Source organism: Lontra canadensis, unplaced genomic scaffold (assembly GCF_010015895.1).
Source record: "Lontra canadensis isolate GAN:19392208 unplaced genomic scaffold, GSC_riverotter_1.0 scaffold16, whole genome shotgun sequence".
NCBI classification, from domain to species: domain Eukaryota; kingdom Metazoa; phylum Chordata; class Mammalia; order Carnivora; family Mustelidae; genus Lontra; species Lontra canadensis.
Window position 1 is genome coordinate 18923963 of NW_022631010.1, and position 72089 is coordinate 18996051.

A 72089-nucleotide genomic window follows, 5' to 3' on the forward strand; every position below is an offset into this window, starting at 1 on the left:
AAACCTTATAGCCATAGAGGATCCTATAACTAGAATATTGTATTTGCTTTGTGATTTAACCATCCTTTGATCTCTTAATTATACTAGGGTCTTTTGCTGAAAAAATCTGCTCCAATATGAAACAGCACAGAACAGGTCCTCCTTGATCCCTACTGAGGATATGCAGCTAGCAAGAAGCACAGAAGTCACCCACTTTGTAAAATTGAACCACCTTTAATCAATCACCTACAGATATGTGTACAGTGGACAGAACAATGAAAACCCACTTCCCTGAGTGGGTGCCCCGTGCTGTGAGGTATCTCAGCCCTGAGTCAAGCTGATCCCTTGGAACCATGAGTATACTCTATCCAGGCACATGGAGGGGAGAAGAGGCATTTATGGGAATGGTACCACCTGAGAAAGCTGCCAAGGGGTGGGGTTTAGGGGAGAAACAAAACAGTTTGGTTAAATCCACTGTGTATCTTCAAAAGTTTGCATTCTCTCTGCTTATATATACAGGGCTTTCTTAGAATGTGCACTTTTAGAGAGAGTACATGCGATTCTTTTTAGAGAGATTTCTTTTTTTTTTCTCTCTAGTGCAATGAAAACACAGTGGCTATTCTGATGACACATTTGGCATCTGTTCTATACACCTGGGGCGGGCTTCTGTGAACGAGTCTTGTCCCAGTGCATTCCAACCCTGGTTTTCTTGTCTTGCTTTGCACCTCTGTGGCTGTCAGCATTTCCATCATTTTCTTAAAGCTAATAGAAAGATGATAGTTAAAATCTACCAGGACACTTCTATGGCTTCATAAACACCCCCTCTTCCACCTCCATACTAATTAATTTCAGTTCTAATCACTTTATTCTCTCTGTGAAACAAAACATCTAAATTTGTCCCTCACAATCTTTATCTACCTTCAGATTCCTAAAAATACCTCAAAACATGCATAAACATAAGGTTCTGAGGAGTAAGCTTTATCTCTTAACCCTTAGCATTTTTCAGCTTGAGAACTTCATTGTCAGAGAAATCAGACCCAAAGCATTCTCTCTTTAGCCAAAGAAATATTTCCCATATCTCTTGATGTTGTTTATTCAAAGGAGATTTTCTTATTTTGGTTTCAGGTCATATTAATTACTCTCTTTATTTCTTTCCCTTCTCCCATCTGTTCTTGCTGTCTCCTGAATATATTTCCTACTAGCAGAAAGCTCTAGATGATGAATAAAATCTTAACCTTTAAGATTGTAACAGGCTTTCAGGCACTGATGTCTAAATTTTGTGTTTGCTGAGAGCAGTAGGTTTTTTAATATGGAAAAATGTCATAAGCATCAAATGAGAGGGAAAAAAGTAATAGTTTTTTTTATCAGAGACTCACACAACAACCTGTCCTTTTTAGAGTAGCTTATCAGTGGGCTACCTAACAGCTTGGACTGTGCACTAGCAAAAGAAAGCAGTGAAAAGCATTGAACCTGACTAGAAACAGTAAAGAAGCTTTCAAACACGTTCCTAATTCTTAAGCAAAATACTTGAGAAATGTTATGCAAATAATGATTGTGATAACAGTGTGGTAATGGAAAAAACTGAGTGGGGAGTTGGAAAGTTTGGGTTCTAATCCCTGGTTTACTTTTAACCTAGATATTTGACCTTTGACTTACCACCTTTCTGTGGTGTGACTTCTTCATTTGTGGAGTGGAAAGTTGAATGAAAAAAAAAAATCTAAGTCCTTTTCTAGTTTTTGTAAACAGGGATGTTATCATTCTAAGGTACTGGCCAGTAAAATGGTACCAGTGCCAGTACCACTCACTCAGAACTCTGAGTTTCTCTCTTCTTGCATTATGCAAATCTAAAAACTGTCAGCATATAGACAAGGGAGGGTCATGTTCTATAGTATGATTCGTTGCTCTACTTTGGAGGCAGAAGGAGAGTGTGGGGAGGTGTTGTATTCAAAGATGTCAGAGTTCTGTGCAATCGGGGCAAAAAGGGTTGGGTAAGCATGAGTACTGTAAAGGTAACCACCATGCTGGGCCATTTGCTAAGATTCAGAATCAATGTGTTTCAATGTTGAGAGGACCTTTTGAAGTATCCAAATGGATGTCATTAATGGTTGAATAAAGTTTGTTTTGTTTTTAATGTGAATAATTTCTTTAATTGTTGACAAAGTTACAATAATTTCTAAAAAATCCACCTTGTAGCTGTGAAATAAGAGCATATATATATTTGCCTCTGGTTCCTGGCAGTGTTCCTAAAATCCTCATAATTTCTTACACGTTAGGAATAATAGGACCATCTTTTGTTCTGATATTTAGTCTTTGATCATGGTTCCTGGAACAGAGCTCCCAAATCCCTTGGAACTTCCTGATAGGATGTCTTTGCTTTAATGAGAGAATGCCTGATGGGCTCCCAGATGGGGGCGAGTCACTAGAAAAATCAAGGCATGATTAGAAGTTTGGAAATTTCAGCCCCTACCCCTATTCTCCAGGAAAGGGAGGAAGGGTAGAAATTGAGTTAATGATGAATCATGCCTATGGATGCCTATGGATGAAGCCTCCATAAATTCCCAAACATAAGGGCTTGTAAGAGCTTGGACCTGGTGAACACATCTGTGTAACAGGAGAATGGAACATTCTAATTCCAATGGGACTGAAGTTCCTGTGCTTGGGACCCTTCTAGACCTTGCCCTATCATCTCTTCATCTATCTGTTCATTGGTATCCTTTATCATATCCTTGATTATATAATAGACTGGTAAACATAATTAAAAGTTTCCCTGAGTTCTGTGAACTGTTCGAGCAAATGAGTGAATCCACGGAGGAGGTCACAGGGACCTCTGATTCATAGCCAGAGGGACAGAAGTTGTGGGTAATCTGGGGACCTACTACTTGGACTTGACATCTGTGGGGTGTGAGCAGTCTCCTGTGGGACTGAGCTATTAACCTGTGGGGTCTACAGGGTGTGGGCTGGAGTTACGGAGTGAAGCTCATCTTGAGGATAATTGCAAAGAGCATTACACTGTGGTTTTGAGATGTCAACCATTTATTCTTGTGATGTCTATGGATAGTGGCTAGCCAAAAAAAAGTAGTTCAGGCTATTGTGAAAGCCTTGGTTCTCAGCCACCTAAATATCTTGAAAGGTAGAGCTTATGTGAGACTGGCCTTTTTCCAGTTACCCCTCTTAACTCTTCTTTCTACTTCAGTCCTCCCTCTCTCCCTTCTATTCCTCATACTCAGAGGTCACATGAAGGGAGCAAGAAGCCTAGCTTTTTCCATTTTGACTAATGGTTAAATTTGGATTATATTTGTAGAGTTAAGTCAATTATATGACTGCTGAGTTGTCATGGGATTGCTTTATGGTTGATGAAGTCTGGTTGGTTCTTCACTTCCATTTTTGGTATTCTGCCATCAGATAATATGAAAAACTCAATTGATTGTCATGGGGAGGTTGAGTTGATTGCTTTGTATCTTAGTTTTGCTCAATCAATCAGTGTCCCTGTTCATCACTGACATTTTGGCAGCATAGGAATTAAGGCACTACTTGCACTGTTCATGGGTAATGAATGCTTTGAACTTCAAAGAAGCAATTATCCACACAAATCCAATTTATTTTAAAATTTTCCCCAGATTATGTCTTTTTCAGGAAAACACAAAATACTCTTCCTTATATGTTCCATGGTTTAAAAATTTAACTTTCAAAATGGACCAGCTCTTTGAATAGTAATATATAAATTAGGATTCATAGTAGTAGCAGTAATTAATTTATAGGGGTGTATTTGAAGATGATGGAATTCATTGTACAGTAAACAAATGCATGTGGCTAAAAATCACTCAGGACCCTATGTAGCACCTTCCAAACTAATAGCATGTGAAATCATGCTGAAATATAATTTAGCAAGAAAAGAGTTTTGTCTTGCCACTTTGTGAAGCAGAAAATGGACTCTCTTATATTCTCCATAAATACAGATCATGAGTGTATAGTATTGACTACAAAGTCATGATATTGGAACTGGATCATATTTAAGCACTGGTGATAAATTACGATCAATTTATATATGTAATTTCATATAATTCTTTCTTTTACACGATGAGATACTAGATCTCTATTTTGCCGATGAGTTCAGATGCTGGTTTGAAGCTGAAGATATAGATTGGGAGTCATTAGAGTCCATCCAGTTTTGGAAAGTAATAGCCCATGCAACTTCCTGAAATCTTATAAAGGACTAATGGTAAGTTGTCCTAGGAGCTACTTGAAGGAAAGTAATGTTTCCTTCAGCTTATGTGTCAGGAAAACTAGTCTCATCTGAAGTAAGGTTATTTTTTGAGAAACTCTTATTTGGTGAAAAAGAGGAGTGAGCTGACCTCATGCCTTCCAATATTTGGAATCCAAGCTGTTGGCCACAGGCTTGTTAGGATGTTTTTAGCCTGCAGATTGGATGTGCATACAGTGGCAGGTAAAGTATCTTTTTGGATTCTCATACTATTGGAGTAGTTGTGTTTGTTGTAAATCACCATGCTTGCTGTATAACTTTAAGATATAATGAAGGTTGAATGATGCTGTCATTAGTCTTTGCTGCTAAATCCCACATGGATAAGCAGATAGGAAAGCCCATGGCTTTTCAAACAGCACATGTTGAGGCTGTGAATTGATCCTGCTTGTTTTCCTTTAGAAGTCCATGTCTTTTCTTTTTCTCCTTTGTCTTTCTACTGAAAGGCTGATTGTCCTAGAAACATTTGAGGGATATGTGTCAGTGCATGTGTACGTATAAATGTCTCTGTGTAAACCAGTTTTGCTCCATAAACCCACTTTTTCAAGGGAAGGTAATAAATTGGGTTGCAAGCACCCTCTTGAAGAACAGTCAAAGAAAAAACACAGAGCTACCTTCCAAGAGGAACCCAAATATGTCCGTTGTTTGAACGGATTGATTCTGGGGCCTCTAGCATTCTTCCCTTTCAGACCCTTCCTCTCCTTGTCCCCTCCATCTTCCTTGTTATAAAAGCACCCCGAGGGATTGCCAGAGATGGCACTCCCATGTCACTTTCCTAGCAACAAGAAGGCCAGCGGTGTCATCTCTCTCATTATTAAGATGCTCCAATTCGAGGCTCATTGAAGACCACTGGGCTGTTGGTTGGTGGCATTGTGCATCTACTGGGTCTCCCTCCCATCTCCATTCCAAGCATCATCATGACTGTGTTTTTAGGCATATTGAAAAAGTTTAAGATCATGTTAGATCTTCAGGAGCCCCTCAGTTGATAACTCATTTGAACTGTTCTCAGAATGCAAATGCAGTTTCCAAGCAGGCTGGCAGTAAGACTTGATTCATTTCAGTGCATTTACCTGTTTTGTTTGAAAGTTAACTGTTAATAGGAAATTGGGATTCTGAGCCAATACTTTCATACAAGAAGGTGATATAGGATCTGGACTGACTCAGCCAACCAGAGCCAGGGCTGTGGTACTTGGTAGAGCAGAACGTATCCAGCCTGCCATGCAGGTTCCCCGATACACTCACTGAAAAGTGAAGGAGCTATCGCTCTCAGTCCCACAAGTGTAGTTCTTATAAAAGAGAGAGACCCTAGGACATGAAAGAGGCTTTGATCACTTTGGAAACTTTTATTACTGTTGAGAAGCAGACCTTTTGCACCTCCTAATGATTTTAAGTACTAAGCTAACTGAACAGCCTCCTTTTTAGTGCCTGAAATAAGTCATCTGACTTTTAAACCCCTCTAAAGAGGCTATATAGTTATAAAAATACATCTAATGTTAATAAAATAAGGATAAAGAAATGTTCTTTGACTTTGCAAAGGTGATGATGCTTATTTGTAATTCCCACACAAGATGCAATCTGCGAGTTTAATTTCCTAGAAGACCAAACCCAAAATTAGTCTTCCAAAAAGTAAGATGGCATCCAATCAATGATCTAGGAAAATGAATAGCGCATGCTTATGCTTCCCAAGGAAGTGATGTGTTCTTTGTCCAGCATCCCAGGAATTAATCAAAGGCCCACTGTACATGACTGACCAATAATAGGCAAAGGAGACTTGAGACTTTTTGACCTGGAGAACTTTGGAACCACGTCTGCATTTCTTTATAAAGATGAGGCACAATGCCAACTCACAGGCAGAAAAGCATGACGTTGAGATGTTTGGTCAGCAGTAGAGGTCAGTTTTCATCAAACTACTTAAAATTTCCTCCCTCATCCCAGTGTGACCAGCCACACACATTTGTAAATGTGTTCTCAGAAGAGACTGTGACCACAGGCCTTGAACCTACAGGTATAGATTCTCTAACCTGGGTCTTCTTCAGACATAGCTATTTCTGTAGTGCACAATTGTTCTGTTCTATCCATCCTTCCATCTGTCACCAATCTCTCTATCTCTCACATTGTTCTAGAGATCACTGGTGGCTGTGGCAAATTATATTTTCCAAAGACAGCTGCAATGATATTTCCCACCCTGTGTGGTCTTCTTACAATATAACTTCAACACTCATCCCCCTGAATGTTGGAGTCTATGTCCCTTGTCCTCGAACATGGGTGGAACTTTGTCATTGCCATGACCAATAAAATATGGCAGAAATAATACCATGTGACTTCCCAGGATAGATTATTAAAATTCTATCTACTTCTGCCTTGTTTGGGGGGTACTTGGTCTTGTAACCCAGCTTCATGCAGGAAAATCATACTGCCCTCACAGAGAAACCACATGGAGAGTCCGTGTGTTGGTCTGCAGCCAACTATCTACCTGAGATCCCAGCCAACTACCAGCAAAACCCACCAGACATGTGAATAGTGATGCCTTCAGGTGATCCTAGCCCCAGCCACATACTCATTCTCTTTGTATCTCCCGAGCTAGACCCTAGGAATTGTAAAGAAGAGACAAGCTGTTCTCACTGTGCCCCATCCAAGTTCCTGACCCACAGAATCTGTGAGCATAATACAATGATTATTTTATGCCATTAAATTCTAGGATAGCTTGTTACAAAACAGTAGTAACTGGAGCACTGTTAAAGTTTAGACTTGGCTTGCTCTTAAGCTTCCAAACAGAAAATTGTATTCCATTCTCAGATTTCTTCCATTGCCCATAAAAACCCTCAAGTTCCCATGAGTTGTAAGCTTTAGTGGGAGACAACTGGGTAAAAAGTACGAGCTCAAAATTCCTCAAGACAACGACTTGCCCTTCTTCTGACATACAAGTTTGAAGTACAAAATTTTTAAACTAAATAAAAGTCTATTATGTTCTTACATGAAGCATTCTGCTTACATTATGTTCTTACATTAGTTCTGGTATTGAAGGATTTTATGCTCTCAGAGGAAAACCTTAGAATTGATGCAGGTTCCCTTCCTGCTCCAAGAAGAAGTTTGAAGGGTCTTCTCTATCTTTACGATGACTTACACTACATCCCCCCAACCCATGCCAATTCTCCCATGGTCTGAAGGGTTGTTTCCTTCAGACTCACATAGTATGATTTACTTAGATTTTAGAGTGATTGAATGTAACTTAGATTTTAGAGTAATTGAATGTTTCAAATGCCTTGGAGTCCAGCATAACATTCACAGTGATAGTGTTTAAATTATCACCAGGGAGTTCTTCTGCCCTCTCCCAGGGCCATTGGCACTCTCTTCCTGACACGAACCTTTCTGCCTACATGTATCTGAAAAGGAAAAAGTCACTAATTCCCTTCCTCCACCCTCACACAGGAAAAGTATTGACCTATGCCCCAAAACATATGCGGTCCAGCTTTTTTTCGCTATTGTAGTAGTCAGACAGCTCCTTCGCGGCTCTCAGGGAGATACCCACAGTGTTTCATCCACATCCGGGTGATCACACATTATTCTCCTTGTACAGCTTGTCCCAAACCTCACATCTGTGGATTTGTGTGGTAAACAATTCCCACATGCCTGTGTGCCTCCTATCAACCAAATGAGGCAGAGGCCTCTTCAATTTCCTTTACTCATCAATCTAAGGGGACAGATGATATGTAATTTCCTCCAACATCAGGCCCTTGGGAAAGTGCATCTTGTTCAGAACTAGACCCTTGCTCCCGAGGATGACAGTTTGATTCGAATCCCCAGGAGTCAGAAAAAGCAATCAAAGCAGGAAGCAGATATAAGCCAGGCTACCCATGAGGGTCAATCTTGGGATCAGCCTATCCTGGGGGTGGAAGGGAAACATTTGATGAAATGTAGGATTCCCGTGGCTGCCAAAGAGGCACCTGCATTATGACAGGCCAACAACATTATTGAAGTCCCACTTGGGGAAAGTAGAGGAAATGTTCAGAGGCCAAGGAATGACTTAGGACAAAGACAGACCCTGAGATCATGACCTGAGCTGCAATCAAGAGTCAGATGCTTAAATGCCTGAGCCACCAGGTGCCCCAGATTTTAAGCATTTTTAAATATATAAGCATTGGGGCTTTCTTAGGTGAAGGTACTAACACCAAGATGGCAATTCCTGTGCTAGTGTTTTCTTAAAGGAAAAGTTCCAGGGAAAGACTGGTAAGGGGGTAAGAAGGGGAGGAAGCCGCGCAGGAGTGCAATCCCGGCACATCCTGCAGGAGGTGTGGAAGTTACACCTTACAGTTTTCTAAGGGAGCAGCAGGGATTTCATACTCCCACACTGTCAGTCACTGGGGACCGCCCTTCTGGAGGAAAGCACTCTGACTTTGTGCGCCCGCCCGCAAAGCAGCTCCGCCAGTTCAAGGTCAGATCTTTAAGAACACCAGTAGACTCAAAAGCACACTGAGGCTGCCAGACAGAAGCCCATAGACAGTACAAGGGATGCAAAGGGATCTGGATGGAGCAGTGTCCACTGAAGGGCTTAGACTCGATCTCTCTGTGAGGCACCCAGTCTCAACTTTGAAACAGAGCCCTCCCAAGCTGGACAGGGCAGCCCAGAGTAATTCTTTGTTCTCTCCCCTCTGCTGTGCTAGGCACAGGAAATGCATTAAGTTTGCCATTCCCTGAGCTCCACCCCCAAAGCTGGGCTTAAGTCTCCTTTACCCTCCAATCTCCAAGCCCAACACAATCAGAGAGGGAGGAACAGTGGCCAGCGGCGGGACCCACTGTCCTTTGTCAGGACCTCTCCCTGTTTGAAAAGCAGAATCATGGGATGGTTCAGAGTTCATGAACCATAGGCTCTATACCTGGGTTTGCATGCCCCCTTGTGTAACATCTATGAGACTTTGACAAATTATGTGGCCTCCCTGTAGGCCTTTCTTCATATCTAAAATGAGAAAAATAGTCATACTGACCTTCTGAAAATTATTTTGAGGATTAGATGAATTAATACATGGAACGAATGAATGAAACACAGAAAACATGCACAATTAGGAGCTGGCCCGTACTGAGCATTAAACCTTTCCAGCTGCTTTTTATTAAAGTCAGAGCAGGCTTTCCATCAAGCAACAAAGACAAAGACAGAAGTATATTTTTCATGAAACTAATGAAAATGAAGCTTAAGTTTCAGGGCCCCTCACTTGCATCACAGTGACAAAAGGAGGAATCAAGAGATTCTTGACAGTCGCAGCACAGAAGGCACTGAGGAAGCCTGTCAGCTTCCTATCCCCACTTGAGCCCTTCCAGAGGATAGAATTTGACATACCTTAACATAAAGGATGGATACATAACAAGGTAAGAAAACAAATAATAGGACTCACAGAAGGAAAGAGGAAGCAAGTATGTTAACCATGAGAGCTAATTGAATTCGAACAGCTAATATTTGGGCACTGGGTTCCCTGGAAACTAGGAAAGCACAGAGAGCTTTCCAAAAAAGAAGGATGTAATTGTTCAATAGAAACCAGTTTACCAAGATGGGATCAGGAGGGAGACAAACCATAAGAGACTCTTAATCTCTTAATGAAATAAACTGAGGGTTCCTGGGAGGCGGGGGGGTAGGGTTGGGGTAGTTGGAAGATGAACAATGGGGAGGGTATGTGCTATGGGGAGTGCTGTGAACTGTGTAAGCCTGATGATTCACAGACCTGTACCCCGGGGCAAATAATACATTATATGTTAATTAAAAAATAGATTGCCAAAAATAAAAAAAAGCTTAAAAATTAAAAAAAAAAAAGAAAGAAAGAAAGAAAGATAGAAACCAGCATATCAGGGCACCTGGGCGGCTCGGTTGGTTAAGGCTCTGATCGGTTTTGGCTCAGATTGTGATCTCATGGGTTATGAGATTGAGCCCAGAGTCTGAGCTCCATGCTCAATAGGGAGTCTGCTAGAGATTCTCCTCTTAACCCCCCCACTTGCATGCACATGCACTCTCTCTTTCTCTGAAATAAATAAATCTGAAAGAAAGAGAGAGGAAGGAAGGAAGAAAACCAGTTTATCTTGGCAATAATTCTAAAGAGATATTTTTCTTGCAAAATTTTATATAAGATTTCCTGAGACCAGTTTAAAAAAAAAAATGCAGAAGGGGCACCTCCGGGTAGCTCGTTGGTTAAATGTCTGCCTTTCGCTCAGGTCATGATCCCAGAGTGTGGGGATTGATCCACATATTGGGGTCCCTGCTCAGCGGGAGTTTGCTAGAAGCCCCTCACCCCACCCATGCTCTCTCTCTCTCTCAAATAAATAAATAAATAAAATCTTTTTAAAATATTAAAAAATATTTTTAAAAATGCAGAGAAGTTTCTGTATGAAGGCTACTTATATACACCGTGGATCAAGTGAGGGCCTAAAATGAAATCATTGCACAATCAAAGTAGTTCTGCAACAGATAAAGCAGATGTAGTTCAAGAAGGGGGTCTGACAGTGATTGAATTTATTACAGGGACAGAACTCAGACAGCACGGAGGGGATTAGGCCTTTGTCCCTTAAACTTTTTTCCCTAAATGTCACTTCTCACAGCTGCCTTTTCTATAAGAGATGACTGTGGGAGGTTCAAGGTTTTTTCTTTGACAGGAGGTTCTCGTACTGATGTGCACATTCAAGGTGGGTCCGTGTGTTATGATAGCGAATCATGATAACGGTGAATGAGAATAAAGCAATTAGCCTGCAGCCTTGTGATCTGGTGAGTTTGGGCTAATGGGACATGAAAAAGCACCCTTCATGTTGAAATAATTAACATGTACCCTTCTCTGTGGTAGAAAAAAAAAATTGTAGTAGCTAATTAAGATATACAGCTTTGTAGACTCACACATCATCAACAGAGCTCAAAATACATGAAGAAGTTGGAACCAGTTTTCTCAGAACTTCTCTCCGCTTCCTGAAAGCCAAATAATTATGCAGACAGTTCAGGTAATTGAGGAGTTTGAGAAAAACTTTTTTTTTTTTTTTCACGCACAGACATTTCTCCCCTCCCTACCTGTACCTTTTTCTCATCACCAAAATAACATCAGAAATTAAATGACCTTTATTTTATCCCGAATTAACTTTTCCAAAATTTGAACTGTTTTGCTTATTTATTTCCTTCCCAAGTAGAACTTTGGAACAGTGGGCATTGTTCCCTAGACACACTGTAGCTGCCGTGTTCACTCTTGATATATTAGGAGAACTTGGCAGGAAGGTGTTGGCTTGACTAGTAAAGGCCGACTGTGCTTGACATGACTGGTGACGATGTGTCTGTCTCTGGGGTCCTGAAACACCTGCGTTATTCCCAGTAGGTGATTATGTGTACTTGTCAGTATTTGTGGAAAGTTTGCTCCTGAAGCCTTGGAGGGTGATGTGACCCCCGAGCTATCAATTCCCTTGAGACTTGATTCTTAAATCAGTTCATGCTTTCTGTGATTGTTTTAATGTCACTATATTTTAAATACCTTCAGGCCCCAAGGGCTGTCCTCATGGCCAGCTCACCTGATTGTCATACTTCATGTGGCTGGCACTCTGCTCGTGTTCCCTAAGCACCCAGCTGCCCTTGCACACCATCAGACTCCTACCACAGTCCCCTGTGCCCTGCCATCTAGGTTATTACTATTATTATTCATATTATCAGGGGGGCCCACAGTATGATGGGCTTGTGCATTGTGCTAGGGTGTTCCAGCCCTGAGATCAGTCCAGAATGGACAGGAACACATACCCTAATTTCTTTACCCTTCATGGGACAAATCAGAAACATGTTCTGTGCTGTCTCCTGGAAGTCCCAGCAGGATTTAGGTTCTGGTTGCCCTTACTACATCTTGCTCACTAATGTACTCTGTACTGACCCTTCCTTCCCTTACCCGTCCCACTTCCCACTTCTTCCACTCTTTTTTTTTTTTTTTAAGATTTTATTTATTTATTTGACAGAGAGAGCACAAGCAGCGGGAGCAGCAGGCAGACGGAGAGGGAGAAGCAGGCTCCCTGCCAAGCAAAGAGTCTAATGTGGGGCTCCATCCCAGGACCCTGGGATCCTGACCTGAGCTGAAGGCAGCTGCTTAACTGAGGAGTCACCCAGATGCACCCCCACTTCCCACACTCTTAACACTTTACTGGGATCTCCTACCAAATAATCCTTGTCTGAAAATTAGCTGGTTTTGGTTTGTTTGTTTATTTGTTTTTGCATGGCTTATTTTTCTAATGTTTGTTATTGAAGTATAATTGACATAGAATGGTATATTAGTTTCAGGTGTACAACAGAATGATTTGGTATTTGTATATATTGCAAGAGGATCACCACAATAAGTCTAGTTAATGTCTACTTAACATTTTGTAATATAAGTACAATTTTTTTCTCATAATGAGAACTTTTAAGATTTACCATCTTAAGCAACTTTCAAATACGCATACACTGTTATTAACTAGGGTCACGAGGGATTCCCTTCTGAAGGAATAAAAAAAAATGAGACAATCAGGGGCACATGGGTGGCTCAGTTAGTTAAGTATCTGCCTTCCACTCAGGTCATGATCCGAGGGTCTCAAGATGGAGCCCCACATCAGGCTCCCTGCTCAGTGGGGAGCCTGCTTCTCCCTTTCCCTCTCCAGCTCCCCCTGCTTGTGCTCACTCACTTGCTCTCTCTCTCAAATAAAAAATAAAATCTTTAAAAAAAAAAATGAAACCATCTTCATACACTTTTGATAAGCTATTTTCAGTCACAGTTTACAGCGAAGACTTGAGACTTTAAGTCGTTGTGGAACTAACCCAAGATCTTACCACTAATAAATAGGAAAATTCAATTCAGTCCCATGTGTGCCCGACACTTCCTATCCCACCACACTGCCTTATAATAAGATTGGAAGAGCCAACTTGTCCTACAGCTGGTAAACTAGTATGGCTTTGTGACTATGAACGTCTAGAACCTGTGAGTCTCTTCTTACTATACTGGTTTTTGAGTGTTTGTAATTCTGTGGGGCATCTTCTCCTTTCTGTGTCGTTAGTAACAAAGTATGTTCCGTTACTGCTTTGTAAGTCGTGCATAAATAGTTGTGCAATTAAGGTAAGTGCAGTTTCATGTTAGCACAGAGTATCTTCCCTTTGCCCCCACAGGTCCACTGTCTACTACCTTTCCACCCTGGGAGGTGGCCCCATAGAACTGAAAACAATCCACATGGGAGCAAGGAGCCCTAGAATTCAGAAGGGACTGCTGAGTTCTTTCTCACCCATGCCGTGGTAATGACTGAGATCAGCTTTGAAAAAAGAGTTGAAATTAGGCAGTGAGATATAATGAGTGAATCCATCCGAAATCACTGTCAGGAAAACAGAATATCTTGTTTCACACTGTAACAAAAATGCATTTAAGATACTACGGAGAGAATATGATCCAAGAGAGAAAACCCTGCTTCTTCAGAAGCCCCAGAGCAGAAGACGTGTTCAAATGTCATATTTTCAAAGTTCTCGAGATAGAAAATAAGGCTGAATGCTTAAAAGGGCAAGATGGGTCTTCCTGGCTGTGGAAATGCGTAATGGAAAATGTAGGTGGGGGGAATTGATTGGGTAGGCAGAAAAAGAGCAAACCTCTAAGCAAACACAGACGTTTGCATGAGCCAAGCTAGGGAGAGGGAAGAGGAAGTAGAATATCAAGCACAAATAAAGTCCCTTTCTACAGGCTCCCTAAATTTTCCTAAAAGAGAAAGAGGAAATTATTTTGGGGAGGAGGTGACCTTTAGAATGCACTTCCTCATTTAAGACAAACATTCCCACAGTGAAGGCTCAGCTCCAGAGCCCTTTCCTCAGTTGGCTGATGCTGCCTTAAGCAACTAACCTCTTTGGGATTCACTTCTCCCTGTCTTTCAGAGTGAAGGCACCTTTCCTAGCAGGGGCCTACCCTCCACAGCAAGCTCACGCTCTGGCTAGCCATTCAGCCCCACTCATGGGCACAATGCTCTGGTACAGCTCTAACTGCTTCTTGTCTGTCATTCCAATGTGTGCAAGACATGAGCGGGCCCATTCCCTCCATTGCCCTGTCATGCAATCCACCTGACTCATTCTCACGAGTTCTTTAAGACCAGCCAATGGCCAGGAAATCTGCAGGCCTTCTCCTAGGTGTATTTTAGTATAGAGAGTATCAGATGCCATCTGCATCATTAATTCACTTGTCCCTCTCTTTCCATCAATTGGAAATACCTTAAGGATATCTGCTGTATTTTACATATCTTTGTGTATCCAGAGCTTGATTGGGACATTAAAAAAAGGTGGTAGTAGGGGAATCTAGGTTAGTGAAAGTCACACGGAGCATGTTCAACATAGCCTTTGGATGGGTCTATTTCTAAAGTCTTTAAAACCACAGTTCTTGAACCCTTAGTCCCATAGAGTTTCTAGGCATCATTTTGGATATTTGTCCCCAGACGTCTTCACAGTGGGATATTTGCAAAGCAAGTGGGGATATCTAGACTCTACCCACATTCAACAGAGTCAACAAGAGGCAAGCGATGTGTTACGTCCATGACGCTGCAACTCGGCAAAGCTCGAACCCTTTGAGTGGCACTAAGCTGACACTTCATACAAGGAGGTGTGCGTTTTGTAGATGTTCATTTCTTTTATGACTGTGGTAGGCTGAATCACCTGACTTCCTCAGCTGTGTGTCTTTCTGATGGTCCAGGCTAGCACTGGGCTCCCAGGAAACTGCACTGCCTGTCATAGGACTGTCACATCCTTAAGCTGTGATGACTGGGGAGGGAGCCGGCCGGCGCAGCAATCAGAGGGAATTTACTGCTAGTAGATGGCGATTTGTTGCGTTTTGCATTCTCTGATGTACAATGTCTTTGATTGCCGGGACAGTCATTTCAGGTTTGACATCTTTCTATGGAGAACATCTGTGGCATGCAACATCTCTACACCAACAAAAAGACAGACAAGACACTGCTAATTTTTTTTAATCACATGATACAGCCTGACATATACCATAATAGTTATGCTACATCTAGGCTTGAATTTTTCTTCGGTTTCATTTGACAGCTAACAGTTTCTCATCTTGGTTCTTTCTCTTACTTTTTCTAACTCGCACCTTTGTACTTCCCACCTGTATTTGCCAGGGCTCTGAGCTGAGGGCCAAAGGATGGGGACTTCCTTCTCCCTTTATCAGCAGATCTGTCCTTTTAGAGAAAGAGCTCAGCCACATGGAAAAAAACAAAAAAACAAACAAACAAAAAAGTAATTAGGACCCATCGTTTTTCCAATCTTTCTTATTCTTCCTCTTTTTTACACCCTCTGTCATATCTCCAGCTCAGAAATCGTACTCGTTGTTCATGTTCTAGGCTGTTCCAGACAGGAGGGGAGATTTGAATAAGAAACGGGTCCACATCAAACCTTAGTAACCTGATGTTTTAATTTCTTCCCATTCTTCTGATATTCAATAACATTCACTTATCAGACTAATATCAAATGAGTCTCAATGGGAAGAATTTCAGGCATTAAGAGTAGTTTTTGAGGAATGGGGATTAAACGTTCTTCTGCATGCTTTTATAGATAAATCTGGTCCTGCCTTTTCCCACAATGCCCCATATGACAGCAGAACCCCAAACTGACCATCTGATATTGGTTCTGGCTAATGTGCCAAGTCACTGTGGGACCCTGGACAAGCTGACTTAGCTCTCCGGCCACAGTTCTTCCAGAGCTAAAAGAAGGAACTGTGTACTAAATGCTAGGCACGTTGTTCACAGCCCTAAACCCCCTACATAGCAGCTAATGAAAGTCTCTGGAACATTTCAAAAAATGTCTCTCACTTTCGCAAAGGCATGATAACAAAACTAATGATGAACAACTTAACTCTGGAGATTTATTATCACAAAGCCCTCCTGTTTGCTTGCCACTAAGTGAGACAAAGATAGAGCGTGATACAAAACAAAGAAATAAGATAGAGGTTTTGTCATGGAGTATGACAGTAATTGTTTTCCATCATCCTTTTAGATAGTCTTATACTCCATGTTTTGTTGATTACTTGATAGGATGTTCCTAAAAAAAAAAAATTGTGCTTCCCTAGAAGTTTGGTTTTCTCATTATATTTATTTTGGCTTATAGGACACATGCCAGCTTAGACTAGACACTGTATCTTGACAGTGGTGTTGGGTGTTGGTTGACAGTGGTATGGGGCAGATTAATGAGGGGGACTCATTCTCTGACACTCCTCTCCAGTGCCACTGTTTAGGTAGGTTCTGGGACTGCTTTGTCAATAGAATATGTCAGGAGTAACACAACACGTCTCCAGGCCTGGCCCACAAGAGACCAGCAGCTTCCACTTCGTGTTTTGTGGAACACTCACCCCAAGACTACTCTTCTGAAGGAAAGCCAGATCCATGGAAGAAGGAGAAGTATGACTCTCCAGGACCATCATGCCATGACAAGCCTAAGCCACGTGAAGATGCCCCGAAAGATGAGACACCAAGATGAGGCCAAGGACCACAAAGACACCGAACGTGTGTGTGTGTGAAGAAGGGGACTGGGGTATGGCTCCTCCAGCTCCTGCTGCCCCAGCCAATGCCATGGAACCAAATGACAGCCACCCAGACGTACCTTTGCCAAATTCCTTACTCTCTGAATCAGGAGCAAAATGAAACGTGTGCTTTAACCATGAACTATGGGATGATTCCCTATGGGCAAAGAGGTACCTGGCACTCATCATCAGGGAAAGGCCCATGAAAACCACAATGAGACATCACGGCCACCTGTTTGAATGGCTACTATCAGAAAGACAGGGACAAATAAGTGTTAGACAGCATGTGGAACAAAGGGAGCCCTTGGGCACTGTTGGAAGGAATGTAACTTGTGCAGCCACTGTGGAAAACTGTATGGGGATTCCTCAAAAAAGGTAAAAATAGAGCTTCCGAGAGATCTAGCAATTCCATTTCTGGGTATCTATCTGAAGGAAATGAAAACACTAAGTCAGAAGGATATCTACACTCCATGTTCATTGCAGCATTGTTTACAATAGCCAAGATGTGAAATTAACCTAAGTGTCCATCAATGGATGAATGGATAAAGATGTGATAGATATAGATATAGATATTATGTATAATATCTATAATGTATATATATTGTATAATATATAGTGTATATAAATATTATGTATAATATGTATAATATATATAAGTTATATATCTATAATTGTTATAAAAAGAAGGAAATCTTACCATTTGCAACAACATGGACTTTGAAGGCATTATGCTAAGTGAAATAAATCAGAGAGATAAAGATAAATACTGAATGGTCTTATATGTGGAGTCTAAAAAAACAAACAAACAAAAACCCAAACTCACCAAAAACAGAGGACAGATTGGCAGTTGCCAGAGGCAGGGGATAGGTGATGGGCAAAGAGAGTAAAACAGGCCAAAAGGCACACACTTCCAGCTATAAAATAAATAAGTCCTGGGGATGTAAAGAACAGTATGATGACTATAGTTAAGAATAATAATACAATAATAATACAAATAATATATTTGTATTAGTTGTTAGGTGAGTAGATCTTAAAAGCTCTCATCACAGGAAAAAAATGCAATTGTATGTGGTGTTGAATGTCAACTGGACTTATGGTGGTCATTTTGCAAATATTAAATCATTATGTTCAATGAAACTAATATAATGTTATGTGTCAATTATATTTCAGAAAGGAAGGCAGAGGAGAAGGAGAAGATAAAGGAGAGGAGGAGGAGGGAGAGGAAGCGCATAAGAAGAAGGGGAAGAAAGTACATAGGTCCTCAGAATGAGCCATTAAGACCTCTAATGAAAAGAGAAAGGAGACAGTTGTCCTTTTCATCTAAAAGGCGTGGGGCCTCACTAGCTGGCCCTGGGACTCAAAGTCTCTTAGGTGGAATCAACAGGACGTTGCTCCTTCATGAAGTCAAATATTTGTCTCTGCTAATGAAGCTGTGAAGACTGTCCATTATCAAACATTGGGGAGAGCTTAATGGATCTACAATCCCAGGCGGTAGGTATGTTTGGATAGAAATGTGGATAACCTCTTTTGTTTGATGTTGCAAAAACATGAATCAGCAGAACACCACTTCCCTTGAGAACACGATATGGGGAGTAGAAACAACTGCTCTATCATCCCGCATGGCCATAGGTAACCTTCTTCCATTCTGACATACCCCATAAGGCACTCTGTTTTGTCAGGCAAACCTCGTTGCTAAACTTTGTTCAAGACCAAAAGATACTTCAGGCAGCTTGAGCCTTTCCCTAATTATTTTTAAAGCCCTTTCTAGATTGCTTTTCTTCTCTACTCAACTTGTAGGAATAAATCCTCTGAGCTGTAGGTTTTCGAGGCTTTTTAATTTTTACATGTTTTAGCTTTTTCTGATTTGTGTGTGTTTTTTCATTTAATAGACTTTTGGGGTATAGTTGTACGTTTACAGAAAAAAAATTAAGTAAAGTATGGAGAGTTTCCATGACCACCCCCCCAACACTACCACTACCACCAAGTTCCCCTGTTATTATCAATCTCCTGCCTTAGTGTGGCACCTTATTACCACTGATGAGCCCATATTGATACATTATTATTAACCAAATCCAAAGTTTACATTAGGCTTCACTCTTTGTATTGTACATTTTATGAGTTTTGACAAATGTAGAACAACAAGTATCCACCATCACAGTATCATACAGTTTCATATTTATGCAATTATTGCTTATACACTCAGTTTTCCTTATTATAAACATCTAACATTATTATGGTACCCTTGTCATGATCAATGAACATTGATACTCATTAACAAGACTATACTTTATTCAAATTTCCTTAATCTTCACCTAATGTTCTTTTGTTGTCATTATTGTTCCAGGATGGCACATTACATTTAGTCTTCAGGTCTCCCTGGGCTCCTCTTGGCTATGATCGTTTCTTAGACTCCTTGCTTTTGATAACCTTTAAAGTTTTTAGGTATTTTGTAAATTGTCCCTCTCTGGGATTTTTCTGATGTTGTTCTCATGATTAAACTAGGGTAATATGTGTTGGGGGAGGAAAACCATAGAGGTAAAGGGTCGTTCTCATCATGTAATAGCGAGGCTACACGCTATCAATGAGATTTATCACTGTTGGTCTTAATGTGGATCATTTGGCTTGAAGTACCACCAGAAGGACCCTCTGCTGTGAGGTTCCCTTGATTTTTTTCCACCTTTCCATGCTGTGCTTTTTAGAAGAAAGTCACTATGCAAAAGCCACAGTTAAAGGATAGGGGATTATGTTCTACATTTTTTCTCTCTAGCTTTATTAAGGTATAATAGACAAATAAGATTGTAAATATTTAAGTTGTACAATGTGATGATTTGATGTACTTGTGCTTTGTGAAATGATCACCACAATCAAGTTAATTAACACATCCATCACTTTACATAGCTACTTTTGTACATATGTGTGTGCGGTGAGAATGCTTAAGATCTGCTGTCTTAACAAATTTAAGTGTACAGTATGGTATTATTAACTATAGTCACTATGCTGTGCATTACATTCCCCAAACTTACTCATCTTATACTGAAGGTTTGTTCCCTTTGTCCACTCCCAGCCCCTGGGAATCACCATTCTACTCTCACGGCTGAATAATATTCCATCATATAAATATACCACATCTTCTTTATCTATTTATCTGTTGACAGACACTTAGGTTGTTGCTCTCTCTTGGATATTGTGAATAAAGCTCTGCTCTACTTTCTTAAGGACAAAATAGCTACACGAATTATTTGAAATTCTCCAGCACAGCAAAGTTATTTATTTCCATTTATTTATTTAATCATTTATTTATATTAGTATAAGTTCATGGATATTTAGTTTATACTCTGAGTTATAATCCAATACTACTTTGTTAATTTTCTTGCTCAAATTCTCCCGGTTTTGACCACTGAGAGCTCTTTCAGTTGCTACTGCATACATTTGGCCTACCACCTATTATTGTAAGGTTTGAGTTTTAAACCATGTCATTCATTTTGTTTCATATTTTTGAACACAGTCTTGATATCTGTACTACAAGATGCTCCAAGCTTTTCTTGTATATTTCCTGCCCCAGTCTTAAAATCACTCATTGATCCAAGGAGCTCTGGTTCTTTTTATTGGAGAATGGTATCAGAAACCAAAACCTGGACACAAAGTTGCTCATTGCTACTGGGATGTCATTGCTTCTAGACATTCCCAGCTGACAGAGATACATAGGAGTATACTAACCCATGTATATACACATAAATATTTCCATATGTAACCATCTGTATCTATATTAACATAATTTCATACTTCTGTCCAACGCTAATCCGTTGCCACCTGGTTCATTCTGGCCTCTTCCCCTTTGCTTATCTATAATATCCTATACCAATGGTGAGAAACATGAATCCAAACACCTGCCATCCATTTACTTAATTGTTCACTTCTAATGTGTGTGTGTGTGTATGGTGGTTTCAGAATTGTTAACTTTATTCTTTACTTGTTAAGGTATAATTTATGGTTAAGAAAGTGGTCTATGTTTGAGAATTTGCCATTTGAGTTTGAGAACATGTATTCTGCTATTGTCGGATACAGTATTCTACAAATATCAAATAGATCAAGCTGATTGATAGTGCTATTCAGATAAACTGTATTTTTATTGATTTCCTCCCTGCTAGATCTATCCATCCCTGGAAGTGGTGTTAAAGTCACCAAGTATAATGGTGGATTTGTCTATCTCTCCTTCAGTTGTGTCCGTTTTTGCTTCATGTATTTTGATGATCTGTTGCTAGGTATATCCATATTTGGAATTCTTATATCTTCATGGAGAATTGACTCATCTTTCATTACATAGTATAGTGCCACTCTTGATCCCTGACAGTTTTCCTTGTTCTGAAGAATGCTTTGTTTGAAATTAATATAGCTATTCCAGTTTTCTTTTGATTAATGTTAGCATAGTACATATGTTTTCAACCCTTTATATTTAAAGTGGGTTTTGCATGGACAGTATAAAATTGGGTCTTCTTTTTTACCTGATAATCTCAATTTTTTATTTGTTGTATTTAGACCATTCATTCAAAGGGATTATTGATATACTTGATATAAGTAGTGTTTATAATTGTTTTTTAAAACCTAGGTGTAGGGATTTTTTGTTTTTGTTTTTATTATTTGGTATTTATTCTCCTGGGTAATCTCTGAGCTCCCCAGATTTTTGGATCAGTGTGTGTCATTAATTTTGGAAAGTTCTCAATGATTACTATATCACATTTTTTTTTTTTTTTTTTTTTTTTTGCTGTACTGTTTCTTTCTTTTCCTTCAAGTATTTCAATTATACATATGCTACAACTTTTGAAATTGTCCCACAGTTCTTGGATGTTATGTTCTGTTTTTATCCCTTTTTTTTCTTTGCATTTCAGTTTGGGAATTTTGTATTCACCTACCTTTGAGTTCACTGACTCTTTCAACAGCTTTGACAGGTCTACTCATGAGCTCTTCAAAGACATTATTAATGTTACAGTATTTTTATTTCTAGCATATCTTTTTTGTTATTTCTTAGAATTTCCATCTCTCTGCTTATACTATCCATCTATTCTTGCATCTAACCATGTGTACTTTTTCTAGGGATGCCTTTACATATTAAGCATAATTATTTAAAATTCCCTATCTGATAATTCCACATTTTATGGCATACCTGAGTCTGGTTCTGATGTTTGTTTTGTCTTTTCAAATTGTGTTTCCTTGTTTTGTGCATATCTTATAATCTTTTACTGAATGATGGATATGTCATATGGGATAATAGGAACTGAGGTAAACGGGCCTCTAGCGTGAAGATTTATGTTACTCTAAATGGAGTTGGGCTTCGTTTAATGTTTCCTATAGCTATAGGGTCAGAAGATTCAAATTCCTTTAGTTTTGTTGTTGTTGTTGTTGTTGTTTGTCTATTCATTTTTATCATCCCTCAAGACTTTGGGTGTCTTTACACTTCCTCAGGGAAAATCTGGGTCTTGCTGCTGTAACAAACTAGCTGTGTCTTCCAGCTGTAACTCACTATTATTATACTGAAGCCCAGTTGGTGTTGTGGTAAGCTGTAAGGAATGGGGCAGAGGTCTCAGTTAGTTAAATCTCAGTCACATAGTGGGCTTGTTTCTCTGGCCTGTGTCTTTCACATGTGTTTTTCTTGTAGAACTTCCTTCCCTCTCCTTAAGCAAAACAGGAAGGCTAGAGGGGGCTGGTATGAGAGGAATGCCCTTTCCTCGCAGCTCTGGGAGAAGGCTGTGGTTAAGCACTTTCCCTGGAGAGTAGGCATTTGTTTTGGAGAAAGCTCAGGACACCTTTCACAAGAATCGCTCCATCTCTCACCCTGCCAGAACCACAGGGGGATCCTTCTCAGATGTTCACCAAGCACAAGGGGATGTTTCTCAGATGTTTATCATGGCATCTGGTAGGGTTCCTGTAAGTAAAGCCTAAAGAATATGAGGGCTCCCTTAAGACAGTGGCCACCAGGAGTTTCTCTCTCTCATGCTGGTCCACACTCAGCCTCCAGAAATTCATCAAAATTACCACTCAAGGGTCTCTTAACACTTAGCCAGCTTATGACTTTGGGCTCCTACTCTGGGTAAGAGATCTCAGCTGCAACTCTCAGTATTCGTCATTCTCTCCTGATCTGGGGATGGCCAGTTTTTCCTGCAAGCTCGGTTCTCTTATCATTCCAAGAAAAGTCACTGATGTCACTTTGTCCAGATGCTTCTTATAAGAATAGGAGTAACAACCTGAGTGCTCTTCCAAGGCAGAAGTTCTAGGTTCTGCACGGATCGCACTTCTCAGGCCAAGTCAGGGTTGTGCTTTCTGGGAGAAGTTGTGTTAAGCTAAAATGCAGCTACAGATTTTTTTAAAACCAAAAGTTTAAATTCAGGATGAATATATGAGTCTACGATGTCAAGTTATATAGTGAACTCAATCATCAAACAGTATTAATATTTTTTCTGTTCCTTAAAGGAGATATTATTTTATTTTTTCAGTGTTCCAAGATTCATTATTTATGCACCACACCCAGTCCTCTATGCAATACGTGCCCTCCTTAATACCTACCTCCAGGCTCACCAATCCCTCCACCCCTCTCCCCTCCAAAATCCTCAGTTTGTTTCTCAGAGTCCATGGTCTCTCATGGATCATCTCCCCCTCTGATTTCCCCCACTTCACTTTTCCTTCCCTTCTCCTGATGTCCAACAGATATTATTAAGAGAAAAAATTGGAAGGTTAGTAAAGAAATCATGATTTTTATAAAAATGTATGGGTGTGTATCCAACTTAAACCCTAAAAGCTCAGACAGAACATTCTTTAAAGAAGTTTTCTTACTCATTAGAACTGATTACAATTTCATTTGAGAAGAACTATGGGAATCCTATACATTAAATGACATGTACATTAAATGACATCCAATGGGCTTACCTGATTATTTTTAAGGCCAAACTGTAAAAGAAGAAATACTATATTTGTACACATGGAAGTGAAAAGAAAAAATTCACTCCTCCTCCTGTGCTGAATTAAGAAAAATCTACACTAATGCTGTGTCTCTCCTTCACTTTCATCTGACTACCACACTCATCCCTCCTGACCCCAAAGTGTATGTGGTTCTTACCCCCAACACCAGTTCTGCCACATCAGCTGGGTGTTCTGCAACTTAACTCATTCTGACACTCTCTACCTAGAGGTAGCATCAGATCCCACAGGTAAAGGCCTCAGTCCCACGGTTTAGCCCCCCTCAACTTCAGATAACTATCTCAAGTCCAAGCTGTCCCTTGTGCTTCTGACCAGTCAAATAAATTGGAGATTCCCACAACACCCTTCTTTAGGTTCAAGGAATTTGCTAGAGATGCTCACAGAACTCAGGAAAATGGTTTATTTATTGTTTATCAGTTTATTATAAAAGGATGTGTTAAAGATAACAAATGAACATCCAGATGGAAGAGATGCATACGGCAAGATGTGTGGGAAGGGGCGTGGAATTTTCATGGCCTGTCAAGAGGGCCACTTTCCCAGCACCTCCACATGTGTTATTACCTGGAAGCTCCCTGAACCCTGTACTCTTGGGGGTTTTATGGAGGCTTCCTCATGTAGGCATGATCAATCATTACCTCCATTTCCATCCCCTCTCCCTTCTCTGCAGAATGGGGGCAGGCTGCAAATTCCAACTTCTAATCATGCCTTGGTCTTACTGTAACCAGCCCCCCATCCAGGAGCCATCACTTTGTTAGAATTCTAGGCACCTTACTAGAATTAATGGGCTAATGACCCAGAAAATTCCAAGGAATTTAGGTTTTAGCAACCAGGGTCAAAGACCAAATATTAGAAAAAACGATGCTCCAAATGTTCTTATCAATTAGGAATGTTACAAGGGTTTGGGGAGCTCTGTACCAGAACCAGGGGCAGAAACCAATATATGTATTTTCTATTATCTCATCGGCTTTTTAGACTAGCTTTGCGTAGCTTTTCTGTGCCTTTAATTGCCATGGCCCTGAATGCTAGGGGAAAAAAAGATAACGTGTAACAGAAGATGGTAAACAATAGGCTCTTCCATTTGAAAAATCTTCCTTTCTTCAGACCTACTTTTGAAGTAAACACTTAAGAATTATTCTGTGTATTGTGCCCATGAAAGGACCTCTCTGTGAGCAAACCATGAACATCTTGTTGACTTAACTCCTAAGACTTCAAGGAAAGAATAAAGTATTGACATTGTTCTTTTATTTTCTATGCTATGCATTTTGAATTTTTGACTACTAACAAATGAGAAACTTTTCATGGTAGAGTACATTTTTTCATTTCTTCATGTCTCAGCAGGAATAGAAATCAGAAAGCAATAGCAAGTCTGTGGGAAGTATATGTTGGGAAAGACACGCCATGAAGTGTGGGCTTTGTATACAGCTTACATCATCTCACAGTGGACATTCTCTACTGATGTCCTTTCTTTCCCTTCACCCATCACACACCTCCTGAACATGATATGATCCTGACTCTCAGGCATGTGTCATTACCCAAGTGAAATGATTTCTGGTATCCAACCATTTGAGATCTAGAAAGACCTTAGGGATAAAATATTCCTTACTCATTTCTCAAAGCCAAGCTCTTCTGTAGGAGTTTGGTGATGTACCCAAGTTCACACAGCTACAGCAAACACAGGCCAACCACTGTGTCTCCCTTGCTGCCATCTTTCTTTTATAATAGTAAACCAACTAATTTAACAGATCAGAACATTGAGCGACTCCTACATGAACCTGCCTGATTTTCTAGTTTTATTTTACTGGCAAAGGTAGGGGTTTGGGGGAAGCTTGAGTCAATTTTCATTTCAGTGTGCTCTCTTCAGCTAAGCTGTCCTTTGAGTCACGTGTTGTTTTTCCTTTGAACCTTTAATTGCCACTGCGTGGAATATAAAAATAACCCAGTTCTCAACATTTGTACTTGTGGCAAGAACACACGATTATTGTTCTTTTCTCCAGTCCTATATACAAAGGGTACACACAGCCCTGTGTTCTGTAAGGACTATTTTCCCTGGGGGCTGTTTTTTTCTGTGCAGGGAGCCGGCTTCTCCCTTGGTGATGGGCCCTGTATAATCATTCCACTTATGTAACAAGCTACCTTTCCCCTGCAGATGAGTTCAGGGGCTCTGTGGTGAGGTTGTGACCATGCTAACTGCCCCTTGGTTGAGGGTCAGAGTCAGAGTCCCTCTGTCAGGATACTCCCTGGGTCCACATCCCTGGGCTCCAATTCAGGTCTGACTGGTCTTATGTTTTGCATTTGGAATCTTTCTCCTTATGGATTTGGTTCTGTCCAGATTTTATCCCAAGAATGTTTGCTCTCTGTACCCAATCTTCTGTCAGATTCATTCAATATTTGTTTTCTGCCTCAATACTCTTCTTTCTCATCCCTGTATTTGCTTTACCTGCTAACTTTAACTCCCTTTTAGTTTCCCACTGTTCAATTTCTTTCAAAAGTGACTTTGTCATCAAACTTGCCATTTATTTCTCTCTGCGTCCCTTCAGCTGGCCCCTGACTAACTCACTTCCTGCAAACACCGAACTCTGCATACCCCACTGTCACCTGTTAGCAAAAAATAGCAAACCTTCCACATACATGGCGTTTCCTTTCCCTTCCTTCCTTCTTTTCTTTCTTCCTTCCTTCCCTCCTTCCTCTCTTTCTCTCTCTCTCTCTTTCTTTCCCTGTAAGTCTCTCTTTTTTCTGTATAAATCTTTCCAATGAATTTTTGTCTACTGGTGAAGATGGGGTCTCTTTGAAAAACAAGCCGGAGAAGGAGATGAAAAAGTCACTTAGTGATAAATACCCCCAAGTTCATCAGCTTCAAAAAAGTTTACCCATTCTGACAAAGGTTAAGCTATTCATCTGGAATCAATGACTTAGGAACTGTCCTACCTCTGACATCAGTAAGAAATTACTCAGACTTCACACTTACTCTTTCCTGTGCCGGGAAGACTTTTTCTCATACTCATAGCCTCAGTAATCCCTGCTCATACTTCAAGTCATAAATTAATATCACTTCTTTAACAGAAGCATCTCCTGACTCTCCTCTCTAAATTATGTACTTTTTTTATTTGGTCAAGTCTATAGCCCAAAACCCTCCTTTGAGCTCCAGACTCTAATATCCACCACATACTTGGTATTTCCTATTGATGTTTGATTGTCATCTCAAACTTAACAACTACAAACTGAACTCTTCATTTATTTCCCTCAATCCTATTAGTCCCCTGATGTTCGCCACTTCAGTAAATATCACTATACTTTGCCTAGTTACTCAAACCCCAAACGACAGAGTTATCTGTCTTAGGTTGGGTTTCTTAGAAGCAGAGCCTAAGATGGAGATTCTCATACAAGTGGTACATCAAGAGAGAGCCCTCAGGAAAACCCTTGTAAGAGTGTGAGGGAAGGAGAAAGAGGTTGGCAATGTGTGGTTCCAGTGTAGTCTAGTCTCAGTCTGATGCCTGAGCTCTGGAGCATGAAGGACACCAGAGGCTTCATGACCCCAGTATCAGTGAGTCACTGGTTGCAAGCTTCTTCCATTTTCTGATGAGTGGGCACCTCTGACTGAGGTCAGTTCTCCAGAGGAGACAGTTAAGAGCCATTAGCAAAGAATACAACCACTGGGGATGGGCACACCACCTGGTAAAGGGTTATGCACAGAGCACCAACAGAGTCTACTGTACCCACCTGATTTCCCTTCTTCCTCTTACCAAATTGCCTCCTCCACATTCAGTCAATCAGCAAATTTTGACGGCTCTGCCTTCAGCTAATATCCCAACACTCTTTTCCATCTGTACCACTTTTCTCTCTACCCTTACTGCTTTGATGATTTCACTTAGTTGCATGGTTTTAATGCCATTTTTATGCTATGGACTGTAGCATTTTCCTCTCCAGCTTGAACCTCATCTTGCACTTTAAGCCACACTGCTCACTTGATCTCTCCATGTGGATGAGTAATAGGCACCTCCAACTTATTGTTTAAAACTGGCCTCCTGATCTCCTGCTACATCAAAAGTATTTCAGTCTTTCTCATCTCAGTAAATGGCAATTTCATATTTCCAGTTTGCTCAGGTTAAAAATCAGAAAAAGAAAGAGAGAAATTAGTTATAAGGGACTGGGTTATACGATTACATAGATAAGCAAGTCCCAAGATCTACAAGTGAGTCAGTCAGCTGGAGACCAAGGAGGACAGATGGTGGACTTCCAGTCCAAAGGCCAGCAGGCTTGAGACCCAGGAAGAGTCAATGTTTCAGTCTGAATCTGAAAGTGGAAAAATTCTCTTGTACTCTTGTACAGGAGAGAATCTGCCTTTTTTTTCTAGTCAAGCCTTCAACTATTTGGATGAGGCCCACCTACTTTAGGTAGGAAATCTGCTTCACTCAATCCATGGCTTTAAATGTTAATCTTATCCAAAACTGTTCACAAAAACACCCAGAATAATGTTTAACCAAACACTTGGGCATTGCATGGTCCAACATAAATTTGGTAATATTTTTACATAAAAATTAACCATCACAGATGGCAATGTAGTGTTCTACCAGTTCGGTAACCCTCTTTTATGAGTCCCTGCCTTGACATCTAGTGGCCTATACTGTGCTGTCTACAGGAGCCACACTGTGCATGTGGAGCAGAAAGTCAGCAAGCACGGAGCTGGGAGTTCCTTGGAATTGGCCTCCCCAGGCTGGCCCTGAGCCAGTGATTGGCTAACTGAAGGTATAGGAGTATGAAGCCCCTGCCTCACCTTCAGACTTCCTTCTCTCCCTTATTGAGTTCTTTCAGGATTAGTTCTTTAATAAAACATTTTCACATAGGGCGCCTTGGTGCCTCAGCCAGTTAAGCATCTGACCCTCAGTCTCAGCTCAGGTCTTGATCTCAGGGTCATGAGTTCAAGCCCTGTGTTGGGATCCATGCTGGGCATGGAGCCTACTTAAAAACAAAACAAAACACATTTACACATAAACTCTCACCTTAGGGTCTGCTTCTTATTGAACTTGGCCTAAGACAGCAACCTTCCTTGTCATACCTTGTTAGCTTTGATAACACTTGTCACTTCCTTTCAGAAGCCAGTCCCTACTCAGTTTTAGGTGATGATATCAAGTTTTCTAAAATGTTAACATCATCACATGGTCAATTAGAAGCATCCTTTCTGTGGGTATCAATAAAAAGAAGAAGCAAACCTCACAGTTAGCAAGGTGTGAACTCTGGAGTCAGCACATACCTCTAGTCTTAATCTTCTGTGAGCATACACACACAGAAAGAATCAAACTTGCTACAATGTCCTCTGGGAGAGAAACCCCTACTCCACAAACCTCCCAGAATGAGAATCCGGGGCAGCCCGCCATTTGCTATACTGTTTGCCTGTCTGTGAAATGAGAGGACCAGGGAAGAAGCTCTGGAACTAATAATAAGGTCCAGTTAGCATTTAATTTACACACGTGCTGATTTATTTTATAATTGCAGGTTCCTAGAGGCGCATGTCTTTCCCTTCCTGAGCCCTCAATGACTGTAAAAAGTAATTACGGAAACAGCTCAGCTCAGCTCATAATATAGAAGGTGCCCATTTCTTGAAATGACTTGACCCATGTGTTACTGAGCTTCCCGTGAAGAGAATTGGGAGCAAAGAAACCCACCTCAATGAGTAGAATATTCCTTTTCTTTACTCATTTATATGGACCTACTTTAATTACCTTTCTGCTCTTCTCAGTACAAGTAGGTACCCAGGAGACTGGAAAACACAGTCGTTTTTAAAGAACCTGATGATAAACACTGACATAGAAAATCCTTTAGAAAATAGTTACATGGTGTTCTGGAAGGCAGTGCGCTTCAAGGGATTTTCTGCTGGTTGTAAATCTAGGTCGTCAAGCTGTGACATTTTGTGTACACACACACACACACACACACACACACACACACACAGAGTTATTGCTTCTTTAAAGTTTAATTCCTGGAGTGGCCTGTGACAAAGGCTGACAGAGGTGAGAAAGGAGGATTATAGAGAATCCACGAAAGACTACATGAGCATTTCACCAGTGAAAGCCATTTTGGTCGCCTGGCAGCATCCGTAAACCCACTCTGTAAGTGATCCAAACACAAGACCACTGCACATTTTCTTCCACTATATGCTTTGCCTTTCTTCTGTTTCCCTCCCAACCCAGGTTTGGCCTCTTGGCCTTCCCTGGCCTTGACTCTCGGACCAAGGCTTCACAGGAGATGAGATGCCCTTCTGTGAAGTTAAGTAGAAGTCCATCAGATGAAGGGAAAGGGATTCCAACAACTCCAGCATCAGCAACACAGAGGTGTGTGAACAGGAAATGGAGCCACATGTCAGGAACTCAATGAGTCCTTGGGGGCTGAGCAACAAGAGGTAAGGGTGAACAAGAAGGTAAAATCCACATTTTTGCATATGTCAGGCAAGAATTTGGATTTAAACAGCCATCAAAATGCTTTGGTCTGGGTGGGGGGAGTAGGAAACATTCCTCGGTTTCCAGGAACATGCCTCTGGCAGCCATGTGGATGACAACCAGATGGAACCATATTGGAGGTAGGAAGGCTGGACAGAGGCTATTGAGGTTCATTGGTTTAGGTCAGCAGGTAGGGGTGGGGATTCAGGATAGGAGAAGGCGGCAAAAGACAGACACATTTGTTGGGTAAAGCTGACAGAAAGAAAGGGTTGTAGTGGTTCCACCATTGTGTCTGCATTGAGAGAGTGCTGGGGCAAAGGCCAGAAGCCAATCTTCTTGAGAGCTTTGTGGGGCAACGTTGGCAGAATTCCTGAGAGATGATCAAACCAAAAGAGCACCTTCTAGGCTCCTCTATGCCCAAGGCTAAACAAGAGATTGCTGCATTTATTGATTTATTTGTGTTATTCACAGGCGCTGAAATGGTCATCATTTCTGTAATTCCCTTTAGTGGAAGCAATAAAATGAGTACTAGTATGGGGCGTGGGGCAGTGGGAAGGGAGAGTCCTGGGTTGGCAAGGTCGGCTTACAAGTGGTATAAAATTGTGTTTTTACTCAAAGTGAGTTTCCAGTTAAATTGATGCTGCCTTTGACACCTACTCAGTGCTTTAAATACCACCTGCTTCTCAGAGAGGAGATCCATGGATTGTTGATGAAAAGCTCTTCAGCAACAGCCTGCCAGTGTTTCACGGATCACATTCTCCAGACTGATTCATCGGGGCTGCCCTGGTGCAGGTGGGAGCCGGTGGCTGGGTCTCCCCAGGCAGGTTTCAGAATCTTGCGTGCAAAAATCCTAAAGGGAGGGCAGGAAGGATCCTGGCGCAGTCTTGTTCCAGACTTCACCCTGCTTAATTAAGTCTTTGTGCCTGGGCCCACCACCGGCACACTGTTTTCCCTTGTCAATTCCATGAAGTGAGTGGGAAGCTATATGGTGAACACTGTGTGCTCCTGGCTTGAAAAAGAAAGGAAGGAGCAGTTTTGTATAGTTCTGCAGTTTTTTCAAAGCCAACCCATAATTGCTGTGTGAAGGAGAGGCAAGGGTCAAATGTAAGTGAGCACCCAGGGCCCTAATTTCCCTCCATGAAAGCTTCCCCAGGATGCAGAAGATCTCACAACCTCCTATGAAATCGTGGTAGGCAATTATCTAATCTCTACCACTTCTTCCAGGTCTGAGACTCCTAGAAACGTAGCTGTAGTAATTAACATGAGTTGTTCTTGATCAGGGAAGTTAACAGGTAGGAGCCGAAGGAGAAACATCAGTGCTCTGAGATCCTTTCCTGTATGGGCTTGAGGAAGAGCTATCTGAAGTCCTAGGGAGCTAGAAGGACCCGAATAATCTTTCATGCAAACTAGGCAATTTCTGAAAATGAATGAGAGTGTGCTTAATGTTTCTAGCAGGACAACGTACCTCAAGTAAGACAAATGGTCACCTTGAGAGAGCAACATCCCTTGGGTAAGATTATCTTGGTGCTATTCTTGGTGCTGACAGCAGGCTTCCTGTCACTCTGTCTCCGTGGACTGGGTTAGTCCCTCCACCCCCATTGGTTCACGTTTTATCAAGAACACACTATCTAACTACTCTTCATCAAGCATGTACTTTTTTTTTTTTTTAAGATTTTATTTATTTATTTGACAGACAGAGATCACAAGTAGGCAGAGAAGCAGGCAGAGTGAGAGGAGGAAGCAGGCTCCCTGCCGAGCAGAGAGCTTGATGTGGGGCTTGATCCCAGGACCTGGGATCATGACCTGAGCTGAAGGCAGAGTTTTTAACCCACTGAGCCACCCAGGCGCCCCTCAAGCACCTACTTTTAAACTGTATGTGTGGTAGATTGTCGCAAATATGGCTCCTTTACCCATGCCTTTGGGTAGTCCCTCCCATACTGGCTCTGGGCACTACCATGTGACTTGCTTTGGCCAATGGAACCTTAGCAGGCGTACTGAGGACAAGAGATTGAAAAAGGCTTGTCTGTTAGGGCGCCACCTCTTGTCACTTTTAGAACTTTGCGATTGTGATGCAAAAAAACCCAGGTTCCCCTGCTGGATAATGAGAGCCCACACAGAACAGAAAAGCCAGGTGTATCTTTGTGTCGTCAAACCCCAGACAATTCAGCTGTGGACTGCAGACATGTGACACTCCCATTTCAGAGCAGAATATACTTTTGGTGAAGCCTATCCTGGATTGCCAACCTACAGAATCAGGTTAAATAAATGGTTGTTGTTTTAGGCCAGTGAATTTGTAATCACACAGCAAAAGCTAACTGATGTCCCTAGTGTTGTTACAGGAATGAGAGAGATGATCCCCAAAACTTTACCTGGCATAGCGTAAATATTCAACAGATGGTAGCTGTTAGTACCCCGTGGGGTGGGAAAGTACTGAAGAAGTAACACGGACGTCTATGTCCTCAAGGACTTTCCCACATTCTGGTAATGTGCATAAACCTGCTCATTTGAAATGGTAAGAGAATAATTCAAAGCACTGTGTCTTTGAGTGCAAAAGTACTTGTTACTAATATTTGAATATTCTCCCTGAGATTTCTTCACAGTTTGTACCTGAAGAACAGAAATGATGATTACATGGAGAACCTTGTTCTGACCCCTAAGATGAAGTGGGTGGGTTTGATTTCTTGTTACCAAGGTAACCTCTTTCAATAAGCCTTGAAAAGATAATTACTCTGTGTGAAGACTTGCTTTGCACTGCACGCCAATACAGTTCGCAGACAATACATTTACATAAGAGACAACAGACGTGTAGAATCACCTCGATTTTATGAAGTGCAACTATTCAAAGTGGAAACATACGTCTATAAAAGGACTTCTAATCAGCATTAGCTTAAAAGTGGCTCATCTCAATATAATAAAGGATTTAAGTATAAGGATTTAAAAATATAAACTCATCCAACTCCCCCATGGACTAGTGATGAAACAGAGATACAGAAAAATTAAACTAGAAGATCAATGTCTCAAGGCATCTTAAAGGCAGAACTGGACTAAACATCAGGTTTTCTGTAACCTGGCCTAGTGCTCTTCTAATCTCTTCATCTACCAGGGAGGCAGAATGTACTTTTAAAATATAATATTATTTTTAATTCTTTAATATAGCAATTAATAACTGACAACAATTTAAAAATACAACAAAGCACAAATTGCAGTACGCCACCAATCCTTCCATCCAGAAACAATCATGGTTAATTTTTCATACATATCTTTCCAATCACTTTTCTGCAGACACACAATGCATTTTTAAGAGGAAAAGAGATCACACTGTACTATATTTTAACTTGCTTTTTTTCCTTCAATACTTTACTGTAAATATATGTTCCGTGTGATTAAACATACATCTATAGTACCATCTTATCAGCATGGTTTATCTCTCTGTGGTTTTTACATACACAGATTCAATAAGCTTGATTCTCAAATTAGGTCTGTTTTAGATTTCTTCTGCCTAAAAAGTGAGCCTCAATTTGCTCCAGACATAACTCTAGTGAGTCCCTGGAATCCAAAGAGAATAAAACCACCTTAATCACAGCCTCAGGAAAAGAAGCCAAAGCCCACAGTTCTTAGACATCACAAAAGGGGTTCAGTGTTGTTCACAAAAAGAGTGTTGCATATTAAAATCACAATTACCCCCGTTCTCTTGTTAAATTGGAAAAGATCAACAAGTCTGACAACACATCATATGGGTGAGCATGCAGGGTGTGGGAAAAAAACAGAGCCCTCATGTATGAGAGATGAGAAACGAAATCCTGTTGCTTCTATGGGGAGAAACATTTGGCGAAGTCTAATACAATCCCAGTATACACATCTTTGAATTCAACAATATTTTCCCAACTCTAGGAAATATCATTCATTAGCTAGAAAATATCATTCATATTTATCATTGCAACATAGTTTCTGATCAAGAAAGATTGGAAGAACTGTAACTACCCATTCATAGGGGACTTTACGGAATGTAACCCTATAGCCACAAAGAAGAATGAGAAAGCCTTTTGTGTACTGATAAAAGACAAGCTCCAAGGATTAATGTTAAGGGTGACAAGCAAAAGACAAGGTAATACATAGAATGTGTTGACATTTGTGTATGATGAGATATATATTGATTATCTCAAGAGTACTCAGGACATTCCTCAGTCATTCAGAATCTTGGGCACCATGGAAACTGATATCCTTGACTAGGTAGTGACTTGAATCCATGTTTGGGCAAATCTACACTGATTAGCAGCAAAGAAGTTGTGCTTCTCATGTCACTCGTGTTGCGCATACACCAGTCTGCTTTCTGTTTTTTATTTTCCTACAGATGGCTGCATTCCTTGAGGAGACTGGGCAAATTGACAGTGTTTAAGGCTAGAAAAAGGTAGCTTCTGTTTTAGGAGATGATGGATTCTACAGACCAACACCTGTATTGGCCTTTTATAAACAAACCTTTGGACAGGAGTCCAAAATTAGCCCATGAGACTCCAGTCAAAGAGTGAAGTTGAAAATAGAAGGGAGAACATTTTCACAATCTTCTTTATGGTTGCTGATTTGGGATGTCAGTGATCAGACAAAGTCTGTGATTCAGAGAATATCTCCTACACATGGAGACCAAGCAACCAAGGCAGAGAAGCTTGGACTTATAACCTTGTTGTATCCAGGGGATGAACAAAATGATTTCCTTGATGCCTTCTGTAGACACACACAGATATATTCCAAGCAGGTCTTGACCTTTAAAGGGTAAGCCATAAATCTCCTATTGCAAGAAAGAGCACTACTGTCCGCAGTCCATTACATCAGCTCTGTTCTACAAAAGGATGGCCCTTGAGTAAGGGCCCTAGGCCTGTTCCTGTCCTCCAGTTATTGTGGCCTTATCTCCTTATTCTTCTCAGAGCACAGAATTCAATATCTTCTGTGTACTCCCACCCTCTGCTGGAACTGTAAGACACAGGTCATACCATTCAGTGGCTCAGCCAGCTTTCCAGCAACTTCAGTGATCTTGAAGTCTACAGTGTTTAGTTTTTCAATTTTTTATATCCTTCTGTATGTCCATGAATTTCTTTTTTTTAAAGATTTATTTATTTAATTTAGAGAGAGAGAGGAAGCAAGGGGAGGGGCAAAGGGAGAGGGAGAGAGAGAGATCTTCAAGCAGATTCCCGCCTACTCGTGAAGCCTGATGTGGGGCTTGACCCCATGACCCTGAGATCATGACCTGAGCCAAAATCAAGAGTCAGCTGCTTACCCAGCTAAGCCACCCAGACACCCCTATGTCCATGAATTTCTGAGGACAAGAAACTTCAAAGCCCAAGTGCTCAAGATTCAAGTTTGCCTTCACATTGGTGTCACCTGATGTCCCATGGCAGATACTGTGAGAGTACCTTCCAGAACGTCTCAATACTCACTGTACGTGCTGAAAACAAGTATTAGTGATTCTTTGCCTGAGGGCTCACTTCTTGCCTGAATACAGGCAAGCCAAAAGTGTCAGAATAGATGTGTCTAAAATCATCTTTAACCAGCGATGAATGGGGAAACTCGTCTCTAAATATCAGTTTTCTCATCCCTCCCTTGTGATAACTGTAGGCATGTTCTACACAGTCTCCCAGAACTCTCCAGCTAGAGTACACTCCAGTTGGCCAAAGTGGTAACCTGCCTAATGATCCACATAGTTACAAATGCAGCAGTAATGTGATACAATAAAGTATCAGGAGAGATCCTAGTTAGTAATTCATGTATCTCTCAACACTGGATTGGAGGGGAGGGTCAATTATTTTTAATTCATAGGTAAGCTAGTTGGTGAAAAAATAAGATAATTCTTTGAAAAGGAGAAATAAAGACAAAAAGCCAGTCCAAAGAAGTGAGCAATGCTGTTGCCAACATTTCTCTATGGTTGTCTCTAATCTCAAGTGCTCTAAACCTTGAATTTTAGTGGGGCAAGTGATAGGGAACTAGAGATAAAACTTGGACCCAAACTGGGTAGGAGACCTGGTCAAGAATCTACACAGGAGGCTGAGACCCCTAGAAGGCAGTGCTCTGAAGCACAGACTAGGAAAAAATACCCTACTGGTGGGAAAGAGGGTGGTAATCCATTCATGTCTGGCCTTGGCAATGGAAGAAACATTGATCATAATAATAATTTTTTTAAAGAAACTTGCTTAATCCAATTATCATATGGTTTCACTCATATGTGGAACATAAAGAATAGCACAGAGGGAAAACTGAATGGGAAGAAATCAGAGAGGGAGACAAACCACGAGAGACTTCTGGACTCTGAGAAACAAACTGAGGGTTACAGAAGGGAGTAGGTGGAGGGATGGGGTAACCACGTGATGGGTATTAAGGAGGGCACATGTGGTGATGAGCACTGGGTGTTATATGCAACTAATGAATTATTGAACACTACATCAAAAACTAATGATGTATTATAAGTTGGCTAATTGAAGATAATAAATAAAATTTAAAAAATTTTTATTCAGAATTTTTTAAATCTGTGACTATAAACCACCATTACCAAGTTACACATTTTAATGTAACCTAAATATTATGAAATTATTCAAGCTCTGACCATAAATTTAAGTGTTCCTGAGTTGGTAGCACTGCAAGAGCTGGCAGAAAGAAAGGCATATTCATTCTGAAAGGACGATCATCTTGACTCAAAATTCCAAAGTATTCCTAAAGATGATCCAAAAGAAATGAGCTCACAATCAAATATCTCCAGTTATGTAACAGACAAGGCACCATGAGTGACAGTCAAGAAAAACAACAAATGAGATAATGAGACTAATAATAACTGCAGCTATTTGAATGAACAGAAGATACGAAATAAATAGATTTAATAAATGTAGAGATATAAAGTGAGTTGGAAATATGATGACGGAATAAGAGACACTCAAAACTGACAAGGTATATTTGAAAAAAAAACAAATGGGACTTCTGAAGAAAACGACCATAAACAAAATCATAAATTCAATGGACAGGGAAACCAATGTATCAGACACATCTGAGATGAGAGTTCATGAATGGGAGAATCAAAGGTACCCAGTGGTGTGTGGGAAAACGCCACACAGAGCCAGTGTGCCAGAGGACAGAGTGAAAAGGTTTCATGGGCAATCAAGGCTCCAGAAAGAAAATTAAGAGGCAATCTCTGAAGAAATAATGGCAGAGAAATTTCCAGAAGTACTCAAAGAATTACATAATCCTCAGATTCAGAAAGCACATTAATCCTGATCAGGATAGATAAGTGATTGATAGATGGATAAAAATCTGCATGTAAATATATCCTGATAAAACTATATAACCCTGCATTTAAAAAAAAGAAAAAGAAAACTTCTAAATAGCCGGGGGAAATAAGACAAATATATGAAAATTAGAAAGAGAGCTGCTGTATCAATGGTGATAGAAAACACAGGACCGTGGAGTAAAGTTTTTCAAAGCACTAGGAAAAAATACTGTCAGTACAGATTTGTACAGCCAGTAAAGATAAATTTGAAAAAAAAAAAAAAAGATTAAATAAAGACATTTATAGACAAACAAAATGGAGACTTTTCTATCAATAACTCTACGGAAACTTCAAAAGATAAACCTCAAAAAGGAAAACCATCATGCCTGGAAAATCTAACCTGCAAGAAGGAATGGCGAGTAATAAAAATGATAGACATGTCATGGTAAGTTAAAGGAGTTAAGAAATAAGGTGAGGGATGACTGGGTGGCTCAGTTGGTTAAGTGTCTGCCATCTGCTCAGGTTATGACCCCAGGGTTCTGGTATGGAGCCCCGCATTGGGCTCCCTGCTCAGCGGGGAGCCTGCTTCTCCCTTTCCCTCTGCAGCTCTCCCTGTTTGTGCTCTCTCGCTCTCTCTGTCAAATAAGTAAATAAAATCTTAGAAAGAGAAAGAAAGAAAGAAAGAAAGAAAGAAAGAAAGAAAGAAAAAAGAAAGAAAGAAAGAAAAAGGAAGGAAGGAAAGAAGGAAGGAAGGGAGGGAGGGAGGGAGGGAGAAAGTTGAATAAAATCCTTGACAACATTGTAGAAATTAGAAGGTGGTGACTGGAAGTCAAACACTCCAAAGTAAAATCTTACTCTGTTTGGTAGAAGCATAGTGTGCTGAATTTTAGACTTTGTTAAGTTTACACCTGGTAAGTGTATTAGATTTTCTAGGGTGTATGAAGAGGCCTTCTGGGCATGGGGTGCTGTTTCTTAATCTAGATGCTGATTACATGAATGTCAAATTGTGAAAATCCAGTAAGCTGTGCACTTACCATATGTACATATTTTCCTATATTTAAATTATACTCCTCTGATAATTTAAAATACAAGGAGAGAAATACCTAGGATAATCATTGAAGTAAAAAAAAAAAATTTGGATATATGAATAGGATAAATGATTTCCCAACAAGGAGAGGAGAAAGTGAATTAGAGAAATATATACATGATCCAAAAACAAACAAGGTAAAAAGGTAAAGAAAAGAAGCATAAAAAGGTAATGTAAAAAATATGTAAAATAAGATGATAAAGGAGAATTCAAATATCTGTAATCACGATCAAAGTAAAAAATTTGGTTTTTAATAAACTCTGCTCTTACATTCTCTCAAAAAGAAAAAAAAAAGATAAAAATTTACAGACCACCATATGATCCCTGAAATGTAAAGCAAATAGTTTTTATATACACACCTTAAACAAATGGCATGAGATATTATACAAATGCTAAGGTTGGGGTAGATATATATAATATTACACAAAAATGGGCTTTCTGGACAAAGCATTATTCAGAGGTAAAAAGGGTCACTAAAAATTGGTAAGAGTTTCAGTTCACAAAAACACTGCAAGAATTCTAAAGCTGAATGATACCAATAACATAGCTCAAAATTAAACACAATTGGCAGAAAATGGAAAGAAATTGGTAAATCTGTCATGGTAGTAGATGTTTACCCTCCCTTCTCTGTAACTAAATGATCAAGAAGAGAGAGAAGCAGAAGATAAAAAGAATTTGAATAATAGCAGACACCAAAGCTTGCTCTTTGGAAAGTGTCATCCTTGGGAGAAAAAAAATTGTTTTAAAACATGACTTCAGTACCTGAGATAAAAACACCTACATATTTCTGGATGAGTTTGTTTAGAATATTTTCTTTAAAAAAATAAATAAAATAAAACCCTATGGAATTTTTTCCTAATTCCATAAACCAATACAATATGCTCAAATAAAATTGCAAGATCTAGCAAGTGCCCTGTTTGATGTTTGGTCTTCATTAGACATCCTTAATCTCCACTGTGAGGCAGGAAATGTTTTTAATGAGCCTGTGTTGTGAGAGTCACACATATTGCCAAACCCAGTACAGGTGACCACAGACCAATCAACTAATTAAACCTCTCCACTCTGCTCTGATGCCTGGAAAATCACTGGTTTGAAATTGTAGAGGAGAAAATCAGGTCACTGTATTAGCTGAAGCTATAGGATCCAATGAAGAGATGGTTTTTCTGTCCAATTAGAAGGTGAATTTATTTATTTATTTTTAAAGACCTATTTACTTATTTGAGAGAGAAAGTGCAAGCATAAGCAGGGATTGTGGCGTCGGGGGGGGCGGGCAGGTTTGCAGAGAGAGGGACAAGCAGATGCCCAGCTGAGCAGGGAGCCCAGTGCAGAGCTTAATCCCAGGACCCTGGTATCATGACCTGAGCTGAAGGTAGACACTTAACCGACTGAGCCACCCAGGCGCCCCTAGAGGGTGAATTTAAAAGTAGGGTAAGAACTTAACAAATGCTTTTGTCAGTTGGAACTTTCCATATTCTCTCCCTGAGCAACAGTCTATATGCACATGTAGCTCTTAGGGGTCAGAAGCTTCAGCAGAAGTGGAAAATGAAATAAGATGGAGAGTGGGCTATATGTTCTGGTGTCCGTTTAGAGGCAACAGTGAGAACAAATCCACCAGTTTCAGATCAGGCACTCTGGTTCTTTCCCTCTTTCTCTGATGAGCAGAAGTTGAATCAGAGACTTGGCCAAGTATAGTTCATTTTGCCACCCAACAGAAAGCCACTTACAAAAGTTTGCTTTCTTTGGTGTAACTCCCAAGCATAGAGAGAAACTCTTTTGGTGGTCTATGTATTTGTTTTCCAGTACTTCCTTAACAAGTAACAGCAAATAGCTCATACAACATAAATCTATTACCCTCAAGTTCTTTAAGCCAGAAATCCAACATGGGTTCACTGAGCTAGAGTCAAAGTGTTGGGAGAGCTGTGCTCCTTTCTGATGGCTCCAAGGAAGCATTCATTTCCTCACTTATTTGGTTGACAGAATTTAGTTTCTTTCCATTGTAGGACCTTCAGTTGAGAGCCATTCTCAGCTTCCTGAGGTCACCCACGTTCCTTGGCTTGTGGCCCTGTTTCTCCATCTTCATAGCTATTGCCAGACAGTGGGTAAAGTCCCCCTTATGTTTCAAATATCCCCACCTTCTATCTTATCTCCCTCCTCAGAGCTAGAAATGGGTCTCTGCTTCTAAGGATGTATGGGATTAAATTGGACCTACCTGGCTGGTCCAGGTTACTCTCTCCATCTCAAGGTGTATAACCTTAATCTCAAGGTGTATAACTTAATCACAGCTGCAGAATCCCTTTTGCCACCCATAAAAGGTTACATAATCACTAGCCCGAGGGATTAAGTCACAGACATCTTTGGGGCTATTATTCTGCCAACCATAGTGGGATAAAGACATCAACCCAAGAGAGCTGAGGTCTCATAGTTTGGGGACCAAGTTGGCATCACAAGTTGAGAAAAGTTCTTTCATTAAGCAGGTGGAAACCCTACAGTTGAGAAGGGGAATGAGGTGAGCAGTCTGGTTCTTTACTCTTTTCCTGTTCTCCCTTCCCCTTCTCCACTCCCTAGCTGCAGTGTCTGAACCCTGAGTTGAGGAAAGTCAAGAAGGCAGAGGAATCTGTACTGGGCTATGGGTCTTTGCACTCCCTGGTCTGGCCTATTGTTAAAGAATCTTTCCATGGGTTCTTCAAAGGGTTCTTCACAGGGCCTCTGTCTCCTACAGTTCTCTTGAGCCAAGAAGGGGCATCTTTATTCAGGAAATCAAATGCACTCTTCTCTCAGCTTCTGTGCATTCAGCAAGCTTTGTCCAGCATATTCCTGCTGAGATCTGCAGCCACCATACCAGATCTCCTTCTCTGATGACCTCGTTGACCCATAGAAACAACTGTACTCTCTCTACTCTCCCAAGCGGTGTTCCAGGGAAAGGGGTGGAGAAAGCCAGTCTTCAGGGTTCAAGCATGTGGCAATAGATAGAGATCCAACTGGAAACTCAACTGTATGAAATGGGGATCTATCAAAAGTGGGAGACAGCATTAAGAGGGTGGAGAGAGGGAGTTGGCAAGCCAAGTAACCAGTGAGCTCTAAAACAAGATCTTAGTCCCACACGGACTTCCCCAGAAGCAGACACTGAGACAAGAATTTGAAGGCAAGCAGCTTACCTGGAAGGTTCCTTCAACACTAGCAAGGAAGTGGGGGCATGATATGAGAAAGAAAAGGCAGCCTAAAAGGGTGTGTGATTAGGTGAGCTATATCCTGGGCAACTGAAACTTTGTGCCATGGGAGAGCCTGAGGAAATTGTGTGGAGATATCTTACGTGAGGGATGGGGTAGCTGCAATATTGGTACACCATCTCCCACGCCTCATTTGCTGAGTGTCCTCCCCAAGGGATGCGTAACGTCCAGACACTTTTGGCCTGTATGTTCAGAGCAGCCCTGTTGAAAGTCCCCAGTCATGACCTGGAGCAGAAGATTCAAGTCCGGAACTGCAAGCTGATAGAGAATTCCAGCCAGAGAAATGGTGCATTTGGAGCCCAGTGAAAGGGAAGCTTAGGAGAAAAGCACACAGGCTCTTCCTGAGCCCTTTAGAGATATAAGAGGTCCTAAAATCTGGATGGGGACAAATCTACAAGTGAAAAGGAGAGCTTCAAAGTAGGAAGATACTGGGTTCATTGTGACTGAGCAGCCAAGACGAACACATCAAATGACAGCATGAGAACCCCGTGTCCCTTCTCATAATTTTCTTTGGTAACCTCTTTCAGCTGTGACGTTTAATTAAAGCCAGGAGGAATGTGAGGGAGAAAATGAATGTGTCTACCCGGGGAGGGGTAAGGGGCAGCTCCCAAGGTTCATTCTAAACGGGGCCACCCGCATGCCCTCCCGCCACCCTTGCCGCCTACCCCCCGCCCCCGACCCAGGGCACAAGGGAGAGCTTGGGTTTGCTGGATGCTGAGATTGTCTCCTAAGAAAAGACCCCGTGGTGCTATTTCAGGGCTAAAATGGCTTTCTAGCTCCCTCTTCTTAATTTGCTGGAGCCTAGTCCAGAGGAAATAATTAGAGTTGTTTCGGTAATGTGTTTGCTTTACCACTTTCAATTAAGGACGAGAATATAGCGAAAGAGAGAGAGGGAGCATGTGCCGCAGTAGAAGGACTTTATGTGACCGACATTCCTCCATGAAAACTTGCACAATACTTTCTTGGTTATTTTAAACGAATGAATCCCTAAGTAGTTTTCTTTTAAACAGTTTTATTAAGGTATAATTAAAACACAGTAAATTGCATACATGTAAAATATACAATTTTCCCTATATTTTAACAGAGATACGTGATGAAATCGCTCTTACAATCAACAGAGTGGATGTATCCATCCATCCTCCCAGAAAATTCTTTGTGCTTTTAGTGAACCCTCCCACTGGCCTCTGGCATCCCTGCCTCAGGCGACCACCTGCTCTCTGTCCTTAGAGCTTAGTTGACATTTGTTAGAATTCCATAGATGGAACCATCCAGTGTGTTCTTTTTTTTTTTTTTAACCTGCCTCCTTTCACTCACCGTCATTATTTTGAGATTCGCCTGTGGGTTTTGTTTGTTCATTTGTTTTGGTTTTATGTATCAATAGTTCATTACTTCTTAGTGCTGAATGGTCTTTTAAGTTTTCAAGTTTTCAAAATCAGGTATTTCTTTAATTCAGAGACATGTCCATCGTACGCATTTCCTAGGGCCACCTTCACAGATGATCCCAAACTGAGTGGCTTTAAACAACAGAAATTTATTCTCTCTCAGTTCTAGAGGCTAGAATCCAAAAATCAAAGTGTCAGCCAGGCCATACACCCCCCTCGAAGATTCTAGGGAATCTTCTGGGGTTCCATGCCTTTCTGGGGTTGCCAGCAATATTTGGTGTTGCTTGGCTTCTAGATACATGACTTTCGGTTGTGCCTACACTCTCATAAGCTGTTCTCCCCTCTGTGTCTGACTCTGTGTTTCTTCGCCTCTTCTTAGAAGGACACTAGTCTTCTTGAGTTATGGGCCCACCGTGCCCCAGTATGACCTCATCTTAACTAATTACATCTGCAATGATCCCACTCCAAATAAGTTCACATCTTGAGGCTCCAGGAAGGACATGACTCTGAAGGGACACTCTACGACCTAGTTCAGTTATCCCTCCCTATTAAACTTTATATGGCTATTTAAATTAAATTAGGAAGGCAGAGTGATTTTTTTTTAAATTCTTGAGATATTAACTTGAGATAATGTGAGCCAGGAATCAAATTTCCCAAAGCGTGTCCCAAGTAATTACATATGAAATCACATTTTCTAAAAATAGGATAGCATGGTCAAAAAAGTTTGGTGGATGCGGGGTTAAAAAAAAAGCTTCTTTATTGTAGCTTTAGCAAATCTTGAACATGTATTACTGGAATAAACTTGGCTCTTTTCTTTGCCTTTCTCAGCACAGCATTGCTTTCAGAAGAGCTCCAAAAGAATTGAAAAGCAATTTAAATCTTTATTGCAGAACTCTTGAAAAACACCACAGAGGAAATACACTACATTATGTACAGTAAAAATGCCCCCCAAATCCTCATCTATGTTTCCCAAGCCTACTGATCACCTCACAGCAACTGCCCCCAAATTGTACAGTTATCCCTTTAAATAAACCTCTCTAAACCCACCAAATAAAAACTGAGCTTATCTTGACTCTTCTGTCCTATCTTTCCCTCCCACTTGCCCAAATTCACTTCAGAAAGAGGGAAAGCTCTGTTCTTTCTAATATAGAAAAATTCAGCCTTTAGGAACATCTGATTTTCCTTCCTAATCTCTTTGCTAATGAAAACACACTAAAACCATCTTAAAAGGTACAAAAGGTAGGATGGGGAAAGGTTGTGAACAATGAGGAATCTTCCTGAGCTATTGGTATGGGCATGGCTGAACCAAGAGCTATTGAAAGAAGGAAAACGGCGACCGCTCAGAAAGATGGTTCCTCCGTTTGCTCAACCCCAAGTCTTTCTGGAGAATTCCTACACAATGAAAATTGTTATCTTTGATGCCCTTGGTTGGCCTACTCGAAAACAGTCTGCCCAGATGGACTTCTCCCTGCCAGCTTCCAGATAATCAGTTTACACAAAAAACTGTGCAAACAAGATTTACTGTTCCAGACTGTCAACAGTCTCGCTTTCTTCCTTCTGTCTTATGACTCGTTTTTGCCTTATTCCTTGGCTCAATCCACCAACTGACTCCTTCTCATGTGAGTAAACAATCTGTCTGCAAAACAAACTAATAAGCATGATCTAACAAATGTCTCCGGATTGTTCTTTGACAAGAAACATTTCTTTTCATCTCGGTCACATAAATTAGACTTCACTGTGAATATCCAACTTGTATACCACATATTCCAGCCTTTTCTGAAGTTCTACATTTGCCTTTTGAGCCTTTTTAATGACACAGGAGAGGCTTCAAATGCTGATTCCAGACACCACCCCTGCCCTCCCCACCAGCCCCCACCACCGGCATTCCCCACTTAACAGTGTTGTTATCAACTGGAACCACTGCCAACTCACAATGTTTTCTGTCAGGAGCCACTAAAAACTGGGCAGCCAGTCCACTGAACATGTACCATACATAGGATAGACTCAAAATACAATTTAATTTTTTTCTACCATTTTCACTTTAATGTAAATTCCTTGCCCCTGGGTAAAAAGTTGAGTGAGTCAAATGAATTAGGCAATGAAGAGTATTGTGGCCATTTTTAAAGAAACAACACACAAAATCTCAATTTAGAAGTTAGAATAACCAGTTCTTAATAGTAATGAAATAACTGACTATGGCTTGTCACTTTTCAGGGGGTATGGGCAAGGGTGTCCTTCTCCATTCTTTACCCATACTGCTCTCTCCCACACGTGCTGACTGTACAGCCTGCCCCTCTGGGGACTGGCTCAGAAAGAACTGTGCTTGGGAAAAGGCCATACTCGGACATACTGGGTGCATTTATTATCTTATGATGGGATTTCTCTGCGGCCAGGTAAACAAATGGCCAACCTTCTTTCTGTGGAGTATCTTTGTGGGTTCTTCTGGATACAGATCCCACAGTGTAGACCATGGTTCTCCTTTGGCCAGCCACTCTGTGTCCAGTCCATGATTCACCTTCTCACCATTGGGGATCTCATCATCTCTTCAAGGTGGTCCTCTTGCCCAAGACCTGAAACGGCACTGGGGAGCAATCTTCCAGGGCCAACAGTCGGTCCATGGGAGACACTCATACACACTGTGTCCCACAGGGAACGAGGAGTACATTCATTTCTCACATGTGACAGGCTCTCACATCCCACCACCAAAGGATCTCACCAGCCCTTCCCTTGACCTCTGGATTTCCTAGGGTAGGAGATAGTCTTCCATCTCAAGTTCTCTGAGTGGTCCCACAGAGCAATTCCCCCAAGCAACTAGGCTTGAGAAGAGGGCACATACAACCTCTCTACTCCTAGAAGCACAGTCTTATCTAGAAAGTACTCGTCACAAAATCCTCTCTGTATATCTGCACTCTCTTGAGCCCAGAAGTTTTAAAACTGGTTTTCTTCTATTTTCTTTATAAATGATGCAGGTGGTACTCTGGCTCCTAACCTAAGAATTTCTTTTCTATTGTAGTGTACCTTGGTTTTCATTAGGAAGTTCAGTTTTAAGATTCTGTTAGAATAAGACGTGTGTCAGAGGGGAAAAAATGCTAGCATACCCTTTCTCTAAGAAAAAAAAAAAAAAAGTCAAAAATTGGACAGGCTTAACACTATGTGATCTTTTTCTTTGATGCTGTACTGACCTGATTCTCTATGTATACATAATGTAGGAGAAAGGACGACCTATGCAAATGTGAAAAAAATCATGACTCAGAGCAAAAAGAAGTAACAAAGTTAAATTTTAGGTACTTTGAAGCTTTTTAAAATATTATTTGAGAGAGAGAGAATCTCAAGTAGGCTCCCCACTAAGCACACAGCCTGATATGGGCCTCTACCTCATGACTCTGAGCTCATGACCTGAGCCAAAATCAAGAGTGACTGAGCCACCCAGGTACCCCTAAGTACTTTGAAGTTATAAACAGTATATTCTAAGCTCCAAAACAATTTCTGAGATAAAACATTTTTAAATATTTAATTTTTAAAATGAAACCATCTAGATGTTTTAGCCGTAGTTATTTAGGCTAACTAAAGATGTAGTTTATGTAGTTTATATTCTGAATAACCATACAATAATTACAAATAATAACTTAAATCTAGATCCAAACAGGTTTTATGATGTAATATCTTTTAATGAGTATGTGTGTGTTCATAAAAAACTGTAGGAAAGGATAAACACCTATAGATTAAGAGAAGTCATTTCTAAGTGGTAGGATCATGGGTAATTTTCAGTTTTACTTTATATTTTTCTACGTTCATGATTTTTTTTTACACTGAATACTTTATATGTTTTAATACCTTTTATAATGTCAAGAAACCAGAAAGATGTTTTCACTGAAATGAAATATATTTCTATAAATTGAAGGTGTTTTTAATCAAAATGATTATGTTTGGGTTTACTGTTATGAAATTCAGCAAGAGTATTTTTATAATACTTTTTATGTATTTCATAATACCCTTTTGTGTATTTTATAAAACACAAAGAGATTTTAATTCTGCATTAGGCAGTTTTTGCTTGTGACCATATTAGTGACCATTTTTTTTCAAATTTTCTATTTTTATTTTTATTTTTTATAAACATATAATGTATTTTTATCCCCAGGGGTACAGGTCTGTGAATCTCCAGGTTTACACACTTCACAGCACTCACCATAGCACGTACCCTCCCCAATGTCCATAACCCCAACTCCCTCTCCCAACCCCCCTCCCCCCAGCAACCCTCAGTCTGTTTTGTGAGATTAAGAGCCAATCAGTGACCATTTTTTAAAGATATTGACCAGCCAGGCCATTTGCAAATGGATCTATGTAGAGTTTCACAATTTAATGTGTATTCTTTTTATTCAGTGGTTATAAACTGATTGTAGGCAAAAATTAATCGTAAGATTAGAATTGGTGAGCATTTTTCCAAGCAAACAATAGGAATAGATCCTTAAGAAATGAGTGGTTTAGTATGCATTGTCTTTCAAGGTTCCTGTGAAAATAAATTGCTTATCAATACTTGATACATACATTGTATGTAGATTTCTAGTCTGCCTGTTTACTTGAATACATACTGCACAGTCACCATAATAGAACCGTACACTTCACTGACATCAGCTCTTCCAGATCCGGCAAGGAGGACATTTAACTGCCTGTGTAACACATTTGAAGAGAGCAGAGAGCACTACTGGGACTTAACATGTGCAGGGTGTTCCTACTTGGCCTTCCTTGGGTATCGTAACACTGACGGACATAGAGTAAATGTGGATCCAGAATGATCTGGTATAACATTATCTTTTAATTGGAGTTCCTATTTCTGTCACTGTTTCATTCGCTTACCATAATAGCTTAAACCATAGCAATTGGCAGAAGCATCGTTGTTGGTTTGGACTGAAGACAAAGGGACACATGCAAGGGTTTTATTTCCAAAGAGGCTTGGAGAGGAATTTAGGATTTTGCTTAGATTTTGCTGGGGGAACAAATGAGATCTGAAAATAGCTAAGTGCACATTGAAACCGGATTCCTGAGGAGTCTGTGCCTACAGCGACACCTGAGGACTCTTCCTTGTCCACAGACATTTTGAGCCAAAGCTTAATTTTTCTAACTTGAAAGGTGTATTTTCCTGCACGTGGGGAGACAGAGAACTGGGAACCCTGGCGTTTGTTGGGAGCTAATATCAAAAGCCATCAACACATTTGTCTGTAAAATGCGAGCAGGTGACTTTGTCCTCACATAACGGACGGTGACATTTCTGGTGGTTTCCGTCTTTGTTTGGAGGCAGGAAATGCCGAGGGTGGTTTACCAGGAGAAATGTATTTGTATCTGCTGTTTGTGGGTCAACATGAACCATTAAAGAACAATTTCTAAGCAGCCTGTCCTCTTTTGCTTCCAAAGGTTGAGTCCTGCCCTTCCCAAGAATCCATCACATTAGTTCCCAAACTGGATGATGCACTTTCCCATTTTCTGAAATGATGCAAGTTATTTAAAAGCCACGTAAAACCACAAAATATGAGTGCAAAGAGATTTTTACATTCTTTAAAAAATAAAACTAAGTGGACTACTTTGGGAAATCTCCATGAAGGTGAATCACCTTCATTGTTATGAAGTTGCTGTGTTGCTATGAATTAAAAGTGGCATGACTATAAAAGATGGGGGAGAAAGTGTTAAAAGTAAGCATTGTCCCCTCTTGGATTATTTTCTGATCGTTCTTCCTGATGTTGTCATGGTCATTTAATTCTTGTTCCTCTTTAAAGAGATTAAAAAATCAGAACTGATATGTGAGTCTGGGTACGGTTTATGCAAGAAACGCTAAGCAGCCTTGAGCACTAGCTGATTGATCCATTTGCAAGATCAGCCTTGGATCCTATGCCCAGAGATTTCATTGGTCTAAGCCCAGTGAGATATAAGACTCTGGATTTCTAAAATCTCCCCAACTCATTCTAATATGTGACCAAGCTCAAGACCAATGTGGCCACTGCTCCAGAGCAGTGCTTCTCAGACTTTATCGGGCAGGGATCACCTGCAGATACTGTGAAATGCAGATTCTAATTCAGTGGGTCTGCAGTGGGGAGGCCTGAGGTACCGGATTTCTAGCAAGCTCCCGGGTACCGTTGATGATGCTTGTCTAGGGAGCTCTTTGAGTAGCCAAGCATTAAAGGGTATGAAACAGCTTGGTTGGCAGCTTCTCTGCACTTGCAATCCCCTGAAAGTTTGAAAAATACCGATGCCTGAGTCTCCCCAAGAGGGATTCTGATTTGATTTCTGGGTGATTCCCTCGAGCATGCAAGGCCAGAGCCACTTCTCTAGGAGGCCATGTGTTAAATTGTGCACTTGACAAAGAACATCCATATTGAGCCAGCCTGTCTGTGCTGGGCTGCTAAAATACGTTGTTTGTTTTCGGTTCTCGGGATGGTTCCCCAGCCCTTGTCCATCCTCTCCGCCTTCACTTACAAAGTCAGCCTGTTGATTAAGGGTCCTCTCAAAGAGCCCATCTCCTGATACCATTATTCCCATAGGACTTGCCCTATACTGTCAATCAACTCTGGAGACTCCGAAAGCGTAAACAAGTCACTCGTTTGAGAAGAGAGATCATGCGTTATTCTTCCCAGATCCTTCAAACTCAGCTTGTGGAGCTGTAGAAATAGCATGTGGGTTTGGAGCCAGCCCGACGCCATTCTCTGCGGAAAGCTAGCATGGTGACAGGCTTCAGCCATTCTGAGTGTTTCATGCCTCCAGGAGCTGAGAGGCCTGCTGTGCAGAAGAGCTGGAGAGAGCCTAACGCCCTCTGGAGAGAATCTTCAGGAATGCAAAGAGCAATCTGGATGTCTAAATCCACATCAAAAATTTGAATATTGAGGGCGCCTGGGTGGCTCAGTGGGTTAAGCCTCTGCCTTCGGCTCAGGTCATGATCTTAGGGTCCTGGGATCGAGTTCCTCATCTGGCTCTCTGCTCCGCAGGGAGCCTGCTTCCTCCTCTCTCTCTCTCTCTCTCTGCCTACCTCTCTGCCTACTTGTGATCTCTGTCTGTCAAATAAATAAATAAAATCTTTAAAAAAAATTGAATATTGAACTTGATGCAACTCTTGGAATGATTGAATGAGAGCTTATTATGAAGCTTTAAACCAGCAAAACTTTGCACCAACATGTGATTCATCGTAGAAGATCAAGAGCAGCAATCTTTCAGAGACTGAGCACTTGAAAGTAATTCATTGAGCATTGACTATGGACTGCTTATGGCATTTGACCCACACCCAACATTTGACCTTGAGAAAGAGCAACGTCTGACCTCCACGTACTATTTATCTTGTAGTGGGTGTGTGTTACATTGCTTCCATTTAAACCGCCAAAGAATCTGCCATTATTCCCAGATTATCCTGCACAGCACTTTATGGATTTCAAAATACACTCCCACCCATTATCTCCTTTGATCCTCACAATAACCTACAGGGTAGGCTACAATTATTCTCCCTTCACACACGAGGAAACCAAGACTCAGAGAGGTTACACAGCCAAGAGGTAAGAGCTCACATTTGAAACCCAGATTTGGCCATGTGCTCTATACCTCACTTTGTAATGAATATCTAACTCACTCAGAGGGCCCACACTATTGGTGTCTCTTAAGGCTTATGTGTCAGGCTAAACTCACCTTTTTTCTCCCCCACAAGACGCCTAGAATCTTCCTACAACAAAGATGTTCAGGGATCCTGAGAAGCCAGTTGTTTTGGAAGCCAAAGAAAACAATGTTATCTTTTCCTTTTTTAAAAGATTTTATTTATTTATTTGAGAGAGAGAGGGAGAGCGGCACGAGAGAGAGAGAAATCGCGAGAGTGAGAAGCAGACTTCCCCACTGAGCAGAAAGTCCACTGTGGGGCTTGATCTGAGGACCTGAAATCATGACTTGAGCCAAAGGCAGATGCTTAACGTCTGACCCATCTAGGCATCCCAACAATGTTATCTTTAAGGAGAAGACTCTGTTAAGTGCTCCTTTTAATTTCCTGGCTTCCAACTCCCTACAGACTATGGAAACATTGGATTTTGTAGTGGTCCACTCCATTTACCTATAGGGAACACTATCTAGAAATAAACAAGTAGTGTAAACACTTAAAATGTTAGTTGCAAAGAAGAGATGTCAGAGTGAACTCAAGTGTGTGGCAGATTGCATTTTCTGAAACTGACCACATTAATAACTCCCTCCCATATTAGCATTTCTCCCATGGAGAAATAGGGTCTATGTCCCTCTCCTTGATGCCGGGTAGGTTTTGAAGTCATGAACAGAAGCACCATTATGTCCCTTACAAGTCTAGGTTGTATATAAAAGTTGATATGGCTTCCATTCGTTCCCTTGGATGCTCATGCTGGAATCCAGCCACCATGCTGTGAGAAACCCAAACTAGCCCATCTGAGAAATCGCCAAAAAAGGCCCTGTGCACCTGTTCCAAGCAGCAGCCAGTTTCATCATCAGACCTGTGAGAGCAGACACCTCCCGATGATTCTAGCCGCAATCATCAAAACATACCCTGCCTTCCCGTCTTTCCAGCTAAGGTTCCCAGACATCTTGGAACAGATACAAGCCATTTCCACTATGTTCTACCCAAATTCTTCACCCACAGAACCCACGATCATCAGAAAATGGCTGCTCCATGCCACTACACTTTAAGGTGACTTGTTTTGTGGCAGCAGATAACTGATATGGGATGACTGATTTTTCTATCATTTATTATGACTAAAATCAAGCTTTTGGGATAATTGAACCATTAAATCTGAGGCTGTTACATGTAATTTAAGCACATTAGAAATCCAGACTTATAGTTTATATAGTCTCTGTAGTAAAATAAAAATGATAGGTGTGTTTGAAATAAAAGATGAAACAATTCTAAATGTTAAACGCCAATGTAATTGCTAACCACCCATCACTGGGTAGGCACGCAAATAATAATGCACAAAGAAATCGCGAATATTAAACTATAATTCAAACAGTATATTCTAGAAAAATTGGGGAAATGCCTGGTAATTTTTTTTTTAATGACCTACTTAGGGATATGGGAGGCACAATTACAGCTGAAGCTCAATTTTCAAATGACAAATTATCTAATTACATTTTTTAAGCAAAATGAAGACAGGTAGATAAACAAATTAGTACTGAGTTTAATTTTCATGTCATTTGTTCATGCATGTAATGTTATTCTATTTACTTATTTCTCTTCTAATGAACAGGGGAGTGGAAGAATGAAAGGGAATGGGGAAAAATTGGTTTAGAGAAATATATACGTATTTCTATACATACATCTTAGTTTTCTAATACGTATATTAATTTTGTGTGGATTTTAGCTCCTTCAAAAATTTAATGAGCTGTTAGCATCTCCAGTTTTGGAAAACTGTTGGTTTTAAATATAGTAAACATACAATAATGAAACAGGCCAATCAGTTACATCTCTATTGTGTTGCAAGATGTCTGCCTTGAGATTTGCTAATCTTTTCTCCTGGATGGAGGAGGAAGGACCTCAGCGCAAAAGGGCTATAAATCCTGGGGGAGCCCTGGGATCTTCGAGGTCAGATTCTCCTTTATTTACTTCTTCTTTAAGTAGGGATGGAGAGATTCCAATTCAAGAGAACTGTCCTCTTTGCGCTTTGTTAAAAAAGAAACAATGAGCCCAAGTTGGAGCCCTTTGCCCCCTAGAGTCAACAAACCAAAACTTAATTATAATTTCCATGTATCCCAGGGATGTGATTTTTTTTAAAGATTTTATTTATTTATTTGAGAGAGAGAGAGAGCGCGCGTGTGTGCACAGGAGCGGAGGGGAGAGGGAGAGGGAGAAGCCGACTCCCGGCTAAGCAGAGAGCCCAATGCAGGGGTTCAATCCCAGGATCTGGAGATCATGACCTAAGCCGAAGGCAGAAGCTTAGCTGACTGAGCTACACAGGTGCCTCCTAGGCCTGTACATCTTGTAACAGTCAATCTGAAACTTTCAGATCAGTCAGGGTGAGGTCATCTGCAGGATAAAAACCTTGCAGTTCCCATCCCCACAAAAAGGACCTGCAGCAGTTTCTTTTTTCTTTTCTTTAGTTTCCTCTCCTCTCCTCCCTTCCCCTCCCCACCCCTCTCCTCCCCAGTCTTCTCTTCCCTATTCTTTTCTTTTCTTTTCCTTTCTTATCTTTTCTTTAGCTAATACCTCTTGCCCCACCCTCCTACCTGTAAAAACATTCCATTTCAAACGACTAAGAGTCTCTCTACTTAGTAGATGGGACGCTACCCTCTTCCTGTAATAAAGCCAATTAGATCTTCAAATTTAATCAGTTGAATTTTTTTAACAACTCCCTCTTTATGATTTTTTAGTATGCAATTTATATTATAGGCGTCGGCGGGGGCGCGGCAGCAGGGGGGGCGCTTAGAGCAATTTGTTACTAAATGAGGTTTCTAAAATCTGCTGTTCTCAGAATTTACAAACAAAACAAAGCTTTTTAAAGGTACAAATGTTCCTAGACCCCTCTGCAACTTCATTACCCATTATGCTCTCAAAGTCCAGAAGCAAAAGTACTTTGGGGGAATTTTATTTACATTTCTGTGGAAGAATTCCTGTTTCTGTATTTCATCTCCGCCCCCCCCCAATAAAACCTAAAACTTACAGATAATTCCTCTTTCTTGCTTAAATCATTATTTTAAAAATATATTAAAATTCTACCCATTAAAAAAAAAAGAGACAGAGACGGCAGGAGGTGAGGAAGAGAGCAGATTTCCCGCAGCTCAGGAGAAAAGACATGTTTAATTGAATTAAATTAGAAAGCAAAATCAGAATATGAATGAAGAGGAATTCCGGAGGCCAGCCCGGTCTCTTCCAAGGTCTCTTCCAAGGACAAGTCACCACCTGACAGACAGTACTGTGAATCTGATATCCACTGCAATCACCTGGGGGCATTTTGAGACCTACCTACCTAGGTCCTATTGACTGATGGGCAGATTCAATACAGCTGTGGCGGGACCCAAGCAAGTATAGGGCTCCTAAGGCTCCTGGGGTTATTCTAATATACAAAGATGGGCGAGGACCCATTTAGGACAAAAGAGTTCTGACTGCCTTCTAAGAGGGTTGCAGGAGATGGGAAGAGACAAATGTCCAAATACCAGTCTGCTGAGTCTCCCGGTGCCAGGTATGGTAGTGGATACCTAAGGAGAAGGTGAAATTTAGATTTCTTTTTTAATTTTTTTTGCTTACAGTATTTTCCTCTCCAACACTCTGCCTGCCTCTAAATAAAGGCTTTCTTGCCAAGGATATCTAAGAGTGAGTCTTGTTTTTCTTCTTTTAATTTTGTCTTTCAGCCCAGATTAATTCTCTTCGAATCCTGATCCTATAAATTATTGATTTGCATGACCCAGAGGAATGATGAGAAATGATGGGAATCTCAGTTCAGGGATATACAGAATAAGTTTAAGCAGATTTAGTTGATGGAACATGACGTCTGGTCTGAGCAGGTGTAGAGGCTAAAACCTGCCCCCCCAAAAGAAACAAAACCAAAAAGCAACCGGCTAAAGGAGGCGAGTTTCACACTTGGTTTTCAGGAAACAGGAAGGCACCTACTGCTTCTCCAAATGCAGGTGTTTTGCATCTAAATTTGAATGGGCTGGCATTTCCTCCAAAGGAGCCTTCCACTGCAGCTCTTAGAGTCTTAAATAACTCAACATATTTATAGATAAGGGTCTAACCTGGGCCACAAATCAAACACAGCCACTACTCTCTTTGCTACAGAGCCATAAACCTGCATGATTGTGGAAGCTGTGCCCCTCGCTTCTCCTGAAGCTCGGGCTGAGAAACGTCAACTGCTGAATGGTGACTTGAAGAGGTAGGAGTCCATGGGTAGAGGAGGTCAAGTGGTTGGCTTGATATCACAGTCCAGCAATGAAGTCGAGAGATAAACAGAAGCCAGCCCTCTCCTAGTGACCCAAAGAATTTCCTCAATTGCCAGTTGACACTGGGTGTGTGTCTATGTGTGTGCATGTGTGACTATGCCTGAACAGACAGACCTCCTATGTGTTCTTAGGCATGTTAATATAAGTGTTTCATCATAGAAGGAGAGGTGCCACACCACTTGAAATGTCTGTCGTGTTTATAAAGAATGTCTGCGATTTCCAGTCCAGTGAACCATCAGGGAGTGAAGGGGTTATCTGTAATGGACATGTCTCAAAAATGAAGCAAGAGAGCGTCCAAAGGCACATTGTCAGTATCAGAATCCCCCATGAGAATAAACCTGGTTAAGACCTTGGAATCACATTGTTCAGGTTCCAAGTCTAGTTCCATTATGTGAGTTCTCAGTGCCTCAGTGTTCACATCTCCAAAATGGATTGTTTGGGGTAGTCAGTGAGCTAATACCTGTAAGGCACTGAGAACACTAGCTGGTGCATTCGATTCTCAGTATAAGCTAGAAAATAAAATATGACGACACTGATGGATTGACCAGGCTCCTTTGGTTTTCTTTCTATGGTGGGGTGAGGAGGCTGTGTCTTCTTCCATTTCTAACGGAACTCTTAGTTTTGTTTTCTGAAATGTGCCTGTGATTGTTCCCCCTTTAGTCTTTTCCCCTCATTACAAGAGTGAGGGTTCCTTTCCCCAGGGCCAAGCCAGCACAGAAACTTCTCAGTTGCTCTCCTTGCCCCAGCATCACAGATTTTATCTCACCAAGCAGCCCAGCTCAGCATCCCCGTCCTGCCACAACAAGCTTAACCCTGTGCTGTTTCCACCCCCTCCACAGCCCAAATTCCACCCACCACCCGTGCCCAGAGAACTACCCCTGTGTGGGTCAGACCCACAGACACCGTGCTAAGTGATGAGTTGCCTCTTTTGCTAAGTCAGTCATTGGTCTCCTTGTGGACTGAGTCCCATAGGGTTTGCCTTCTCTGAAAGGAAAAGGTTTTTCCAAAGGGGGTGGTAGCAGTGAGAAAGGAAACAAAAAATCAGAGATAGACATTCTGAAGCCCAGAAGTGGCAACATTTCAAGACTCAGGGAGGGATGAAAAGCAGCTTGATACTGTTAATCCCTTCTGTTTTAACATGCAGGGAAGCCTCCTCCCTCACCCAGAACAGAAGTAATCAGTGCACATCAATGCATTGATTATGTCGCAGGAAGCGTTAATGTATTATAACCTGATGTTCTTTGTTTTAAAAACTACAAGATTATGTGAGGAAATCATTTTGAGCTCTTCATTTTCAAGTCTTCCACTCTTCATTCCCATGGTGAGTTTCTTTTTTCTTCCTCCCCTCCCCTCCCTTCCCCTTCTCTTCCCTTTCCTTTTTTAGTTTTGTTGATCTCTCTCCAATGGTGCAGTGCACAGCCTCTGTTTTCCCCCCACTACTTCCGCTGGAGCACCAGTTCTCTTGTCGGAGCCACGGGTTTCAAGGAGGAACTGCTGGTCACGGGATCCTGCCACTCTGGCTGTGGCTGACCCAGTGGGCATCCTTCCCTAGGATTTTTCAAAGTCTAGCCCTGAAGCCTGCTGCAAGCTGTGCCTCGAATGGGCCACCGTATAATAGCCTCCATTTGGGTCCCTTTTTCCCCTCCCTCTGTTCCTGCCCCCCACAGACTGCTCTCCTCCTGGCAGCCAGAGGAATCTTTTCTCTGAAACTTCATTTAAACCGTGTCAATTCTATTTTCGGTTCCTTTTTTGGATTTGCCATCCTATTCCGGATGAAATCCAGGATTTTCTACACTTCCCACTAGCTCCGTCATTTCATCTCCAGCCACTATCCTCCTACCATTGCCAATCTGTTCCTCGTACAGGCTAGACACACACCCATCTCAGGGCCTTTGCACATGTCCTTTCCTCTCCCTAGAGCACTCTTCCTACCAGGAGGGGCTGCCCGTCTCCACATTTAACTTTCTGCTCAAATGACGCCTTCATAGAGAGGTCTTCCCTGAACTCCCCACACAAAATAACCCCTAGCTGCCACTCTCTGGCAACATACCCTGTGTCCTTATTCCTTATTATTTTATGTAACATTTAACACTACCTGACATTCACAGATTTCTAAGTATCAGGGTCTCCTCCTACTAAAACGTAACCTTTACAAGAGAAGGGAATGGCTCTATTTTTTTTCCCTACTGTCTCCCCAGCATTGAAAACAGTGATCCATACATTGTGTCCTCCTTATCTGTTGAATAAATGCCTTCCTAAACCATTCCCTTGTCGAATACTTCTACACTGATGTGTCCTCAACCAAGTCCTAAGGGACTTCGAAAGGCCACGTTCATAAATGTCTTAGGTAATGAATGAACAAGGAAAAGCTTCAGAAATAATCTTACCAAATCCTCTTTTTTTTTTTAAAGATTTTATTTATTTATTTATTTGACAGACAGAGATCACAAGTAGGCAGAGAGGCAGGCAGAGAGAGAGAAGGAAGCAGGTCTCCTGCTTAGCAGAGAGCCGATGTGGGGCTTGATTCCAGGACCCTGGGATCATTACCTGAGCGTTAGGCAGAGGCTTTAGCCCACTGAGCCACCCAGGCACCCCAAATCCTCTCTTTTTAAAGAGGAGAATATGAAGCCCAGAATGGGTTGAGCAAGACGCCCAAGAACAGGCAGCTCTTCACTGTGCAGTTGCTTTTGGCAGAAAACAAAAAGCCAGGCTGAAGCTGTTTACCAGCTTCACAAAGGAAGGCCCCCATGCTGTGTGTGAGCCTCTCCTGATTTCAATTACATCTGGTAAGCTCAGAGTAGGAAGCAGGGGCCACCAGCTGGGTTTTCTTCTCATGGGCCAAAGCAATATATGGCCTTGACCTAAGAGAGCTTCCCAAAGAAGGGAATGGGGGAGCACTGAACGGAAGGTGTCTGTGGCCCTTCTCCGGTCTCTATCTCTGGCTGCACAAAGGGTTTGAATACATGTCTGTCGAGTGAATGACTCCCACCCCACCCCACGCCCACCCCGGAGCCAGAAGTGGGGCAGCACAAGGGAACATGCCCGAGGTGCTTGGATCTTGATCCCTGGCTTTCCTCTCCCACAAGCAAGTGTTTCTCTTCCTTCCTTGCCTCCGTACTGCGCATCTGCACTCCCCGAAGAACGGCGCATTACCATGATAAATGATTTCCAACTTGTTTGATAACAGAGCTCTGTTCTCAAGGAATCCTGATTAGCATCTCCTGGATTCCTTCCAGCACACTTTGAAAAAGGCTGCCATAATATAGAATTGTAAATCAAGAGGCAGTGCCCAGGGGGCCTTCACAGAATGCCTTCAATTTTCCAGTGAGGGAACTGAGGTCTAGAGAGGTTTAGTGGCGGGCCTCCGTACCACCCGCTGGATTAGGGCACAGAGCACACCAGGTCTCCGCCTCCTCTCCATCAGCCCGCCTGTAGAATTACATCACTGCAGTTTCTGGGGAAGAACCAAGTTCAATTGCACGGTTCTCATACAGTGCAATTCTGTAGGTACTCATGGCAGATAATCAAACACTGCAAAGATTTGTGCTAATTCATTTAATGAAATACAACATTATATAACGCATATGTGTGTATATGCATATATATTTATACTATACTTTTATGTATATAACCTTTATATACATGCATATATCCATATAAATATATATTTATACTATACATTTATGTATATAAAATATATATGCATATATACACATCTATGTGCATATATGTGATGCTTCAGATAAACAATAAGGTATAGAGACAGGTATAATGAACACCATGTACCCACCGCCCAGCTTAAGATGTAAAACATTAAAAACGCCAGTGAATCTTGCTAAGTAACCCACCCTAGAGCATTATGGTGTTGGTTTTTTTTTTAATTTAGTTCCAGTTACTTAATTTATAGCATTATATTAATTTCAGGTGTACAATACAGTGATTTAACAACTCCCCACATCACCCTATGCCCATCATGACAAGTGTCCTCCTTAATCCCCATCACCTATTCCCCTGCCCCCGCCCCGCCACCTCCCCTCTGGTAACTAGCAGTTTGTTTTCCGTAGTTAAGAGCCTGTTTCTTTGTTTGTCTCTTTCTCTTTTTTCCTCCTTTGCTCATTTGTTTTGTTTCTTAGATTCCATATAGCAGTGAAATCATATGGTATTTGTCTTTCTCTGACTGACTTAATGTCACTTAGCATTATACTCTCTGGCTCTATCCATGTCATTGCAGATGACAACAGTTCATTCTTTTTTACGGCTGAATAATATTTTATATATATATATATATATATGGAATTGTATATATGATGGAATATATATATAGATATACATATAATGGTATATAATTTATATATATATATATATCACATCTTCTTTGTCCATTCATCAATCAGTGGACACTTGGGCTGCTTCCATATCTTGGCTATTGTAAATAATGCTACTAGATACACTGGGGTGCACATATCCCTTTGAAGTAGTGTTTTGGTATTCTTCGAGTAAATATCTAGTAATGCAATTGCTGGATCATAAGGTAATCCTATTTTTAACTTTTTGAGGAGCCTCCATTCTGTTTTCCAGAGTGGCTGTACCAGTTTACATTTCCACTGACAGTGCACGAGGGTTCCTTTTTCTCTGCATCCTCGCCAACACCTGTGGTTTCTTCAGAGCGTTATGGTTTTAATTTGAATTTCCTAATTACTAGTGACACTGAATGTATTTTCAAGCGTTCAAACATTCTTCTTCTAAAAATTGACTGCTCATGTAATTACCTGATTTTCCTATCGGGTTATTAAACTTCATAAGAGTTTTATATATTCTGGAATTGAATCCTGATCATTTACATTAATTATACGCATTTCAGAGATTTTCCCCTAGACTATGACCTGTATGTTTCATTTCTCATTTTGGCCTACAACAAACCTAAGTATTTTGTTCTAGCATTGTTGAATTTACCACTTTTTTTAAAAGGTTTGTGATTTTTTAACTCTAAGAAATCCTCCCCTACCCCCCAAATCCATGAAGATATTTTCTACAGTTTCTCAAAAAAAATTTAGTGATTTGCTTTTTGTCTTTAATCCAACCTGAATCTATGTTTACATAATTGTGGAGGAGGGACCCAAATTTATTTTTTCCACACAGCTAATTATCACATCACTCTGTATTGAATATTCTATTCTTCCCCCACAAATCTGCAATGCCAGCTTTGTCATTTGTCAAGTTTTTATGTCAACACAGACCTGTTGTTTCTGAGTCCTCTCTTCCGTTCCATTGTGTGGTCTCCTGACGCCCTGAAGCTAACATCAGATACGAATTTCATTTTCCTTTTACACAATCATCGAAGCCTGCAGGACCTCATTATACCATTCCCTCTACTTTGTGTATATTTGTTAATTCCTGTAGTAAAGAGTTAAGTAACTGTTATCTGTAGAATACATTGCTGTGTTACTGTTGCTTACAGGCCCTGCTCTTGTGGGTACCAAATCTCTGCCTTTCAGTCCTCTTTGAAACACCCTTCTTCCCATCCGCCAGCCCTTCTCCTGGCTAGGGACACACACCTAATGACTTACCCACTGGAAGCATTTGCTGACCACGTCAGACCGGGCTGGGCAGGTGATCTTTGTCCAGGACTACCTCCAGCAAGGCTCCTACCCCTGCAGCCCTTGACTTTCCTGGCTGACACTGCCCTTACACGGAGCTCCCGGGAAGTAGGAATGGTGTCGCATTTCTGTTTCCCCACAATGGAGCAAATTGCCGGTATGGATGCCTTAATGGTTACTGGGTGAAAGACTGAATGAATGAATAATGAATAAATGTTCAAATATTCTTTTAGGACTAATGATAGGCAATAGGAGAGAAATGGGGGAGACTAGCAGGTTGGTCCTCAGGGTATAGTCAGTGCTGGGATGATTCCAAACGCAAAGCCTCAGACTCCCATCAATAGAAGGGCTGGGAAAAGCCCATCCTAAGAAACAGAAGGTGTCTGTGAGTATCAGCCAAATGTGTGACGTCGTGCATGTGAAAGCATTTTGCAAACAGAAAACCCTTAGACTCCTCTATGAAGTAGAATGACCATGATGATTAGTAGCTTCTGGTAACTCTTATACTATTCACAATTGTCTTTTGCACTTCTGAAACAGTGACTGTTTAAGAAATCCAAGCCGCATGCCAGAAATAATCAAGATCATTTTCTAAAATGTGAAGAAAAACAGAGTGTGGGATCTATCAACAAAGCAGACAGCACAATTCAGCAAAGAGCTCAGAGATAATATGATCTGCTCCGCCTTGATGACAGTTTGAAATACAGTTAGGAAAAAAAAAAAAAAACCTTTTAACAACAGAACCAATTAATAGTCAAAGCATAGTGATAGTGTCTGTTTGGAGTGATGCAATGGTTTTTGTTTTTTGTTTTTTTTTTTGGTTTGTTTCCAGGATTAAGCACAAGTGATACCATGTTGCTGCTACTAGCTGTTTTCACCACCAGAGGAAAAAGCTTTCTACATAGAATAAGAAAATGATTTTCTACCCTACTCTACTACTTCCTATAAGAGTAAATCCTTTACTTTTCTTCTTCTTCTTTTTTTTTTTTTTTTCATTTCTCCAAGGGAGTAGCAGGAAGCTATTTGCAACAGAACAGAGAGGACAACCTATGATCTTAATAATTAAATACCAGAACCTAATGACTGTCTTCAGTTTAGAGCCAAGAATGGAGCCCAGGAGATAGGGGGAGGGGTGGTTTAGGCACAAGGTCACATGTCCAATGAATTGCAAGAGTTCCTGACTTTGAATCAAGAGATTTCTTCTCTCTTCCTTCCTCCGTGGATTTGGGGTGCTTTTTTTTTTTTTTTTAAGTTAATCGGTATCACAGCCCAATTGGGATGAATCAAGCAGATAATATATAATGCTTTTTTGGAAATGGAGAAATGAAGTTGGGCAGTTTGGTAATTGGACAGCAGATAAACGTAGTGAGGAATTAGGGAAAGATTCCCGGCATTCTAGTTCAGGGTAACCAGGCATAAGATGTCAGAGATGCTGTTGCCTTGGAAGCTCAAAGCCAAATTTTTGACCCAGAATCTGAAAAATGTCTTCCTCTACCTGCTTAGCTCCATCTGAGACTATAGAAGGCAGTGAGGTGTGGTGTGTGATTTTATAAAAATTAGCAAAAATGTTGCCAGAGGAGAGGGAAACACAAAAGCAGATGTGTAAGCATGTGTAATCAGAAAGCATTATGTACATAATCCTAGCGGCTTTATTCAATGGCTCACTCCATTTCAGTAATCATGTTGGTAGATGAGCTAATTGCAAATTTGTTAAATATTCATAACCAGCAATTTCTGCTAAGTGACAATGAACTGTCACAGTCGAAAGGATTACAGACCTTAGGGTGATATGATTTCATAGGCTGCTTCTGGCCTTCACGCAAAAATCCGATACCCCCTCTTTCTACCTATGGCACTGTCATTGAGGGGCAAGGCAAGGCTGAGAGGAGTGCCCAGATGTGGAGGGACAGAGCAAACCTGTCGGTTTGGGCACCAAGTACAAGTTTCAAGCCCATAGCTCTTCCCCAGCGTCCAGGGTTTTGCAAGTGGGTTTGGAGAATACATTTTTCCAGGTTATATTCCATTCTCAACTCCTTTCATGGAAACGCTGCACTGTGGGAAAGGAAAAGCCAGAGAAAGCTACAAATTGTTTTCACCAATGGCTCTTTCTGTCACAGAAAGACCTGCTGCTCCAAGTCTCAGTCTGGGGACCAACAGCATCAGCATCACCCAGGAGCACGTTAGACATCCAGCATCTCGGGCCCCACCCACACCTGTTGTGTCTGGATCTGCATTTTAACAGGATCTGTATCCGCAGGTGTATATTACGCCTTCTGAGCCAAGCATTTCAATTTTTTCAAGGGGGAACAACCAACTATCTTTTGTGATTCAAGATCACCTAGGCATTGAACTTCAGATAAAAGAATGCACAGCCCTGGGATTCTGATTTTTTTGGAGATCTGTTCATCCCCAAAGTGCATGTGGAGGTCAACCTGTCTTACTCCCACTTTGTTATAGTCCCTGCAGTTACTGCAGGGACTGTCATTAGTGTCTCTCCTTTATCCAACACGTAGGAATTCCCCTGCTCCCTTCATTGGCTTTTGTGGTATGCCCAACTCCCTGTGAGGTCATTCACTCATCTTCTGTGTGACACAAAGCACATTGGGTCAGTTAATTCCTTGTCATCCTCACCTTGTGCTGGGCAGCTTCTTCATGAAGTCAGAATCCGCTTACATCTCCATCTGTGCTCCAACGCTTCTTACTTATGCACCCGGCCATGGACAAATCTACATTTGTTGATTTCAGTTGAGTCTCTTCCTATAAATGGAGTTTTTGTTCCACTCTGATATTGGGAAAAAGAGAGAGAGAGAGAGAGACCATCTCCAACTGCTTTTCTGTGTCCAAGTAGAGAGGCCCCTTCTGTGCAAAGCCTCTCTCTTGACGGCCCACCCAAATCTGCTGAAGAAACCACGGTCCCTAATAATAAAGAAGTGAGCCACAAAAACATCCTAACTTTGAGCAAATCCAATCCTGGCTTCATAGCGACATTTCTAAAGTCAGCACAGGCGACCTATAGTGCAATGTCTGGCCCGGTGGCCATGAACTACCTGCTCTAGACACCTGCAGTTTGTATCTTGCTGGAGCTTCTCCACAGGACCAAATCTCTTTAAGTAGTAGAATTCTGGCCCAAGTCTTAAGTTGTCATAAAATTAATGTCTTATTGTCTTCTCTTCTGCAATCTGGTGGCACCAATTTTTATCTTGATCTTAGCGTTGTATCATTGTTACCTTAACTCTAGAAAATTGGGAGAATTTTGTGGACAGAGATGCTTAGGCAGCTTAGATACTTAAATGAAAGATTGGACTAACGGGGCAACAACTCAAGGAACACAACCAGCTGCCAGAAGCTGGAAGGGCCAAGGAATGGCTTCTCCCTTAGAACCTCCAGATGAGGCAAACAGGGTGTTTGAAACAAAGGAAACACCTTTGTGTCAGCCCAGTGATGCTGATTTTGGACTTCTGGCCTCTAGAAATAAGAGAAAATAAACTTCTCTTTTTTTAAGTCACCAAGTTGGTGGTAATTTGGTATGGCAGCCATGGGAAACTAATTTATACCCACAAAAATTGTACATATGAGTGAGTCTATCACTACCATAAATTCCAGGAGAACGCTGGCCTACATATGTACATTTGTAATCTTTATTACTGTTGCCCAGTGCTCCCCATAGTGACAGAGTCATTTGACACTCCCAGCAGCAAAATATAAAGTTTACTGTATGTGGACATGCTTGCTATCACAAAGTTAATAAATCCTTTGATTATAAAATAAAAATGGTATTCTAATTGTAGTTTTTAAATGACTGTTTTTTGTTTCTTTGTTTTTGTTTTTTTTTTTTTTTTTTTTTTTATTTACTTGACAGACAAAGATCACAAGTAGGCAGAGAGGCAGGCAGAGAGAGAGGAAGGGAAGCAGCCTCCCTGCTGAGCAGAGAGCCCGGTGTGGGGCTCCATCCCAGGACCCTGGGATCATGACCTGAGCTGAAGGCAGAGGCTTTAGCCCACTGAGCCACCCAGGCGCCCCTCTAATTGTAGTTTTATTTTTAATTTTTATTTTTACGCATTCCATGTCAAAAGTCATTTGTGTTTCTATTTTCTGAAATACCCATTTGTATCTTCTGCCATTTTTCTGCCGTGGTATTGATATTTTTTTCCTAATAACTTCCAAGAATCTTCATTTGTTCAGGTAATTAACTCTTTGACTCACTTGTTTTTATTTATCATTTGTCTTTTGACTCTTCTTGTCCCACAAGATTTTTATCTTAGAGGATTTTGAAAAATGTTTATGTAGTTAATTGCTATCTGTAGCTGCTGGCTCTGGACTCATGCTTTGAAAGTCTTTTCCACATAAAGATTATTTTATTTATTTATTTATTTATTTATTTGTCAGAGAGAGAGAGAGCGCGAGTGCACAAGCAGGCAGAGCGGTAGGAGGAGGTGAAGAGAGAAGCAGGCTCCCCACTGAGTAAGGAGCCTGATGTGGGACTTGATCCCAGGACCCTGGGATCATGACCTGAGCCAAAGGCAGTGGCTCAACCGACTGAGCCACCCAGGAGTCCCTCCACATCAAGATTATTATTATTTTTTTAAATATTTTATTTGTTTATTTGACAGAGAGCTAGAGAGAGAGCACAAGTAAGCAGAGCGTCAGGGAGAGGGGGAGAGAGAGAAGCAGGCTCTCTGCTAAGCAGGGAGCCCGATGGGGGGCTCGATCCCAGGACCCTGGAATCATGACCGGAGCTGAAGGCAGCCGCTTAACCAACTGAGCCACCTGGGCGCCCCCAAGATTATTTTTAAAAACGTTTTCTTCTAATTCAATTATGAATGGCTTCATTTTTTCACATTGAAACCTGATTATTTTAGAATTCATTTTGGTATTAAGTGTGAGAGATAGACTAATCTTCATTGTTTTCCCACACAACTATCCTGGAGTCCTGACACTACTATAAATGACCCATCTTTTTTTTTTTTTTTTTAATCTTTTTATGTATAAATTCCCACATGTGTTTGGGTCTGTTTCTGGACTTTCTCTTCTGTTACTGAGATCTTTCTGTCCACACTTTTTTTTTCTTTTTTCATAAAGTGAAGCAGGCTATGAAATGTGAACTCTGGTGATGGTGTCATTTGAGTCCCACCCAAGGCTGAGGCATCAGCCACTACCAGGTCCATTCCCTTGGCTCCTAGACCAGGTGGGAGGGGCCTGATGGGAACCTGCAGCACTGGGAGCCCTCCATAGACAGGTCACAACGGCAATCAGATGGCTGTTTTATGCTCCTGTCTATCCTTCTGATGAGGTAAGACGGCAAAGGAGGGGCCTGTTAGTGGTGGCAACTACAGGATATCAACTGCCCCATGGATTCAGGAATCCAATTATGGGACACTTGTGAGAGAAATGAATAAAAACCATCACTGTTTCATCAAAGTAGTTACACAGATGCAAAATTACAGCCTGGGCTAGTGATGTCACAGAGCCACAGGAGGTACTGGGAATCCTCTAAGCCTTCCACCACAGGAACCATGAAATCTCTAAAGCCATTTCGGGATAGAAAAATAAGCTAGCACGTAAGGGTCACTGAGTATTCCATATCAAAGCCAGGAGTTGTGTTAAAAACAGCACTGGAACACACCGACCTTTACTTCCCATAAATCCAAATACAGGGTAGGGGAAGATAGAAAGGATTTCTCCAAAACATCCCTTTCCTGTGATTGTTTAGAAATCTTGCCATGTTTCTATGCTCTGTGCAATTCCTTCAGTGTTTTTTTCTTGCTTGTTTATTCATTTGTTTAAGCCTCTTGGAATGCACAGGCATGTATAATAGGACTTGATATATGCAGGTCTTCTTGTCTAAAAGTTAAAAAAAAAAAAAAGTCAGCTAACTGGATGCTTGCCGCAGGCAAATGCAGACAGGTGGGAGAGACCAGCTTGTTTCTTGGATTAATGGCCACAGAATCTCCTGTCAATCACCTCCAAAATAGCAGCAGTCTTCCACAGTGCCTCAGAGACCAGAGACCCCCACCCAGAGCTCCTGAGGTGTTACAGGACCTGCACACACTCAAAGTTCCCTTCAGAGCTCGTGAGCAGAAAGGGGTCCACTTTCCTTCTAGTGACTCTAGATGGACCCCCATCTCAGGGGCAGCCACAGCCACAGAGGTTCCTATTAAAATCAAAATTACCTAAGGAGAAAAAGAAAGATAAACTTTGCTTCCTTCTTCAACTTTAAAGCAGAAGGGCTTGTCCACAGGGCTCAGGGAAGTGTACAGTCGCTGGGAAGTGTGTGAGAGAGATTCTGCCCAGAATCTGCCAGGAGAAGAGAAAGAGAGTAATGGGAGAGGGTAGACAATGACCACAGATACTGCTGCTTAAACCAGTCAGACTCAGACCCAGCAATCTTGACCTTCCACAGTAATGTTTTTCATCTGTGACCGTCTTTTATGTTGAGCTACCAACACTTCCTTAAAGAGGTTTTAAACATTATGATAAAGAGGGAAGGGATGTCTTTGGGCATCTGAAATAAAAGTGGTAGGGAATAAGATGGGAGACTGTAAATTGGAATCTAAAGGCACACGTTTATTACGATTTTTATGTAGACATACATGCACATGTGAGCTCCCATGCATGTGTGTGTGTTACAGTACTTTCTCTCCACTCCATATCCTGGATAACTAAGAACTGATTAAAGTAGACAGCCTGTGTTCAGTTACCATCTAGACCCTTTAAGAATTCTGATGTTATCGGGTCTTCTTTCATTTTATTGAATCAAGAGGCGACCATCTTTCTTGGAGAGATGAATAACCAAAACTTGGAGAAAATATTAGAACAACATAAAATGTTCAAACCACCAATAGAGCTACCAACACATTTGATCTTGCAGATTTTTGTTATTAGGAAAAGTAATCAAGGTTGGCGTAGAAACAAGGAGGCTATAAGGTATTTCATACATATAGAGGCTCTTCTTTTCTAGCTAGATTAGTAAGTGTGGCACATTTTGCTTTTATTTACTGATCTTTCTTATAAGAATCACATCTCAAGGGGCACCTGGGTGGCTCAGTGGGTTAAAGCCTTTGCCTTCGGCTCAGGTCATGATCCCAGGATCCTGGGATCGAGCCCTGCATTGGGCTCTCTGCTCAGCAGGAAGCCTGCTTCCCCCTCTCTCTCTGCCTGCCTCTCTGCCTGCTTGTGATCTCTGTCTGTCAAATAAATAAATAAAATCTTTAAAAAAAAAAAAAAAGAATCACATCTCAAAACAACAAGAGGTCAAGATGGAGTAACAGGAACCAATTTTATCTTCTTATAATAACCAAAACCAAAACCAAAACAAATAAAAACAAGTAACTTTTATAAACAATGAATTTCAGAACTCTAGGCAGCAAGCAATGAAGGACAATGATCTCTGAGAGATGGGAAACAGATAAGATTTCCCTTACAATTGCTCATCTTTGAGAGAGTTTTCATGAAAGACACAGTAAAAGGGAACCAAGGTGGAGGCCAGCAGACTTCCTAGACTTAGAAAATGGGTTGAGAGCCCAGGAAGACCAAGACAACTAGAGTTTGCAGGAGAGAGTACTAAGGAGGGGAGATCTGCACAGAGGACCCCGGAGACCTGCAATGGATCCCACCTGAATATTCAGCAAATATTAATCAGGACATGCATGAAGTTTTTTAAGGCCAGGGAAAAAAACATGCTCAGGGCCAGGAATAGTGCTTTTTCCCACCAGTCAAATGAGTGATTATCATAATTCATAGAAGAATTGGGTCGTGTGCCTCTCCAGTCATAAAGAAACATTAACTTCTCTGGCCTTGCCTAAAAATCTGAAAAGTGAGACCCAAAAGGATAAAAGTTTTCAAGTAACTGAAATACATAATACAACAAAAAGCTCAAAAAAATTGTACAGAAATTTAAAATATCCAGCACCAACAAGATAAAATTTACACTGCCTTTCACACAATCAAAGATCACCAGACATGGAAAGATCCAGGAAAATATTATCTATTATAAAGAGAAAAATCAATCAATTGAAAGTTACCTAGAACTGATCCTGGTGTTGAAATTAGTATACAAGGACATTAAAACTATTATGATACTCATATTCCATATGTTCAAAAGTTAAGCAGGGACATGGAAAAAATTTTAAGACAAGATTCCAATTCAAGTTCTAGAGATAAAAACTGCAATGTCTGAGTGAAAAATACACTGGAAGAAATTAATAGCAGATTAGACCTAGCAGGAAAAAAAAAATTGATATACTTGAACACACAGCAATAGACACTATCCAAAATCAAACACAGAAAAAATGGAGTGACATCCCACCACCTTTTCCATATTCTACTGGTTAGAAGCAAGCCACAGTTTCTAGGAGCGCACATGGGGAGGGCATTAAACAAAGGCATGACAGTGAGGGTCATCTTGAGTGTGTCCATCACACTAGTCAAAAAACAAAACAGGGACACCTGGGTGGCTCAGTTGGTTGGACGACTGCCTTCAGCTCAGGTCATGATCCCGGAGTCCCCGGATCGAGTCCCGCATCGGGCTCCCAGCTCCATGGGGAGTCTGCTTCTCCCTCTGACCTTCTCCTTGCTCATGCTCTCTCTCACTGTCTCTCTCTCAAATAAATAAATAAAATCTTAAAAAACAAAACAAAACCAAAGAGACATTATTAATATGAGACAAAGTGGATTTCAGGGCAAAACATATTACCAGAGATAAAGATGATTGGTTTCAAATACTAAAAAGATCAGTTCATCAAGAAGGCATAATAATCTTATACATGTGTGTACCTAATAAAAGAACTTCAAAATAAAGGATGCAAAAGCTGAGAACTACAAAGAAATGGATAAATCCACAATTATAATCAGAGATTTCAATCTCTTTATTAATAGAACAAGTAAACAGAGAATGTATTCAAGTTGTACAAAATACATTCTTTGTCCATCCAGAATTAAATTAGAAACCCATAATAGAAAATCTTGAGAAAAATGCCTCAATATTTGGAAAATAGGTAACAAAATTCTAAATAGCTAATTCATCAAAGAATAAATCAAAAGGGAAATGCAAAAGTATATGAATCGAATGGAAATATACACATCTCAAAATTTGGATAGTTGATAAGGCAGTTCTTAGTGAAAAATTCACAACAGTAAATGTCTAACTTTAGAGGAAAAAAATACCTTAAGTAAATGACTTCACCTTCTTCTTCAAGAAACTAATTTTTAAAAGGACAAATGAAACTGCAAGTCAACAGAAGAAAAGAAAATAATAAAGATCAGAGTAGAAACGAAGGCAACAGAAAATGGGAAAACAACAGTGGAAATGAATGACACCAAAAGTTGGTTCATCCGGATGATTAAAATTGGTTAAGATGTAGCCAGACTGATTTGGGAGGGAAAAGATATAAATTACAAACATGAAATGAGGGAGGCAACATCACCACATATTCTACCACTGATTAAAAGATAACCAAAGTAATGTTATTTTTAAAAAGTTATGTTAATAAATTAATAACAGCTATGTTAATAAATTAAAAGCAGTTACAATGGAAGAATTCCTTGAAAGATAAACAAACTACCAAATCTCAAAGAGAAATAAATAACCTGAATACCACCATATTAAAGATATTTGATTATTACAGATCATTTAGATTACAGATTATTATTATTATTATTATTACAGAGCCATTTATTTAATGGTGGCATCTATATATAGATAAACTTCACCATCTTAAGCATTTTAAGTGCACAATTCAGTGGTATTAAATACATTCCTAACATTGTGCTACAATTACCACCATCCACTTCCAGAACTCTTCGTCTTATAAAATGGAACCTCAGTGAAGATAGGATAGTCTTCACTAAAGGGGGCTATAATAATTGGATATTCATATCTGTGATCTGTACCTGGCAAAATATGGAAAAGTTAGCTCAAAGAGTACCATAAACTTCGATAAGCAACCCAAAGCTACAAAAAAGAAAACACAGAAGAAAATATTTGCAGCTTGGTTTAGGCAAAGATTTCTTATATATATAACAACAAAAGCATCATTCATGAAAGAACAAATTGGTAAATGGAACTTAATCAAAATTAAACATGTCTGTTCTTTGAAAGACACTACTCAGAGAATAAAAAGAGATTACAAAGTGGGAGAACACATTTGCAAAGAATATGACTGATGAAGGACTTGTGTCTAAACCACATAAAAAACTTTAAAAACTCAAGAATCTGAAAATAAACAACCCCATAAAAGTGGGCAAAAGATTTGAATGGACACTTCAGCAAAGAGGATATATAGATGCATATAAATCCATGAAAAGACGCTCAACATCATCATTATTATGAAGATACAGATTAATACCACATTGAGATGTTGCTACACACCTATTAAAATTACTAAAAGCAAAAAGACTAACCATGCCAAGTGTTAGCAAAGACGTGGAGGAACTGGAACTCTCATACACTGATGGTGGGAATGCAAAATGGTCTAATCACCTTGGAAAACAGTTTGACAAGATGTTATAGCCCATTCATGGGAGAATCCAAAGCACTACACACGTACAGATAAGAAACGAGAAAAATTTATGACCAGATGGAAAACTGATCAATATCCACAAGGCATTAATCAACTGCATTCCACTGGCCTCAATTTGCATATCATCAATAAGAATCATCTGTATTACTAGCAGTTTTCTACAACTTACAGAGCTGTGAAATAGCTCACAGAAAATGGAAGGTGGAGATAAGCTGTCAGTTAAATAAATCTTTGACACGTGCTCATTTTTAATTATAGAATGCTCATGATTTTGCTTGTTTTAAAAATCACCCTTTAATAGGAACTCTGAGTGGAGTGATGCCTAGCTCATAAAAAATACTCAATATATATTCGCTTTTCTAATATTAATTTAATTAATATTTAAAATGACTTGAGTCACAGGGGGGCCTGGGTGGCTCAGTTAGTTAAGTGTCTGACTTGTGATTTTGGCTTAGGACATGATCTCATGGTGTTGCGATCCAGCTCCCTGTCAGGATCTGCACTCAGCAGGGAGTCTGCTTGAGATTCTCTCCCTCTCCCACTGTCCCTCTCCCCACTCATGTGCTCTCTCTTTCTCTGTAAAATAAATAATTAAATCTTTTTTTAAAATGACCTGAGTCACACTTTACATTCATCAGGGGATGGTGCACTCATGTTTTCAGTCATTTCAGATTTTCATCTGGTCCCTGCTGAGCAATTCCTGGGACTAAAGCACAGTGTTCACTGTTAGTACAACAAAATAAATTCCTCTTTCCCATTTTTCCTTCCACTATGTGAAATGCTTGTTCCTGAAGATATCTCCAAAACAACCTATTGATAAGACAAAGCTAAGTTTACTCTTCCGTAGTGAATCGAAGCAGTGTTAAGAGGGCCATGCAAAGTAGGGGCTCAGGTGAGATTTTGAAGTCCAGTTTAAAGTGAGTCTTTTGGGGCACCTGGGTGGCTCAGTTGGTTAAGCATCTGCCTTTAGC